Below are 72,089 nucleotides of genomic sequence, written 5' to 3'. Positions count from 1 at the left end.
CCACAGTGCAGGTATTATTTAGGTGTTGGATCATTCTCAGCACTGCAGTGACACTGACATGGTGGTGGTGTGTTAGTGTGTGTTGTGCTGGTATGAGTGGATCAGACACAGCAGCGCTGCTGGAGTTTTTAAATACAGTGTCCACTCACTGTCCACTCTATTAGACACGCCTACCTAGTCGGTTCACCTTGTAGATGTAAAGTCAAAGACGTTCGCTCATCTATTGCTGCTGTTTGAGTCGGTCATCTTCTAGACCTTCATTAGTGGTCACAGGACGCTGCCCAGGGGGCGCTGTCGGCTGGATATTTTTGGTTGGTGGACAATTCTCAGTCCAGCAGGGTCAATGAGGTGTTTAAAAACTCCAGCAGCGCTGCTGTGTCTGATCCACTCATACCAGCACAACACACACTAACACACCAGCACCATGTCAGTGTCACTGCAGTGCTGAGAATCATCCACCACCTAAATAATACCTGCTCTGTGGGGGTCCTGACCATTGAAGAACAGCATGAAAGGGGGTAACAAAGCATGCAGAGAAACAGATGGACTACAGTCAGTAATTGTAGAACTACAAAGTGCTTCTATATGGTAAGTGGAGCTGATAAAATGGACAGTGAGTGTAGAAACCAGGAGGTGGTTTTAATGTTATGGCTGATCAGTGTATGTCAGAAACTGCTTAGATACTGGGAGTTTAGATAATATGGTGGCATCCAGTGAGCACCAGTTCTACCAGCTGAAGTGCCATGTTTATGCTACAGGTCAGAGCAGAATGAGCAAACAGGTAGGTAATGGCGACTCTTCTAACCACTCTTCACAAAGGTGTGGTAAAGCATGTTAGCCAGCGCAACACGCTGATGGTTTGGGAACCATCTGCTCCTTCATGGTGAGAATCATTTCCATGTGGCAGGGGAAGTTCATGTAGGGGTAGGTAGGTACGCCTGCACATCTTGGGGTACTTGTTCACCTGAGAGTCCACGTTCAGAGTTGCTCTCTGCGTTCTTGAGCATGTAGAGGAGGAACTCTGCACTCTACCTGGACCAGCGTCCCCGAGTCCAGCAGTGCTGCTTAGCCTTAAAACCCACAACCACATCAGGTTCATTTCCCGTCATCCAGGAACTGAAATCAGAGGCGGCAGATCTAGTGGGGGTCCAGTGTCATCAAAAATGATCATCTGAAGACTAGATGGGCGCCGTCTATGAATATGGTCATCATCTGATTCTGACAGCTTGGTGACGCCCCTGCTGTGTGTGTGTATGTGTGTGTGTGTGTGCGTGTGTGTTGGGGGGTGGTGCTGTTTGCTCGCTCGGGCTCTGTCTGCACTTTGACCACATTAACGTCTTTATTATTACGGCTTTTTTATGATGCCACCCTTATCAGCGCCCATCAAACAATCAAAATAAAAACACCAAATCAAAGAGAGACTCTCGGAACCCTGGTTCTTTACACTGAGGTCGGAGAATAATAATAGAAAAGAAAAGAAGAAGCGAGATATGTGGGGGAAGTCAAAAGTTTACACCAGAGACGGGGACTCGAGTCCGAGTCGCATGTAAGTCGCACACACAGCGACTTCAGACTCGACTCGGACTCGTTTCAAATGACTAGGACTCGACTCGTGACTCATAAACAACAAGAGTCGCTAGTGCCAGCATGTGTTAACATTAGTTACGTGTGACAGTTATATATATATTATAATTATTATTATTATAAATATTCTGCTTTCTAATAATAATAACGCTCCAGTCGTCTTAACCTGCAACACACGCAATGTGTAAATGTTCCAGCCAGCTTCCGGTGTAGTGATGAAGCGTCGCTCCCTACTCCCTACACAGTCTGAAGTTCACTTCATTTGAACATTCTCGTTACCTTTGGATTGGAATCTCACTTAAAATGGTGGAATACCCTATGTAGTGCACTTCACAGGAACGACCGGGGTGAATGGAACGCTCCTACAGAATCGGTGCTAATGGTTGAAAGACGCTTTCTGAACCAATCAGAGCTTCTGATTGTAATTGTTAGTAAGAAATGCTGTTATTTGCATTTATTCAGTTTGCGTCACACAGATGACGTGGTGATGAAACGCTCGATCGGCTTTCTAACGACTTCCTGTTTTACTTCACCACCGGGAAAAGTTTGGAGGTTTTTAATTATAAGCACATTTACAAAATAACGGATTCTGTTCCTAATGGGACGCACGCTTATAAATGTAATAGCATCTGGAAGAACAGAAGCTAAGGTAAGCAGCGGTTATGATTGTTTTTGCCGTGTTTGGGATTTTGGCCGCTGTGCCGTGATTTATCGAGCGCTTTTGTTCTGTAATGAAAACAAAACGTATCAGTTGAAGCTTTTAACTGGAACCTTCTTGTTACAGAAATTACATTCATTTACACAATGAGGAGGAAAGTAAAGGCACGAAGTAAAACGGCTAAATACACTCGCTAATCTGTTGTTGTTTTTATCTGAACTTACAGATTATTTCTTTATTTCTACGCTACATTTATAATATATGTTTTGTGTAGATTTTATTGACTCGGACTCGTATTTTGTGACTTGTGAACATCTCTGCGCTGACCTCTCCTGATTCTTCACATTTCTTTATAAGAGCTTGAATAGAACATCTTGAGTACCCAGTTTGGTTGAGAGAGCCCTTCTGATGCCAAATGGTGATTTAATGTCTGTCAGCGTTTGCGATTTTTGGCATTTTGAATGAAACGATGCAGGTAAAAGTTGGTCTTGTACATATTAGCGAGCTTCCAATGAATTAAACTCATAAATAAACTCTTTATTTATTAAACTCTTGCGTAAACCTGGTGTACCAGACTTCTCTCAACATGTAGGACAAATACAGGATTCAACAATCACATTAATTAGGTTTTTTATTCCATTTAGGGTGAAGAGAAGCAGGTTCCTGCTATTGCTCAAGTGTACAGGGAGGTCAGACTAAATACTCACCACATTAGCCTAGCCAAGAGTGCTATGAGCTACAGTGCAGGTCGTTTACGAGCGTAAACAAACAGTGGACTTCACCTGCAGACAGGATCGGAAAGAAATGCGCGGTCGGCGTTCTCAGTGCTGGACAAACACGACTACTTTTACGAGCGCGCCTTGAAATGACTTGTTACCTTGACTGTCGAGGCTTTAACGGCGCCCCGGCCTTGGAGGGTTTCCTGGATACACCTGTACACACCCGGGGCAGAAGATAACGGACTTACCCTAATGGAGTCCGGCTGCTCTGATCCGTCTGTGTTTGTGTGTCCGGCGCCCTCGTTTTGTCCTGATTTCAACTCTTGGCATCTGCAAACACACACCCTGCTGCTCCTTACCTTATTGCCGGGTCATTTACATCATGATTTCCCAGAATGCATCGCGATATCGAGCAGGTGTCCGTAAAATAAATGATAAGTGGAAAAATATTGGATGTTTGACCGCGTGTGCATTTCCGAGACCTCACGCTGAACCCTGACCTTAAAGTGGACGTGTGGACGAGGGCTCGTGTTTGCATTGCAAGTATTTAACGCCGTTTAGCCACACACACACACACACACACACACGAAAACACACACCGTCTCATTAATGTGTTCCCTGCCAGGCCCATTTGACCTCCACCTTCTCCCTGACCTCCACGTCAGTCTCCGGAGAGATGGACGCTACCCCCCTGTGTGTGTGTTTGTAAATGTCTGACTCGGAGTAAACACACCTGATGGTCAAACACACATCTCAGACACCTTTCTTCTCTCGTCTGTCTCACCTGGCCGCTCCGTCTGCCCTCGTTAATCAATGCAGCAGCTCCTAAGGATGGCGTAATGACCGCTATAGAGGAAGCTTGATGGACATAAAACTTGTCTGCTTGGTACGCTCACAATACAGCAGTACCTTGTAACTCGACGTCCCCTAAACTCTGAAATATCTGAACAATGAACAGCTCGACTGCTGCTTTGTAAAACCTGATCAGTGTGTGAATCTGATCTGAATCTGCATTAGTGTGGAATAAGCGTCAGATCCAGGGTTCCAGCTCCACATGTATCTGTGTTTATCTGGATTCTCCTCCCTGTTTCACTTTTAAACTTGTGTTACAGCTCCAGTTTCTGAGAAATGGTGAGAATCAGAATCAGCTTCTCCCAGAGTCTAAAACGCTTCTGGTTGAAAATAAAGCTTAACGTGGTTTAATGTAGTAAAAGAAGGAGACAGGAGCACTAAACTTCTCTTCATTATTACTGCTCATAAGTTCCTCCACTAATCACATTCCTCACTCGCTGTTTTACTACAGTAAGTCATGCTAAGTTTTGTGCACCGTCGTCACACTTCATAGGAAATAACGGCACAGCGGCGCAGAACGGAACATCGAGCATCTCCACCATTAAGAAGCGTCAGGAAACAATAAAGAAGTAAAACTAAAGTGCAGCTTTTATTGTATTTTTATTGATGTTTAACTGTTTGTAATTGTATTTCAGTGTGTTTATATTATATTTGTGTTATTTTCAGTGTTTAAGTGTCAAAAACAACCTCATTATTTTACATGAGACTAAAATATCTGCAGCTCCACGGCACCATGGACGCATTAACAGGTTTCACAAACGTCCTTATGGGAAAGAATACCTTAAAACTCGACGCCTTCAAGGTACCGCTGTATTGACTTTAATCATGGTGGTGTAAAGCACAACATTCTCATGAACGAGGTGGCAGTAGGCTGAAAGTTGAGATCAAGTGCATTATTATTCAACCCCCAGCATCAGTACTTGGTGGAACATTCGCTGGCCTTGATCGGACGCTCCCTCATCATTCAGTCAGATCATCACTCAGAATTAAGGCGCCTCAGTAGGAGCATTTTAAGGGAGCTAAGAATTTAGACACGCACTCTTCTCGGGAGTGTAGGATGAGAGAGAGAGATAGGTTTTCAGACAGACCCTACAGCGGAACAGGTGATGTGTATTTTACGAGCTGATTGGTCGTTTATGAGCGTGGATGGGTCAAGGTTCGAGACAGACCTGCCATCAGAGTCTGTGGGTGTCGCTGATGAATGAATGAATGAATGTGGGATAACATGCCCCCCAGATCAGGGTCCAGAAAATGAACACATGAATAAATACGTATAGAACAGGGCGGCGTCTCCATGCCAGTGTGATTAAAACCAGCCCGACCGCCATCCGGCTGTGCTGGGCGGCTGCATAAACAACGTTTGCTGGCTTACGACCTCTGCTGGCTGGTCAATGGTGCTGCACAGAGTCGAGGAATGATGCTGATCAGGGTGCGGCTCTCCGTACACGAGGCTGATCCGCATATGAACTGGCCTCATGCGGGTGAAAAGATGCAGCATGTGTCTGAGGGGGCGTGTGTCAGTTCGCTCTCCTCAATCGAGGCGGGGGTCAGCACCAGTAGACAGGAAGCATAACGCAATCGAAAGGAAAGGAAGTGCGTCAGCCTGGCGCTCGGTACCCGATTCGCTGCCTCTCGCATCCGGCGGCTCATTATTCAGCACAAACAAAACAAAACGTTTGTGCTAATCTGTAAACCCTTTTAGCCCCATAGCGTCTCCGGGTCAAACGATGTCCGCGGCGGCTTTGTTGTGCTGAATAGAATAAAACGCAAGTTTATTAAAGGCAGGATTCATCCCGCCGCAGGATCTGGGGAGTAAAGTCACGTTTGTTATTTCCTGCGGTCGTATCTGTGCTCGCTCTCTACAGCAGCTTTCATCTGCCCGTAATTATCATACATCATTAGAACCCGATTTATCACCGACCATCATCAAAGCCCGGCCACGCCACCGCGCCCTCTCTCTCGCCCGCCGGAGCGCGCCGTGTTTTTTTTTTACTCCCGTCTGGCTTATTTTGGAGGCATAAATTTGCCGCGTCCGTTTTTAAGTGCGCTCTCTCTAAAGGGGGCGCGCGGCGGGCGCTGTGAAGTGCCCCCTCGTCAGGACGGGATAAAGTGATGAAACGTCGGGGGGGTTGGGGCATCTGTACAGCACGTCGTCCTCACCTCGTACCCCCATACACACTCGTTCTGTTTACACACACACACACACACACACACACACGCACAGATCCTGCACAGCAACAAGCTGCACAGACCTGGGTTTGAATCTTGACCTCTGCTGGTGAGAAAAAAGGGCCACTACTTATCCAAAACAACTTACAGCATTAAGCCTTGCTCAGGGGTCCAATGGTGGCAACTTGCTCTGGAGACTTCTGCTCATGACTGCATATAGTTTAAGCAATAGAGGGTTAAGGGCCTTGCTCAGGGGCCCAATGGTGGCAACTTGGAAGGGGTTAAGGAACTTGCTCAGGGGCCCAGTTTGAGCAATGAATGGTTAAGGGCCTTGGTCGGGGGCCCAGTTTGAACAATGGGGGGGTTAAGGGCCTTGCTCAGGGGCCCAGTTTGAACAATGGGGGGGTTAAGGGCCTTGGTCAGGGGCCCAGTAGACTTGCTCAGGGGGACTTCTGCTCATGACTGTACACAGTTTGTGCAATAGAAGGTTAAGGGCCTTGCTCAGGGGCCCAATTTGTGCAAAGGAGGGTTAAGGGACTTGCTCAGGGGCCCAATGAAAGACTTCTGCTCATGGCTGCATACAGTTTGAACAATAGAGAATTAAGGGCCTTGCTCAGGGGCCCAGTTTGAGCAATGACTGGTTAAGGGTCTTGCTCAAACTGGGCCCTTAAATGGTGGCAGCTTGGCAGGGGACCTCTGCTCATGACTGCATACAGTCTGAGCAATGGAGGGTTAAGGGCCTTGATCAGGGGCCAGATTGGTGGCAACTTGGCAGGGGTTAAGGGCCTTGCTCAGAGGCCCAATGGGGACTTGCTCAGGGAACATCTACTCATGGCATATAGTTCAAGCAATGGATAATTAGGGGCCTTGCTCAAGGGCCCAGGGGACTTCTGATCATGACTGCATTCAGTCTGAGCAATGGAGGGTTAAGGGCCTTGCTCAGGGGTCCACTGGCCTCTTGGTGGTGGTGGTGGGGCTTGAACCAGCAACCTTCTGATTACTAGTCCAGTATCTTAACTGTTATTTCTATGAAAGAAGTAAAGAAGTGAAGGAAGAACTTTCTAATCAGTATCTGCCCCTCGAGGGGGGTAAATGATTTAAACTCCCTGTGTCGGAGGCTCAGGGGGTCTTTGAAGTGGTTTTAGTTGTGTTGTGGAGTCCCAGCGCTGCGCCCGCTAACGATACGGCTATCTGAGTCCGTCCGCCAAAGTGCTGCACTAAACGGCTAAATTGCTCCTACACAATCGCTCCTGCGAGACGAGCCGCTGTGTTCAAACGCCCGTCCGGCTCATCCGGGTGAGGCGTTAAGCCTTAACCTTGGAGTCCACCCCCCTTCCCCCTCCAAAACACACACAGGTACCAGAGTAGCGGGTTTTGGGAGGGGGGGTGGGACGGGGTGCCACATTATATGCTTTAACATGGCCGGCAAATCCAGCCCGGTTAAACAAACTTAACCTTCATTTGAGGAGCGGCGCGACTCTGAGGCCGCCGGACGACCCGCGCGTGTAATTACCGCCCGGGTAAAGCGGCGGGGCGACGAGGAGGCGCGCGGGGTGGGGGGAGGTTGGGATTGAACACGCTGGTTTAAGGGGACGGGGCATTAGTAATGAGTTTGCTCAGAAATTGATTTTCCTCTGTAATCTTTTATTTATATGCCGCGTGAGCTCCATCCTGCCCGCGCCGCAGAGGTCACGGCGGCACGGTCCCTCACGCGCCACCCCGAGGCCCGGGGAAAACGCTATTTTAGCCAAGGCAAACATTGTCCTGTCTCGACTTAACGCTCCGGATAGCTGTTTGCGTTGAAAGTCGCTCCTCTGTGCTCCAAATGATCTGCCGTTCCCATGGAAACCGACTCCAGCATCCGTCGTGCTGGGATGCAGTGGGTCCAGAGCCCGCCGTTTAGACCCATGGATCAAATGCAGGGTGGCAGCTCACCAGTGGAAATTCACAGCGCTAATCATCTGTATGAACTTTTCTGGGTATTTTTTTTTTTTACCACTGCTTCATCCTGATCAGGGTCACGGCGGGTCCAGATTCTTTGGAATCACTGGGCGAAATGCAAGGACAGACCCTAGACAGGATGCCAGTCCATCGTATGGCCGCCATCCCAACACCTCAGGCATATTCAATCAAGTCTGGGGATGCCTGACTGGCCGATAACACCGATGGGAATTAAAAACTGGATCCCAGAGGTAGAGAAGAAGTGCAGTTTACTGCTGTGTGACCCAAGCGCCTATCATATTATTAATATTACTATTATTTTTTAAATGATTACTATTGTATTTATTACTATTTTTATTATTTTTTTATTGTTGTTATTGTCATTACTATTATTATTATTACTATTATTATTACTATTATTATTACTACTATTATTATTACAATTTTTTATTATTATTATTATTATTTAAATTATTACTATTGTTTTTATTATTTTTTTATGGTTATTATTATTATTATTATGACTATTATTAATATTATTATTATTATTATTACTATTAATATTATTATTATTATTACTGTTATTATTATTATTATTATTACTTTTATTATTATTATTATTATAACTATTTTTTTTTATTATTATTATTACTATTATTATTATTTTCATTATTATTATTATTTAAATTATTACTATTGTTTTTATTATTTTTTTATGGTTATTATTATTATTATTATGACTATTATTAATATTATTATTATTATTATTACTATTAATATTATTATTATTATTACTGTTATTATTATTATTATTATTACTTTTATTATTATTATTATTATAACAATTTTTTTTTATTATTATTATTACTATTATTATTATTTTCATTATTATTATTATTTAAATTATTACTATTGTTTTTATTACTATTTTTATTATTCTTATTTTTATGGTTATTATTATTATTATTATTATTATTATTATTATTAATTATTATTATGCCTGGTATTCGCAGTTGCCCTCTGCTGGCAAACCGTAGCCTAGTGGTTAAGATACTGGACTAGTAATCAAAAGGTTGCTGGTTCAAGCCTCACCTCTGCCAGGTTGCTGCTGTTGGGCCCTTGAGCAAGGGCCCAACAATTGCTCCTCAACTCCAGCTCCAGCAACCCTCAATTGCTCCTCAAGTCGCTTTGGATAAAGGCGTCTGCTAAATGCTGAAAATGTAAATGTAAATGCTGGCTGATCGATGCCGCTGCACAGAGACGGGGATAACAAAAATCGATGTGTGACTCTCCGTGCACGAGACGGATCTCCATATGAACCCGCCTGGTGCAGGTGAAAAGAAGCGGTGTGTACTGCACACATGTAGTATCTCCAATTAACCTGACTGCAGGTCTTTGGACTGTGGGAGGTAGCTCAGCAGTTAAGATACAGGACTAGTAATCAAAAGGTCACTGGTTCAAGCCCCACATCTGCCAGGTTGCCACTATTGGGCTCTTGATCAAAGGCCCTTAACTCTCCATTGCTTGAAAGGTACAGTCACAATTGTAAGTCACTTTGGATAAAAGCGTCTGCTAAATGCTGAAAATGTAAATGTATTTAAACCAGTGTGACCCTAATTAAGGTGAATGATTATTGAGAATTATTTGGGCCACCCGGGGTTCACAGTATCACAGTTCCACGTACCATGACTGCCACCTGGTGGTGAGACTGAGAACGCTCAGTTCTCACATGGTGTGAACTTCGGGAATAATCCAATCCACCTACCTCTCCCTCACTCACAATTTAAATGTACTGTAGCTTTATTGGCATAACAAATATGGACATTCGTATTGCCTGTTTTACCACCACTATATCCTGGTCAGGATCGCGGTGGGGCTGATTCATTGGGCGAAAGGTAGGAAACACCCTGAACAGGTTGCCGTTCTATTACTGGACAAACACACACACACACACACACACACACACACACACACTACTGGCTGGATGTTTTTGCCACATTTTGCTGTTATATGAATATTTTTTTATTTATTGAACTGCAAGCTTCACATCTAGAGGACTTACTGTTATATAGTTGTGCTCGTCCTGATAAACATAAAGATGATCAAAATACATTCTCTTTTTACGCTTGTTTGCTTCTTTACAGGAGCAAAAAGTGCCAATAATTTTGTCAAAATCTTTTTTTTTCACCAGCAGTGGTCAGAACAGGAGAACTGGACTGTACAGGCCAGCACCAGGGTAAAACACAGTAAGCTGAATTCTCTGCTCTGTTACACCTACATTTTGTACCTGAGTTAAGTCAGGTGTGTTTGGCTAAAATATGCTGGCTCCGGCCCCCCAGACTCCCCCAGGTGCACCCCTGATTGATCCAGAATTAGTAATATCACAGTATACACACACACACACACACACACACACACACACATACACACACACACACACACACACACACACCTAGGAGCAATTTCAGTATCTCCAATTAACCTGATTGCACACCTTTGGACTTGTGGGAGGAAATCCACACAGACACAGGGAGAACATGCAAACTCCACAAAGAAAGAACCTGGACCGCCCCACCTGGGATACAAACCCAGGACCTTCTTTACAAACAGCTTTAGTATTAGAACAACAGTTCTTTGTGTGATAGAAATGGCAGCTCTGGTGGAACAGTGGAGCCCGTAATGTGAAGACTGGACCAAGGTGTAAAAGATGAAGGTAAAGAAGACGTGAGCAACTCAATGCTCCTTTTGTGCCTCTGTGTGATCGCATCACTTGTTTTACTGATTTACATTGTTGTATGTACATCTGAAAATATAGATGGATTTGTAGAGTATACAAATACTGAATGTAACCCATCTGCTCCTGTATATACTTAATCATAAGGGACCCACACAGGAAATACGCTGAACATTTTATTTGGTTGGTGGACCATTCTCAGCACTGCACTGACACTAATTTGGTAATAGTGGTGTGTGTTGCATCAGTGTAGCAGGTGCAGCAGTGTTGTTGTTTTTTTTAACATGTGCACAGTAGAAACAGCAGTTACACAGCACAATCAAATTCATACTTCGATATAAAACAGGATTAAACTAACAGAATAAGTTCATATAAAACTTTTATAATAAAAAATAGAAACCAAGACACACTAGAACTAACTAACCAAGTGCAGTTATAGCCTAGTGGTGAAGGTACTGCACTAGTGATCGAAGGTAATGAAGGTTTTGAGGACTATAAGCTGCTCGGCCACACAAAATATGATGGAATTAGTACATGCTGCAATAAATCCAATTTTTATTGTTTATTTCATATTTAAGTATTATATAATCACCCTCAGCTCTCTCTTCAATGACTAAAACGATGTGCAAACTCCACTGTTGTAGAAAAGTGGACGACTTTTAATCTCTCCAGTGGACGACTTTTAATCTCTCTGATTCCAGGTCACTTATAACGTTGGTTTAGTGACTGACCTGAAGTATTTTCACCCTGTAACACAGACCTGGAATCCAGAGTTGTAATTATGGCTCTGAAAGTTTCTCTCTCGACCGTCAATAGAGGAATCGTGTCCTTGTGTATGTGGATCGTGACTGCGTTCGTAATGTTGTTGTTTGTAACAGTCGTGGCTCGACAGACCTGCAGTATAACGTGTTTTATTCTGTTCTAAACTGCCCACACGCCTCATTTCTTTGGCAGGTTCTTCCTGTGCATATGTGGTCTTCCTCTCTTCATCCTCCATCTGTTTTTGTTAACTAGTTTGATTAACTCGTGAGCTGTATCTAATATGCATGGCGGTCCATTGCACTTTTAGCGGTGAACAGTATTACATGATTTGCTGCCTACTGAAGCCTACAGCTGTTGTCTTAACTGTGTTACAGTATGGCGGTATTTGCAAAATACATACAGTTTGAGGAACCAAAGCCGGTCATACCGAATGTACCGTCATACCGCCCAGCCCTAGATTCAAAACATATTTAGACCCCTTGACGTTCTGCACCTGCTATAGTGTTGTGGATCTGATTGCAATATTTAGCCACCATAAGATCCATAAGATCTAACATACTGTACATTATAATACATTCAAACACAGATGGCATTAAATAATATATTAGTGACCTCTCTAGTTGCTGGTGGTTAGTAAGCGGTGCAATCATGATAAAGTTTACTAAAGAGCACTTAAATTGAAGAAGACAATTTAATAAACAACCTAAACATTCATGTTGATAAGACTAGTTTTGAGCAGAAAGTGAGAAGTTCAGGAACCACAAATGGTTCCTGGTCTGCAAACACTGGAACTTTTCAACAACTTGACGTCACACTCTCGCCCAACATAGCGATTAGCAACGCTAGCTAAAAGCTAACTAGCAACATAACATTATTAACTTATTCATAATGTTAGAATCTGTCTAATTACATTTAATCAGTAACATTAAGCAGCATGTTTTGGACCCATGAGCATATAAAATCACCTTAAATTATATTATTAATAAATTAAACTAAACAACAACACGATTCCAGATGAAACAGATTAGCTAATAAGCTATACCCATCACATCAATCGAACACAAAATAAAACGTATCGCTACTTACAGCTTTGATGTAAAGTTAATAAATCTTCCTGCACAATTACTGCCCAACAAGAACAAAATAAAGACTTAATTAGTTCGTTTACTTTGAATAAGCAGCATCGTTTATGGTGAAGCTGTGCATTATGGAAAGCCAAATGGGTGACATATATAATAACAAACATGCTTGTTTTGAGGGAAATAAAAATAAAAAAACAAACATAAAACTCTGTAAACAAGTCAAATCTGTACAGTAAATGTTTTACATTTAGATTCATCATTTTATTTAGTTAGAGTGACCATATTTAGATGTAACTGGTGGCACCATGGCAATGTGTATAAATTAGGGGTAAATGCATCAATAACTGTCCAACTATGTTACTGAACTTTAATAAATAAACATCTAGCTTTTAACAAGACGACTAACAAATGCATTAATGGTCAGATAATCTTCTTACTTCAATTCAGCGTTCAGCCCTAAACAATAACAACAATAACTAAAATGATAAATAGATAGATAGATAGATAGATAGATAGATAGATAGATGGATGGATGGATGGATGGATGGATGGATGGATGGATGGATGGATGGATGGATGGATGGATGGATGGATGGATGGATGGATGGATGGATAGATAGATAGATAGATAGATAGATAGATAGATAGATAGATAGATAGACACGGATGGACAGAGATGGATGGATGGACGGATGGATAGATAGATATCCAGCTAACAGGGAACGTTCCCACAACTTTCACTAACGTTATGTAAAGCGTTCTCACAATAACGTTAATAGAACGTTCTATAAACGTTACATGACCTTGATAAATATTCTGTTCAATGTGTATGTTATATGAACGTTCTTTTAACGTTTTTTGTTCAAACAAAAATTTAAAGGAGTATGTGTGTGATATTCTTTATACGCATGTTAGGAAAAATTATATATATATATATGTATATATATATAGTCAACTGATTTACATTGATTTGAAGAGGTGATAAGATGCACCACTGTAAGACTGTATTCATTGCTTCCTACTGAACAGTTTGCTTTATATAATATTTGATTTAATAATATATTTAAGATAAACCATTATTTTTCCAAAATGTCCTCATTGGACTTTATAAAAACTGCATTAAAAACTGCAGTTATCAGAACCCATTCATACAGGACAAATATTACATTACATATCATTCAGTTAAATGACTTTATAGCGCTTTATTATGTCTATTCTGTATGGCATATGCACAAAGCTCTCTTCTTTACACAGCAGGTCAGTCTCCATCTACGGACGGTCGGACACCTCGTTCTGCACATGCGCACATCCGCACTGGACTTGAGACCGTTATTTTAACCCACCGTCTCTGCCTCCACACAGAACTTACAGCGAAATATAAATGTCGTGTTTTCAGTTATTTTACTCTGAAACATGAATCTGCCAAACTATGTGCTTGTGTACTTCTGTAAAGATGAAATTCCTGCCACGTGTTATTGAGTCAGTACTTATTGAAGGTCAAAAGAATCTGACAAGATCTCACAGACGGCTAAACTGTTGTCGTCAACTTACAGTGAGAAATGAAAACAAGCGGCGCCCTGCTAAACTTAAACAGTTTATAATAATAATAAACATGAAAAACTATATTATCTCTGAAATCTTATTAAAAATAAGTGCTCATTGTAGAAAGTCGAAAACAACCCAGGTATCAGCATGAAATGTTTTCAAATGAGTAACTTGGGACGTTAGCTAAACGTTAACATTAGCCTTCTCACTGTGCATTTTAAAATAAGGATGGGTCGCACATATTCAAGTTTATCACAGTGGCAACAAGTTTGACATTTAGTACACTGCTCCTCAACCAGATTCACAGAACGTCAATTTTTTTGTAGCCCATATCCTAAATCAATTGAAGTAAGTGCTAGTTGACTTTTTATTAAAATATATTGTGTTGAAAATATACTTGTGTAAAAATATATTGTGGAACAACTCGCTTTTTTCAGTTCTGGTGCTGACAATATCTATTTATTCATCCACCTTTGTGCCCACTCGCCCACCTCTGAATGCTTAAAGCCCTGACTGTTTTTGTTGGGTGTGTTCACCTGAGCTACTTTGCAAAATAGATGTACTGCAGCATAAAATAAAGAAGTTAAAGAGAGAGAACATCTGTCTGAGGCGGTGCATTAGTGCAGGTGAAGGTAAGTCATGTTTTTCAGCAATAAATATTTTGTGCACCATAAAAATTAATGCTGAGATCACAAAAGTTTATATATCTCTTGAAAAAAAACACCCAAACAACAGATTATCTTTAAAAATAATGATACTCTGTCCCTTTAACTCCTGCTTAGGCTCAATCAATGTTGTGACCATAAAAGTATTTCTTTTCTTTTTAAAGATCTTTTTTCAGTTGCTGTTACTATTAAAATAAAAATTCATAGAGTTTAATACCATATTGCAGCCAAGAGAGTAGTACCAAGAGACTGTAAGAAAAGAAAAGTGCTCTTCCCAAGTGAAAGATTTAATCTGACCAGTCAAACCAGCTGCTGACTCGCAATCAGAGCCATAACAGGTACGTTTATAGAGCCTCACATTAGAATGTTTAAGCAATATGGCACAAGTGAGAGTGGTGATACATTCTTAATAATATGGGTGACATCTGGTTATATGGACTGTACTCTGCTAGATGTGAACATTTAAATGGAACAGTGCTCGGGCTGCGAATGATGATGTTTCTTAAGTCCATAAGAATGCAAGTACAGAGAAGAGCACAGATTGAGAAAGCAACCAATAACTGATCTGTTGCTGCACAATTTGTGTTCGTCATCCTCTAGTCCTTCATCAGTGCATGTTGTGTTTTATCAAGTGTAACCCACATTACATACTACAACTCTTATACTGACACTTTTACCCTTTATGACATAATAAAAACAAATTTTTAATCATAACTTCAATAGTATTTAAAGTAGTCAGCATATTAATAATTTCAATAGCTTTTAAAATATGCATCAAATTGCTCCAAAACAAGTTGTATTTTATCAAGTGTAACCAACATTACATACTACAACTCTTATACTGACACTTTTACCCTTTATTACACAATAAAAAACAGATTTTTATTCATAACTTCAATAGCATTTAAAGTATTCAGCATATTAATAACTTCAATAGCTTTTAAAATATTCATCAAATTGCTCCAAAACAAGTTGTATTTTATCAAGTGTAACCCACATCACATAGTACAACTCTTATACTGACACCTTTACCCTTTATTACATAATTAAAAACAGATTTTCATTCAAAACTTCAATAGCATTTAAAGTATTCAGCATATTGATAACTTCAATATAAAATATTCATCAAATTGCTCCAAAACAAGTTGTATTTTATCAAGTGTAGTTCACATTATATACTACAACTCTCATACTGACACTTTTACCCGTTGGAAAAATAAGATTTTTTTCTCTAAATTAGTCTTTTTGTCCCTGTAGCTTTTTAATGTGACATACGTATATCCTACATTTGTCTGAACAGTTTATAATCCTAAACTAACGTGTATGCACAAAACTAAAATGCTTCACTTCACATGTAGGGTTGCAACTAACGATTATTTTCCTAATCAATCTGGTGATTATGTTTTTGATTAATTGCTTAGTTAGATTATTTAAAATACCAAAACAGAAACAATATTTACAAAAAAAACAATATTTAAATTAATATTAAAATATCCACAACACTAGTATGGTTTCCCTTTTTTATTTTGTTTAATCAAGCTGGCTGTTTAATTATTTTATGGCATTTTATTATTATTTTACCGCCATGTACCTCTATAATAATAATAATGCTATTTCCTGATTTTCACTGTTAAATCACACATACGAGTAATTCAACCATTAAAAAAAGAGCCACAGAAACCTCTTGCAAATTGAAGACTTAAATTAAATTAAAGACTGCAACATAACTTCAAGGAAGCTTTGTTTTTTAGCTGCCCAGAATGACTTGGTTACAGTGTTAAATGTTTTACATGTACTGATAAATGTGCAGAAATACTTAAAAAACCTCTTTGTTTACTTTGCAGGTGGAGAATGCAGAGACGCCCTGAATTACTACCTAACTTTATTGTTTTTTTCCCCATTTTCTATTTATTCATTTACATTAGAATTTATATACAGTATATATTTTCCATTTTCAATTTAAATTAATTGCTTGATGATAATAATAATAATAACATATAATAAATACAATATATTCTAACTGATTTTACCTCAGTTTATAATGGATAGAAAAATTGAGGGATTGTTCTTTTTAAATTTTTCGTTCATTCAATTGAATTTGATTGATGATGATAAAACATTTTTTTTAAATAAATATGTTTGCATTGATTTTGCCTCCATTTATGTCAGTATTATCACATGAATTGTTTGAATTAGACCATCATAGCAAATGTTATCAGAGTGATTCAGATATTATTTTTAATTAATGGTAATGTCTGAGGGGGTTGGGGGGGGGGGGGGGGGTTCAGGACTGTAGTATATTAGAATTGTATTTGGTGATATATAACTGTAAGTTAGTTAACGGTTAGAAGATGACAGTAAATACTTAATGACTATATAAGATAATGAGGGTAGAATTACTAAGTGAATGCACATGTAACGGGTTGGAAGCATGAATGTGTGTGTGTGTGTGTGTGTGTGTGTGTGTGTGTGTGTGTGTATGTTGTGAATAAATGTACTTAAACTGAGCTAATGTGAGTTAAACAGATTCTCTCTCTGCCTGCAATCTCCTTCATCCAATATATCACAGAGACAGAGGGATTAACATTGTCCTGGATTAACATTATCTGTAGTTATGTGTTTGGGTTTGTTCTTTAACTTGTATTAAACGTCTTGAGAATATTTAAAAAACGTTCTGAGAACATCAAGAAAACTGGACAAAATAACGTTTAGGGAATGTTCTAATAAAACATTCATACAACCAAAATGGAACATTTAGGGAACATTCTCAGAACATAATTTTGAGTAATTTCATGTAACTGGTGGCACCATGGCACTGTGTATAAAATAGGGGTTTAAATATTTGTTAAATGCATCAACAATCCAACTAAAATAACAAATAGAAACCAAGACAAACTAGAACTAACTAACCAAGCGCAGTTATAGCCTAGTGGTTAAGGTACTGCACTAGTGATCGAAGGTAATTAAGGTTTGAGGATTATAAGATGCTCGACTCCCGATTACAAGAGATCCAGTCGTGTAGTGTGAACTGCACAGAGATCTGACCACTTGGGAAGTCGTGTAGTGTGAACTGCACAGAGATCTGACCACTTGGGAAGTCGTGTAGTGTGAACTGTACAGAGATCTGACCACTTGGGAAGTCGTGTAGTGTGAACTGTACAGAGATCTGACCACTTGGGAAGTCGTGTAGTGTGAACTGTACAGAGATCTGACCACTTGGGAAGTCGTGTAGTGTGAACTGTACAGAGATCTGACCACTTGGGAAGTCGTGTAGTGTGAACTGTACAGAGATCTGACCACTTGGGAAGTCGTGTAGTGTGAACTGTACAGAGATCTGACCACTTGGGAAGTCGTGTAGTGTGAACTGTACAGAGATCTGACCACTTGGGAAGTCGTGTAGTGTGAACTGTACAGAGATCTGACCACTTGGGAAGTCGTGTAGTGTGAACTGTACAGAGATCTGACCACTTGGGAAGTCGTGTAGTGTGAACTGTACAGAGATCTGACCACTTGGGAAGTCGTGTAGTGTGAACTGTACAGAGATCTGACCACTTGGGAAGTCGTGTAGTGTGAACTGTACAGAGATCTGACCACTTGGGAAGTCGTGTAGTGTGAACTGTACAGAGATCTGACCACTTGGGAAGTCGTGTAGTGTGAACTGTACAGAGATCTAACCACTTGGGAAGTCGTGTAGTGTGAACTGTACAGAGATCTGACCACTTGGGAAGTCGTGTAGTGTGAACTGTACAGAGATCTGACCACTTGGGAAGTCGTGTAGTGTGAACTGTACAGAGATCTGACCACTTGGGAAGTCGTGTAGTGTGAACTTGGCTTTAGCTGCAGTTTTGTTTTTTGCTGAACTGGTACCTTTATATAACACTTCACAGGTCGTATATTCTGATTCGTCTGTTACAGAAATTTTTTATTTGTGTTTGGACATTGTTAAGAGAAGTGTGAGACAACCAGACCTAAACAGAAATGTGAAATTGGTGTGAAAATACATAAAGAATAGCGCGCACAAGGTCCAAAAGAGAGGACACGTCCAGGAAAAAGAGGACTTATGGTCACCCTAATTTAGTTCTTTTGGACTCATAGCATTTAGCGCCAATGCACCATTACTGTATTTATTTTCACCACCTGTACAAGACATTGCAGCCTGGTCTTTATATTTCCAAAAAGTTATCTGGTAGTTTTGACTCATGCCTACATTGTTTAGAACTGATCTTCAGTGTAACTAAACCATATACATAAAATAAAAATTAAAAAAAGTCGATGTTTGTACATTTCATGTTTATTTTATTTTCAATATCTGACAAATGCATGAAAATATAATCTCCAGGAAATAATAAATATACAACATTTATGAACAAAATAAACAATTTACAAAAAATTAAGTTTGTGAACTCTGTCCGTAACATTATTATTATTATTATTATTGTTTGACTTTATTAGCTGTGGTATCTATTGCATAAAGTTCTGTTTATATTAGCTGGTGCAGCAGTTATTCTGATTTACTAACAGTCCTTTCTGAGGTTCTTACACACGGTCCTACGACCTTCCGTCCACAGAAGACATCGTAGTTTGACAGTTAGGTAAAAGGCACTGAGGTACAGAACTACCGGAGCCTCGGTTGATGCTGGATTAGTTTTAGCAGTAGAGGTAGAAAAACTACAGACTCACATCAGCCATTAGTAACAGTTTCATCATTTTAATAAACTATAAATCTGTCTTCATCTGTCTGCAGATTTTAGTGTGAATATCAAATTCAGCAGGAAACTTAAATTAGAGTTAAATTTGTTATTTAATCAACATTCACTGCTTAAATTCAAATGCTAATAAAATAGAGCGACCTATGTGTAATCTGTTCAGCTGCTCTGCTGGGAAGGCTTGTCTGTGTATGGGAATTTGTGCCCATTGAGTTAAAAGTTGACAGCATTTGTATTTGTACGGCCGGGGGCTGCTTGATCAGTTGAGGTTCTGGGTCTGTGCAGGACACTGGAGTTTCTTTAAGCCATTTTGGAATGGGACAGGACCTTCCCTAAACTGTTACCGCAAAGTCAGAAGCATATTTATTACACCTGTTAGCGACTGTTGTGGCTGAAACACATGAAATCAGTCATTAGAAGAGGCTCCCAATACTTTTGTCAATTTAGTGTGTTTGTAAAATCGTAGGTTTGTGTGTTTTGCATGTACAGTGTCCTCTTAAGGTCAGGAGGTGAACTGCAGCAGAAAAACCAGCGATGAGAAGCAGCTGAGCACGACGGCCACGGCGGAGCCTGAAACGTGTACAGTAACGTCCGTGATGCTGGGAGGGACCGACTCCTCCTGCTGCCGCGTCCTCTGGGTTCCTGTCATCACCTCGCTGCCGGGTGTCCACGTTTCTGAAGGTGTGGGCGTGCTAAAATCCGGGCAGAGACAGAAAATCGTTTTATTATTGTTATTAAATAGTAAATCATAACAAATGAGGTCAGATAAAAATGTTAGATCATTAAAAACGCTTGTTAGGAACGTCCTGGTTAATGCTGAGAGCTGCTTCTGTAATCTGGACATGTCTAGTAACAACAACACACCAACAGGATCAGACTTATAATGACTAAAGTGTCATTCTAAACACTGACTGCACTGCCTGCATGTTTTTGTACTGTGAGAGGAAACCCACACAGACACGGGGAGAACATGCAAAATACACACAGGCCGCTCCACCTGGGAATCGAACCCAGGACCTTCCTGAATCCCACTGCACCCCAATGACACCCAGTGAGTGACTATCAAGAACCTAACAAAGATACTCAATGAGTAGAAATATTGTAGTGATATAAAGCTAAACTCATCTGTCATTGTTGTTCCCCCCACAAACGATGTAAACAATAAAGCTGCTCACTAATGTGCTACAGGATTAAACGCAATGTTTCAGTAGATAGATAGACAGAAAGACAGACAGACAGATAGATAAACAGATTAATAGATTGATTATAGACAGACAGACAGACAGACAGACAGACAGACAGACAGCCAGATAGATAGATAGATAAACAGACAGATAGATGGACAGACAAACGGGTGGACAGACGGACAGACAGACGGAAGGATAGATAGGCAGACAGACAGACAGATAGATAAATAAGTAGTCAGATAGACAAATAGATGAATAGACAGATAAATTAACAGAGCGACAGATGGATAGATTTATAGATCGATTATAGACAGACAGATAGACAGAGAGATGGATAGACATAAATTGACAGATAGATAAATTAATAGATCGATTATAGACAGACAGACAGATAGACAGACAGACGACAGAAAGAAAGATAGATAGATAGACAGATAGATAAATAGACGAACGGACAGACAGACAGATATATAGATAGACAGACAGACAGACAGATATAAAGATTGTTACAGGCAGTATATACTAATATATAGTATAAATACAAAATATTATATATTTATACAACAGGTAGTTCCGACCTTACAATCTGATTGGTTGAGAAGTGTTCTAAACGTGCTGATATTCGTGATAACAGCACGGCCTTTTCACACCACAACTGTATTACTCCGCTGACACGTTGCCAGTAACAACGAGCTTCATGCGCACAAACGCGCACGCAGGCAACACAGACTTTTTTTCCCGGTCACGTTTTAAATCCGTTATCTGATATACAATCTAGCGCACTGTGTAGGGAACATAACCAATTGTCTAATTCACTATCTAGTGCACTATGTAGGGAACATATATCCATGATCTGATACACAATCTAGTGCACTATGTAGGGAACATTAATGTGTTTGTAACGCGAACAGTTAGTTAAGCCCAGTTAGCAGCTCCTAGTAGTTGTTTTCATCCATAGCCTTTGGTGTGTGCGAGAGGTTTTTTTATTTCTTTTTTTCCCTTCGGAGGTTCTTGCTTTCTTCTTCTTCTTGTTGTTACCTCCCTGAAATGAGTTTTTGCAACTTGGGATGTCTGCTTTGTAGTGTTAAACTTTATATTCATTGTGGAACTACTTTTTGGCGGAAGGTATTGTCAGTATTAAAGCATATTTATTATGAAATTCAGGGCTTCTTCGATTTATTTTATTTATTTTGTAAAAACTGTTGTATAAAAGCAATAGAACACTTGAGGTCGTGTGTTCTAATACACTCCCTCTCGTGTTCTATTGCTTAAATATACTTTTGTCGTATGGATTTTTTCGACGTTGTTGAGCACGTTTGTTACCTGAGTCCCAGCCGCACCCACAGGTCGCTGAAGAGCCGCTGCTGCTTGCCATGATGCCGGTGGGTCTTTCGGGGGCGCTGGTGTCTCCCGAACTCCTCCAGCTGGCTCAGGCTGTCCGGCTCCAGCAGGTGGGGCAGATCCTCCTCCGGAGATTCAGATGTCCACTCTTGTGTAGGTGTAGGACTCCGGTCAGTCAGGGTCAGAGTCATGGTTTCCACCTCAGGACGGGTCCTGGACCACGACAGAGGGGGGTTAGAACTCCAGGACATACCGACAGCAGCATAGTACCACTACTGCTGAGATCTGGGGGTGCTATCGACCGGTTGGGCGTCCGCACAGACGCGCTTGGCTAAAGTTCGCGGAGGATTATGGCTGAAACCGCCTAGCCAGTGGGGGGCGCACTTGTCAAAAAATAAATATATACAGTAAATCCTTTAGATTAGGGTTTTTCAAACCCTGGGTCATAATTATTAAATAAAGGAATTTTAACAGGCACATAAACACGAAATGAATTTGTACACAGTCGCCCCCTTGTGAAGGCTTTACATTACATACTGTAAACCACAGTGGGACCAGATTGCTTGTCCTGTTGTTACTATTTACACAATAAAAAACATCAAAATTAATCATGAAATGTAAAAATCTTACGGTGTGAGAGGCTCATGGGCCGCCGTGTGTTCCACCACGTAGCCCTCCTGTCTCAGGATGTCCAGCACACTGTGGTTACCCAGAAAGTGACCTGAAACAACACCAAGATGCAAAATCAGTCACATCCTACACTCCCGAGAAGAGGGCGTGTCTAAATTCTTACATCCCTTAAAATGCTCCTACTGAGGCACCTTAATTCTGAGTGATCTTACCTATACAAGATGTATCATAAAGCCTCCACAAGGGGGCGTTCACATATAAGTTTATTTCATTATTATTATTATTATTCTCTGCGACCCTTTTTTTTCATCTCGCCACCCACCTAAGGGTCGCAACCCAGGGTTTGAAAACCCCTGCTTTATAACATGGTACTAACATTTTCAGCTACTCGGAGCGCGTCCGTCTCTGATGAATCGTCACGTTATTGCTGCCGTAAGTCGCCCACAATTCCTCCACTCCTGAGACCTCAGATCTGAGCGACGCACCTCAGCGCCAAGCGTGATGAAAGCCGCTTTATTTCCCCCGTCACTCAACCCAGAGATAAGAGCTAATACTGAACATGCCAGCATGCTACACTTCTTATTACTGGAACGCTAAAAATCGTCAGGGCTGAATCTCTCTTTTCATGCCTCATCGTGAGGAGACCAGAGCTGGACGAGTGTGAAGGGTCACAAACATCTCACATCTCATTTTATTTCTGCCTAGACGTTTAACTTAGCGTTTATCGCCTGGATAATCAAACCCAGTTTGATGTAACTGTGGCGTGTTGGATTAGCAGGAAACGTCCCAGAGTCTGAAAAAGCTAAACGAGCTCTTGTAGGTTTCGGGGCCCCTCAAGACAGAGGAACATCTGAAGTGTTCCATCGTGTACTTTAAATATTTACTCTGTTCCTGCGGTTCCTCAGAGACCGATAAGAGAAACCGGCGCGGCGTCCGTGAGAAGAGGGGCGCGGTAACGGTGAGAAAGCAAACGAGTTGAAATTAAAAAATATATAAAAGTGATGGTGAGAAAGTGGGAGCAGAAAATAAATACAATAAAATAAAATAAAAATAATAATAAATAAAATATAAAAGTGAAGGTGAGAAAGTGGGAGCAGAAAATAAATAAAATATAATAAAATAAATAAAATAAAAATTATAATAATTAAAATATCAAAGTGATGGTGACAAAGTGGGAGCAGAAAAGAAATTTAAGAAATCAAATTAAATATAAAAGTGAAGGTGAGAAAGTGGGAGCAGAAAAGAAATCAAATATAATAAAAAAATAATAAAAAAATAAAAATAAATAAAATATAAAAGTGATGGTGAGAAAGTGGGAGCAGAAAAGAAATAAAATAAAATAAAATAAAATAAAAATAATAATAAATAAAATATAAAAGTGATGGTGAGAAAGTGGGAGCAGAAAATAAATAAAAAATAAAATAAAATAAAAATAATAATAAATAAAATATATAAAAGTGAAGGTGAGAAAGTGAGAGCAGAAATCCATTTTGGGGTGTGTTGCTGCAATCCGCCCACTGATTCGGGGGAACTTGACCCACCGTGACCAAGACCAGTAAAACACATAAGAGAAGTGGAATGAAAATTGGAACGAGTTCACATTGATTTTCTTATAGCTGCTGCAATTACGCCCTCTGCTGGCTGAACGATGACAGTGCACCGAGACAGTGCTGACCAGGATAAAACGTTATAAAAAACATGAAAATAAACAGGCATGCGTTACTCATCAGTTCTTACACCACCCATCAAATCCTGACCAGGACAGCGGAGATTTGCAGCCCTTAGATACACAGAGAGAGAACTTTCTCTCTGCTACCGGTTGGCTGGGCGCCTATAGTGGGCATCAGCAACGCCGGCAGCAGACAAGATCAGCCTCTAGTCTGCTGTGTGGAAAAAGACAGGACTAAAAAGTGGGCGGAGTCTTCTACCCTGTGTAAGGACCCTGGTTAGTAGTAATATTCCCTCCTCGTACACCATCAGGGTCTCCAGCAGAGGAAGAGGAACTGGCCAATCCACCTTGCGCATGTTTTTGGAAGCTGAAAAAAAAACACCCGGTGGGTATCAGGACTGTGGTAAGGATCAAACCCAGATCCCCAGGTTGGCAAACACTCCACTATGTACATTAATGTGTATGCGCACACTTTAAAGGAGGTACAGCAGGCGGTGTGGGTGGTGCACATCACCGGGGTCCTAAGGACTTGCCTTTGAGCCTCGCCTACGGTCTATCTCTGTACCAAAGTTCTGTTGTTTATATTCAGTAATATTTAGTATTCATATGTGCAATATTCAGTATTCATTGTGCAATAATAATAACGTAAGCATTTTAATTATTTAATTGTGTGTATATAACTTTTTAACTTTAACTTAATTTTTTCTTCTTTTTTTCTTTGTTTTAAGCTAGTAGAGTGTTTATTCTTTTTACATAAATGGGTGCTGCTGTAAAAAACTGCAATTTCCCTCTGGGATCAATAAAGTATTCTGATTCTGATTCTGATTCTCCTGACTTCCAAAAATATGAGCCGACTCCAGGGTTTATTCCTGCCCTTGGACCAGTGTTTCCAAGTGGCTCAGGACCCACTGCAATCCTGACCAGGGCATGCAAATACTGAGGATAAATAAATAAATCCTGTAAAGGCCTTGTAAGGTCAAACTTTCAGTGAGTGCAAATAAAAGAGCTGAGGGAGCTCAGGTGGGCGCGGTTGCACGGCGTGACTGTTAAAGACGACAATAAACAGGAAAAATTAAGAACTGAGAAGGTGGGGGGGGACTGGGAATGTTGAAGAGGGGGAACTGGGAAGGTTGAAGAGAGGGAACTGGAAATGTTGAAGGGGGGTGGGTGGGTAAAATGGGATGAACACATTAAGGAATGTTACTGTATCACTGCACCACACGCTAGAGCACGAAAATCTACAACTGGAAAACACATGTGCACAGCCGAGCACAGCGAACGCGCACTCACGTGATGAGACTAGCCAAACATCGGCGTGTTTACGAGCTAAGTGAAGTTTTACGCCGTGAACCGAAAGCCGAATCGACCTCAGATGCCCTTTCCATTATTTTATTAGCCTGAGAAATAAAAATAAGCATCTTTTAAACGCTTTGAAGTCTGAGAGTTAAAAATAAGCATGTTTGAAGGCGTCCTGGTTTGTTGTGCTGATGTTTCAGTAGCTGTTCTGGTCGCCATCAAAGTAAACGTTAACCGAAGTATTCTTCATATTAAGGTACAAGAAGCAGCCATCAATTAACATACACGCTAGTTAGCACGTTTTCACTGCTAGCCAGGGTAGCATTTCTTCAGAAGATCGAGTCCTGAGCACTTACGTTCATGATCTGTCAGATGCTTTATCCAAAGCCGTGAATAAAAGGGACAGTGCACAAGGGCCCAACGGTGGCTGGACTTAAACCGTTTACCTTCCATTCTAAGTATCTTAGTTGCTAAGCACTACTGCTGTGTGCTAAGCAGTAAAGTGATAATAATCTAGTCATGTTACGTCGTCGTCTGATTCTCCTCATCATGATGCGCTAAACATTTTTAACAGGAGACAGATCTGGACTGCAGACAGACTGGTCAAGCACACGCACTCTGGCATCAAAACTATTATTATTATTATTATTGTTATTATTATTACTATTATTGTTATCATTATTATTATTATTATAGTATATTTATATTATAATGATTATTATTATTATTAATGTTATTATTATTATTATTATCATTATTATCATCATTATTTTTATTATTATTATCACTAATATTATTATTATCGTTATTATTATTATTATTATTACTATTATTATTATTATCATTATTATTATTATTATTACCATTATTATTATTATTATAAATAACTATTATTATTGTTATTATTACTATAATTATTATTATTATTATCACTATTATTATTATTATTATTATCACTATTATTATTTTTATTATTACTATTATTATTATCACTATTATTATTATTACTATTATTATTATTATTATTATTATTATTATTATTATAAATGTTATTATTTTTAATACTATTAATTATTTGTTATTGTTGTTATTATTATTATTAATATATAAGTTATTTATAAAGATCTGATATTGTCGCTCTGATCAACAGAGGAGATAAAAAAAATCTCCTCAGATTAATGATATGGATCTCTGATGGTTTGTGGGAAGCTCGAGATTTGATCCATAACCTCCTGATAACAGACTGAATGTTTAACTCTCTGTTTTTATTTCCCGTGTGTTTCGACTCTTTCCTTTAGTTAATACACAGAACCCGTGACTCTTAGGGCATTGTTAACTCCATTAGCGAGGACGCTAACTGAAACACGCATGTTTTATCTATACACATGGTGTGTATACGTGGTGTGTATACGTGGTGTGTATACGTGGTGTGTATACGCAGTATGTATACGTGTTTAAGTGCAGGAAATGTTTTAGTGTGTTTGTGTTTTACCACCAACACTGAACCTAAACTAAATAATCCGGGGTGGTCCTGCAGCCGCCGCGCCTCACGTACAGGATCACGTACCGGGACGTTTTACCAGGGGTCAAGACCTAACGAGCGTCTGAAAGCTCTAGATTTGATCCTTCACAGATAAACAAGTTTTTTATGGCTGATTTATTTACTTTACCACTAAATTAACACATTAAAGAACAAACGAGTGTTTTTAAATAATGTGATATAATAATGTTCCGGTTCAAACCCACTAATACCAGTCCACAGCCGCTGGCACCACCACTGCGCTGGCCGAGGAGTCCCAACACTTGCACCGTATCACCGTGACCTGTAAACTTGCCGCCCTCCTTTTTTCCAATAGGCCAGAAGGGGGCGCTCAGATTGAGAAGTGTCACCCTGCAATGAGAAAAACCCTACCCGACCTTCCCTCCCTCAGTAATGGCAAAATCGGCAGGTCTTGGGTTCGATTCCCAGGTGGAGCGGCCCAGGTCCTTTCTGTGTGGAGTTTGCATGTTCTCCCGTGTCTGTGTGGGTTTCCTCCCAAAGTACAAAGACTAAATAGAAGCTGTGTTTGTGACTAGTAATCAAAAGGTCACTGGTTCAAGCCCCTCCACTCACAGGCTGCCACTGTTGGGCCCTTGAGCAAGGCCCTTAACCCTCAATTGCTTTGACTGTATACTGTCATGTAAATGTAAATACTTAAAGGTGCGGCATGGTGGTGCAGTGGGTAGCACTGTCGCCTCACTGCGAGAAGGTCATGGGTTCGATTCCCAGGTGGAGCGGTCCGGGTTTTTTCTGTATGGAGTTTGCATGTTCTCCCTGTGTCTGTATGGATCTCCTCCCACAGAACAAAGACTAAATTGAAGCTGTGTTCGTGTGTGTGTGTGGTGAAGGTACTGGACTAGTAATCAAAAGGTCGCAAGTTCAAGCCCCTCCAATCACAGGTTGTCACTGTTGGGCCCTTGAGCAAGGCCCTTAACCCTCAATTGCTTAGACGTTACACTGTCACAGTACTGTAAGTCCCTTTGGATAAAAGCATCCGCTAAAAGCTGTTAATGTAAACACTTAAAGGGACGACATGGTGGTGCAGTGGGTAGGTCATGGGTTCGATTCCCAGGTGGAGCGGTCCGGGTCCTTTCTGTGTGGAGTTTGCATGTTCTCCCCGTGATGGGGTAATCACTCACCAGCGCCGAACGCGAAGAAGAAGCTCTGTGACGGACTCTTGCGCAGGAGGGCGGAGACCCGGTGCGCCATCCTCTCGTTGCGTTTGTAGATGAGCTCCTGGCGGAGGTAGTGGTCGATCTGCGCCGCCGTGGAACGCTCGTCATCCGGCAGAGAGCTGTTCAGGAAGTGAGGGAGCTGAAAGACAGGAAGTGACATCTTTTAAATATGAATATAAATTCGATCGCTGATCTCAGCGGTGGTGGGTTGGCATGATAAACCGTTGTACCACCCGTATCTTAGAGGTTCATTCCTGCCCTGTCCAGGGTTTTGCACACAGTATATCCCAATGGAACCAGACCTGCCGGGACCCTGACCAGGATAAAGTGGTAGATGAAAATGACCCTGTATTTGGGCGTCGCCACAGTGGATCTGGACCAGATGCCCTTCCTGACGTAACTCTCCTATTTGTATCCGGGCTTGTGACCTGCACTAAAAGCGCACTGATAAGTGCACCTCCCAATAACTAGGCTGTTTCAACATTAGCCAATGTGAACCCTGGATCCCCAGATTTTAGCAGTAGTGGGCTAGCGCAATTTACAGAGCGCCACCCAAACGCCACAAAATTGAATAGTCATGACGATTATGATATGCTTTCAACTTGGTGGCAGCAGTTTGGGGAAGGCCCGTCAGTTTCAGCATGCTGGTGCCCCTGTGAGGTCCATTAAGACATGAAGACATGCTTGGACAGGACACTCTCCTGCAGAGCTCTGACCTCAAAAGCTTTGGGATGAATTAGAATGTCTACTACTACTTAGACGGCAAATTCAGCGCTCGGCTTGATCTGTAAAACCTGATCAGCGTGTGAATCTGAGCTGTATCTGCAGTGTGGAATAAGTGTCAGATCCAGGGTTCCAGCTCCACATGTATCTGTGTTTTTCTGGATTCTCCTCCCTGTTTCACTTTTAAACTTGTGTTACAGCTCCAGCTTCTGAGAAACGGTGAGAATCGGAATCAGCTTCTCCCAGAGTCTAAAACGCTTCTGGTTGAAAATAAAGCTTAACGTGGTTTAATGTAGTAAAAGAAGGAGACAGGAGCACTAAACTTCTCTTCATTATTACTGCTCATAAGTTCCTCCACTAATCACATTCCTCACTCGCTGTTTTACTACAATAAGTCACGCTAAGTTTTGTGCACCGCCGTCATACTTCATAGGAAATAACGGCACAGCGGTGCAGAAGCGGTTTTGTCACTTCTCATGTGAATGCGCCGGTGCTGAATAGAATCAAATGTCCACCATTAAGAAGCGTCAGGAAACAATAAAGAAGTAAAACTAAAGTGCAGCTTTTATTGTATTTTTATTGATGTTTAACTGTTAGTAATTGTATTTCAGTGTGTTTATATTATATTTGTGTTATTTTCAGTGTTTAAGTGTCAAAAACAACCTCATTATTTTACATGAGACTAAAATAAGACGGGACCATGGACGCATTAACAGGTTTCCCAAACGTCCTTATGGGAAAAATACCTCGAAACTCAACGTCTTTAAAACTCAACACCACTCCCAGAACCGACTGATGTCGAGTTTTAAGGTACCGCTGTACCTGTGAGGTGTCGTGGCTGAAGATGATGGAGCTCAGATCCCCACAGTTATAGTGAGAGATGAGATCTTCGGTGGTGAAGGGGCCCCGGACGCCCCCCTCTCGAACCCCCTCGTGCTGCCGTAACGTCTGGTTCAGAGCAAACAGGACCTGCACACACACACACACACACACACACACAGAGAGACGAAGGAATCATGAGAGCGTCGTTTATTTCATATACAGAGAAATAATTTGTATTGTATAATTTAGTCATATCCAATTCCCTGATTGTATTTCTCTTACTCTACTGCTGCACACCTCCACTCCTACATCTACATCTGCTGCATTTAGCAGACGCTCTTATCCAAAGCGACTATCAATTGAGGAAGTTGTGAGTGACGCTTCATCACTACACAGGAAGTCGAGAGTAAAATGTACCCATCAGTACCAGCGTGTGACAGCTGGCACGTTACCTCTGTTATCTGACGAGCAGGATTCATACGGAGATCCGTATCGTGCACGGAGAGTCACGCGTGTATCTCTGTTATACCCCGTTTCTGTGCAACACCATCGATCAGCCAGCAGAGGGCGTAACTACAGCGGAAACTTTTAACTAATCATCAGAACGTCCTTTATTAAGTGAGGTATAAATAAACGAGGACACAGCAACAAAAAAATATGCGTTTTTTTTGTACAAATTAATGAAACGAGTCAGAAAAAGGGCTGCTGCAGAAATCCTTACCCTACAAGCGCCGTGACTCTCTCTCGAACCCCGTCCTAATATTTACGACCCTCATTAAAATAAAACCTAAACCCTCTTCAGAGTGAATTCATGGTGTTAGTATTGTAGCATAACTCACACCGTAGCCGCCGGTGACTTTCAGGGTTACCACCCTGCACCGTCCCGCCCACCGCACCACCACGCTGCACGTGATTGGCTGATCGGCCCGGCTGGAGCTGTCAAATCATTTTTAATGGTGTGGGTGTAAGTACGTGTCCAGGTGATTTGTGTTACTGGATTATGTGTGTGTTCCTGACCCGCCCTCACTTTACACACTGTGTGTGTGTGAGTGTGTGTGAGAGTGTGTGTGTGTGTGACACAACAGAGGGATCCATTACCAGGGTCTTAATTTTTTTGTATTTTAGCCCTCTGTACCCGTCCTGCCCAACCTCCTTGTTCTTCTCATCCTCCTTGTCCTGCCCATCCTTCTTTTCCTGCCCGTCCTCCTTGTCCTGTTCACCCTGCCCATCCTCCTTGTCCTGCCCGTTTTCTTTGTCCTGTTCATCCTGCCCATCCTGCCTACTCTCTTTGTCCTGCCCATCCTGCCCTTCCATCTTGTCCTACCCGTCCTGTGCATGCTTCTTGTCCTGCATATCCTCCTTGTCCTGCCTGTCCTCCTTGTTCTGTCCATCCTCCTTTTATTGCCTGTCTGCCTTGTCCTGCAAATCTTACTCGTCCTCCTTGTCCTGCCCAATCTGCCTGTCTCTCAAACTCAAACTCAAAAGAATCTTTATTGGCATGACAAATAAGGACATTTGTGTTGCCAAAGCAAGTTACAGAGAAATAATAAAAATAACAATAAGAAGGAACAAATATATACACAACAGTTACATGTGCAAAAAATATAAAATAGAATAAAATATTAATAAAAACAGTGCAAAATAATAACAATAAAAATTATAATATTTACAGTAACGAGATAGTAATAACGGTCACCCACTGTCCCTCACCTGGTGGCAGGTGTGTGTACAGAGTGCTGCTAGTGTGCAGCTCTCTCTGTGCTCCCACAGTAGGTGGGGCAGTTTGTCGGGGTCTTTTCCTGCCTGTGCTCCTTGTCCTGCCTGTCCTGCTGGTGCTCCTTGTCTTGCTCGCACTCATTGTCATGCCCATCTTGCCCGCCCTCCTTGTCCTGCCCATCCTGCCCGTTTTGCCCGCCCTCTTTGTCCTGCCCATCCTGCTGCCCATGCTCCTTGTCCTACTTGTCCTGCCTGTCATACTTGTTCTCCTTGTCCTCCTAGTCCTGCCCATCTTGCCCGTCCTCCTTGTCCTGCCTGTCCTGCAGCACTCCTTGCCCTGTCCGTCCTCTTTGTCCTGCCCATTTGCCCGCCCCGCCCATTTGGCTCCACCACTATTGCTCTCGCGTGCGCTGTTTTATCGTCTCTTTTCTTTCTCTGACTGTGTTGTTGGACTGCGTCAGTGCAGATGTGAAGCTTTTGACCCAGGTGGCATCCAGCCATCCCGTTAACTCCACATGCGCGTTCGTTAACCCTTTCATCTGCCGCACTACCGTTTACATTAGCGGATGTTATTCAAAACTAGAGCTGAGAACATGTGGCACGTGGGCTTCGTCCCAAATCGAGGAAAACATCACTGGGTGGTGTTCATAGTCTTTCATTTGTACAAAGAAGGGCATAAATATACAGAGATGCAGTTACAAAACCTCAAATCAAGTCTTAGAGCAATAAAAGAGTAAAATTCGGGAGGGTAAGAATGTGACCAGCGTACAGTACGAGGAAACGGGGGAACCATGGACGAAGGAGAAAGCAAACAGGAAACCAGAGCGGGGGTCAAATGAGACTTTTTATTCGCCTGTACTTCGATGGATTGGCGCGCGAGGCTCCATGTTCCTCTACTTCTGTGCAGGCACCTCGAGCTAACCAGGGTCCTTACACAGCGTCCAAGACCCCGCCCACTTTTTAGTCCCATCTTTTCCCACCCAGCAGACTAGTGGCCGATTTTGTCTGCTGCACTGTCTGCACTGCCGATCGTGCCTGCTAGGGGGCGTCCAGCCGAACTCAGAGAGGAATATCCAGCCGCACCACCTGGGCACCATCCTAAAATAATATAATTATATAAATAATATAATAAATATTAAAGTGTGATGTCTCATACAAGTACCATAGACAGGTCCTGGCAGAGACGTACGTACGTCCTTGCAGATCGTTCTCCTTTCTTTACAACAACACAGGGTCATCGCATTTAGGAGCTGATTGTTTTGTTTCGTGCCTAAACTGGAACTATAGGGGAGGCAAGGGTGGCTCGGTGGGTAGCACTGTCGCCTCACAGCAAGCGGCCCGGGTCCTTTCTGTGTGGAGTTCGCATGTTCTCTCCCACAATCCAAAGACAGGTTAATTGGAGATACTAGATTGTCCATGTGATGAATCTTGTGTAATCAGTAACTACCGTTCCTGTCATCAATGTAACTAAAGTGTAAAACATGACGTTAAATTCCTAATAAATAAATAAATAAATAAATAATTGGAACCGTAGCTCAGAAGGAGCTTAAATCTGCAGTCAGGGATTGTGAGTTCTGGACGGACGCTTCCACCGAGACCCTCGCCGTAAAAGCGTAAATAAAAGATGATAAAGTATCTAGTCTTTATTTTTCCCTGAGTACATGGACCCATGTGGAAATGATTGGCTGTTGTGTGTGATTGAGCCAGTATGTGATTGAAAAATGCTGGACGTACTGGTTTAAAACCAGTTCTCGCCACATTCGTCTCCGTCTACTCGTCTGCTCTGTCCGTCCTGCCGCTCGTCTGTACTACTGTCCGTCACTCACTTTATTTCCAGTCGTTACCCTGACACTCACTTTATCTTCCTCCTTGTTCACACTCATGTGTGTGTGTGTGTGTGTGTGTGTGTGACGCAGCAGTAGGATCAAACGTCCTGAAAATGGAGAGCATCTCCTCCTGTAGAATGTCTCCGTTCCTTCTTCTCAGCTGTCATCTGGTTCTGATTCGCGCTCTCGCGTTCGCCACGTACGGACCAGCGTCCCTTGGTGGGTGGGTGGCTGTGTGTGTGTGTGGGGGGAATATTTAAACCTCACCCGTCCAAATCATTGAATTCAGGTGTTCCAATCACTTCATGGCCACAGGTGTATAAAACCGAGCACCTCGGCATGCAGACCGCTTCTACACACATTAGTGAAAGAACGGGTCGCTCTCAGGAGCTCAGTGAATTCCAGCGTGGTACCGTGATGCCACCTGTGCAACAAGTCCAGTGGTGAAATTCCCTCACTACTAAATATTCCACAGTCGACTGTCAGTGCTGTTATAACAAAGTGGAAGCGATTGGGAACGACGGCGACTCAGCCACCAAGTGGTTCCACGTAAAATGACAGAGCGGGTCGGCGGATGCTGAGAAACATAGTGCACAGAGGTCACCAACTTTCTGCAGAGTCCATCACTACAGACCTCCAAACTTCATGTGGCCTTCAGATGAGCTCAGGAACAGTGTGTAGAGCTTCATGGAACGGGTTTCCATGGCCGAGCAGCTGCATCCAAGCCTTACATCACCAAGCGCAATGCAAAGCGTCGGATGCAGTGGTGTAAAGCACGCCGCCACTGGACTCTAGAGCAGCGGAGAGGTGTTCTCTGGAGTGACAAATTACGCTTCTCCATCTGGGTTTGGTGGTTGCCAGGAGAACGGTACCTGTCTGACTGTATTGTGCCGAGTGTAAAGTGTGGTGGAGGGGGGATTATGGTGTGGGGATGTTTTTCAGGAGTTGGGCTCGGCCCCTTAGTTCCAGTGAAAGGAACTCTTAATGCTTCAGCATACCAAGTGTGGGACTTTGTGGGAACAGTTTGGGGATGGCCCCTTGCTGTTCCAACATGACTGCGCACCAATGCACAAAGCACAAGGTCCATAAAGACGTGGATGAGCCAGTTTGACTGGCCTGACTTCAACCTGATAGAACACCTTTGGGATGAATTAGAGCGGAGACTGTGAGCCAGGCCTTCTCGTCCAACATCAGTGTCTGACCTCACAAATGCGCTTCTGGAAGAATGGTCAAGAGTTCCCATAAACACACTCCGAAACCTTGTGGAAAGCCTTCCCAAAAGAGTTGAAGCTGTTATAGCTGCAATGGGTGGCGACATCATATTAAACCCAGTGGATTAAGAATGGGAGTCACTCAAGTTCATATGTGTGTGAAGGCAGACGAGCGAATACTTTTGGTAATATAGTGTATCTCTGAACATCAGTTCTTTAAGCAGCGAGTCGGGTTCACGTCAGGTCATTCTGTTTCTTCGGCTCTGGTCGGGTTCCAGTAGCACCGGGGTTTGAAGCTGGATCAAGTCTCACGAGCTCTGCTATGTGGCTCAGAGCCATGAATGAAATCCGGCTAATACCTGCTTCCAAACGGGCGTTCAAAACTTTTATTTACACAGTCGGATAAAAACTGCGGTTGAAAAGAAGCGTCCATACTCAACGTACCCACCTCTGTTCTGACCGACCGGGTTCAGACTACGATGAGAAAACCACGTTTGTTCTAATCTGTGGACGGCGAGGTTCTCTTTGTGTCTAGTAGGAACGATTATCTAGAAACCAAAAACGGAGTGTAGTGCCTCATGGTGGCGGAGATAAAGCTCGTACCACTCCGCTTAATGCTCGATTCCTATTGGTTATCGCTACATCGCTTCAGTACTCATTTGCATAAAGTTTGACATTGCTCGACTTTTTTGTGGCGTAGACTCCACCCACTTCACGTTAGCCCCGCCTACTGTCACCAGAAATCGCCGCTCTGACTGTAAATAAACGACGGACAGTCGCTTTGTCGTGTCTTAATGTAGGGAAGGGCAGAAAAACGCCTTTCAAAGGAATGCCATCCGATTTGGTCCCCCACACCTCCTATTCCTACCCTCCTATTCCTACCCTCCTATTCCTACCCTTCTATTCCTACCCTTCTATTCCTACCCTCTCTTCCCACCCTCCAATTCCTACCCTCGTATTCCTACCCTTCTATTCCTACCCTCCTATTCCTACCCTTCTATTCCTACCCTCCTATTCCTACCCTTCTATTCCTACCCTCTCTTCCCACCCTCCAATTCCTACCCTTCTATTCCTACCCTCCTATTCCTACCCTTCTATTCCTACCCTCCTATTCTTACCCTTCTATTCCTACCCTTCTATTCCTACCCTTCTATTCCTATCCTCGTATTCCTACCCTCCTATTCCTACCCTTCTATTCCTACCCTCGTATTCCTACCCTTCTATTCCTACCCTCGTATTCCTACCCTCCTATTCCTACCCTTCTATTCCTACCCTCGTATTCCTACCCTTCTATTCCTACCCTCCTATTCCTACCCTTCTATTCTTACCCTCCTATTCTTACCCTCCTATTCCTACCCTTATATTCCTACCCTCCTATTCCTATCCTCCTATTCCTACCCTTCTATTACTATCCGGGTTTGGGACCTGCATTGAGAGCGCACTGACAAGTGCACCTCACAATAGCTAGGCTGTTCCAGTCATGACCATGGAGAAGCCTGACCATATCTAAGCAGAATCTTGGAATCATTCATTCATTGTTTGTTTTACCGCTGCTTTAACCTGGTCAGGGTCACAGTGGATGGGTACGATTCACCAGGCGAACGGTAGGAAACACCCCGGACAAGGCACACACACTTTAAGTATCTTTGGTCTTTGGACAGTGGGAGGAAACCGGCACTCCCGGAGGAAACCCAAACAGACAGAAAGGACCCAGACTGCATCATTTGGGAATCGAACTCAGCCCCTTCTTGCCGGGAGGAGACAGTGCTACCCACCGAGCCATCTTGTGGGAGAATCTGTGATATGAAGACATTCGTAAAGCTCTCTAATGTGTTTACCAGAGGGTGGATTGGTGCACCTTCCGCCCTGTGCCAGACCCACCGCAACCCTCACCAGGATGAAACTCCGATTGGCTGCAGCGTTTCAGACTCAGGGTTCATGAGGACTTCATGAGCTGTAAAATGTTGGCTGTACGTTATGGTTCAGCGGTTTGAGCTTGGCGGGTCGGTCTGGCTCTCACCTCCACCCTGATCGTGCAGAGATCCTTTATTTAATCGAGTTGGTTTTCGGCTCTTTTTCCTCCTCAGTAGCTCAGCTGACTCAGCCGGGAGAGAATTCACCGTCGTCTGTACTGATCTACTCCTTTTTGAAGTCGGTTGTTCTGAGTTTTTACGGTTTTGGCGAGAGACGGAGGCTGGAAAGCGGCGTGGCTAAACTGATGGTCGTAATAAGGGAAGATCTGAAAGCGCTTTATAAACGAGCATTTTACGTGTCTGTAAGAAACGTGACACATTTTCCTGGAGTTTGGAATTCCAAAACATCAAATAATGCACTAAAGCTGAACACTTCTCTGTGTCCATATAAACAGGGCTGTTTTGACCACACCTGTAATTATTCAACTGCGTTCACTAAGGATGTAACGATACACTCTACCCACGATGTGATGCGATTCTTGATACTGGGTTCACGATACAATTTTTTCCCGATTTTTTAAACTAAAAATTGAAGACAAATTATGAAAAAGTTTATTACTTCTCTTAAATAAAGAAAATAAAATACTGTATTTGTGATAATCTTTTATTTATCTAAATAATGAATGCCCTTTTATTTCTGCGGTAGGTACGAACTATGCAAAACAATTTTGAATAAAGCCCAATTTGGCTGAAAAACCCCGAATTTGGCAACCAGGCGTATAGCACCAGTGACGTCAACCAGGCAAGGTGTATGGTGCCAGCGCCCTCTGCTGTTTAAAGTGAATATTGATTCATTTTACATGTCAAATCAATTTGAATCGTGGAATTTTTGAATCGGTTATTAACTGTCTTGTGGTGAATCGTTACATCCCTAGTGTTCACATGCTGCAGCCTGACAAAACCGCTGTTGCACCGGCTGGTGGCGCTGTTTCCTGTGAGAAAAACAGAATGGCAAGTCTGAGAGGGGGAACCATGACATATTGAAGAACTTCCACCTGGAGCAAAGGCTCAGGAGCAGACACATCAATCATCTATGCCTCCCTTTGCAAGCCAAAACAGCAGCGCAGAAGGACACGATTCTTAACATGTCTCCAGCAGAGGCCACGTAACATATTTAATGCATGTATGTTTTGGAACTGAGGTCGAACGTTCCCTGTACTTCTGTGCATTAGGCGTGGACTTGGTTATTTTTGACGGACAGAGGGCAACTTGACTTGACTGAAAACCTAGTGATCTCTACACAGACGCATTTTCGTCATCCTACACTCCCGAGAAGAAGGCATGTCTAAATTCTTAGATACCTGATGCCCTCCTGATCAGCTGCCTCAGTAGAGAGGATTCTAATAAGACCTGAACTCATAAGGCAGATTATTCAGACGCTCTACTTAGACAGAGATACACCGATTACATCACAACAGTTTTAGCTTACTAAGCTAACACAGTTAGCCATTCAACCCGCTAGCACGCAAGCTAACGTCTCCCTCCGTGTACCGAAAACGCTTAAACTGTCCCTGATGCCCCAATTTACAAATAAACAACACTCGTATAATTACACCTTTATACAGATTAAACAACAATGAGAATTTATTTACATGTGAAAGAACTCTGTTGGTTGCTCCGCATTGATTCGTCCGCCATGTTTGTCATTGGTGAGAAAAGTCATGCCGCACTGAATGCTGGGATTGCCTTCAGCGCTGAGGAGGCGTCAGACGCTCCCTCGTTATTCAGTCAGATCATCACTCAGAATTAAGGCGCCTCAGAAGGAGCATTTTAAAGGAGCTAAGAATTTAGACACGCCCTCTTCTCGGGAGGGTAGGATGATGGGAAATGTGAGCCAAGTTTTCACACAGACCCCATAAACCTCGCTCTGCACCACGCAACCCACGAGCCTGATTAAACTTTGACCCTGTTTGCTGTTTGCTGACCTTTTCAAAGCTCCTCCAATAAACAAACTGTTTGATAAAAGGCGGTAAAAGCGACTCAAAACGTAGAAACAAAACTTAGCGTGACTTACTGTAGTAAAACAGCGAGTGAGGAATGTGATTAGTGGAGGAACTTATGAGCAGTAATAATGAAGAGAAGTTTAGTGCTCCTGTCTCCTTCTTTTACTACATTAAACCACGTTAAGCTTTATTCTGAACCAGAAGCGTTTTAGACTCTGGGAGAAGCTGATTCTGATTCTCACCATTTCTCAGAAGCTGGAGCTGTAACACAAGTTTAAAAGTGAAACAGGGAGGAAAATCCAGATAAACACAGATACATGTGGAGCTGGAACCCTGGATCTGACGCTTATTCCACACTGATGCAGATTCAGATCAGATTCACACGCTGATCAGGTTTTACAAAGCTGGAGTTTGTGCCGAGGCTCCAAGTTTTACTGGTTCTCATGTGAATGCGCCTTTGGTTCTAACAGGGTTTGAGCAGATTTGTATCCCTGGTCTGGTCTCTATTTGAACTGGAGTAATGAAATGTTTACTGTGGAAGCTCCTCTGTAAGTCGCTCTGGATAAGAGCTCCTCTAAATGCCGTAAACGTAAACGGATGTGCCTGAACAGCCCCCCGTACTGCTCGGGAACCCCGGACGCTTTTATTTATCTGCTCACATTTTGCACACACGTGTTGCTGAACGGTCCGTGAACTAAAATCCTTTATTAAATCGAACAGGAAATGTTTGTTTGAAAGCTTAAATTTGTTCTTTTGTTTTGGACTTGAATAAATGACGTCCGTCTTCGCTGCAGGATGTTTGATGGCGTGTCGGGTAACACGGAGCCGATCGTCAGATCAAAGCGTCCAGGCTGCAGCTTCGGATCGGTTCGCCTCCGTCGGTGCCAAAAATGTGTCGGCCGTGGGTTCGGTGCTCCGTCTGAGACGAGTGCTGGTGCATGTTTTTTGGGTTATGAAACGGCAGCCGGCGTGCACTTGTTTGGACGTCTGCTTGACATTTTGGTTACATCATTTTTATTATTTTGCGCTGGTTCTGGTTCCAAAATCTGGAACGGTTCTGCGCTTTTCCTCTGCAGAATCACAGGCCGGAAGAATCAGTGCACTTCAGGTTCCGTAATCTTACTGATCTGGAACCAACAAACCTGTGAAACAAGCGGCCAGAGAGCGAGGGGGTCCTAGCATCACCACTGTAACGTTGTTTACCTGTCTTCCCTCCATTACAACTAAAATCAAGAGAACAAACAGCAGCAGAAGCAGCAGTTACGAATCAGGTTAGAGTTAGATTAGGATTGGGGTAAGGGTTGGGGTTAGGGTTAAACTAGGGTTGGGGTTAGAGTAGGGTTGGGGTTAGGGTTCAAGTAGGGATAGGATTAAGGTTGGGGTTAGGACTTAGGGATAGGGTTGGGGCTTAGGGATTTGGTTAAGAATAGGAATAGGGATGGGATTAGGGATGGAGGTTAGAATTAGGGTTATGGTTAGAGTAGGGTTAGGGTAATAAATGGGGTAGGGTTAGGGATGGGGTTGGGTTAGTGGTTAGGGATGAGATTAGGGTTAGGGTGGGGTTAGGGTTAGAGTAGGGTTAGGGTTGGGTAAGAGTAGGGTTAGGGTTAGGGTTGGGGTTAGGGTTTCATGGTTAGGGGTTAGTATAGTGAGAGTCATTGAGTTATTGTTTTATATGTTAATAAACATCCATTCCTGCATTTACGGCCTGGAACGCGTTCCAGAATAAGTTGGGACGGTAAAGCATTTACCACATTGTAACGTCGCTGTTCCTCCCGACGCCACTTAAGAGACGTTTCGGGACATTTTAGGGATCGTCGGCTAAGAAGCTGAGACAGATCTTGTGGGTTGGCGCGGGCATTTAGGTTGGCAGCGGAGGTGTTGTGTAAATGTTCGACATGAAGGTAAATGTTACGGGTTTAGTCTTTCCTTTCCACGTTCCTTCCTCCGCTCGCTCTACAAGCCTCTCTGTGTGCCGTTCATTCTTCTCCGGTTGGCAGGTGGTCTGGCACCGAGCTGACGAGGGCATCAGAAACCAATTACACCATGTGCTTACACACGGCCTTCCAGCGCCAAGGTAAACAGAGCGGGCGGATCGTCCCTCGCTCTCTCGCTGTGGAGATGACTTTATTGGCGTTCCTCTTTTCTTCACCGTGTTTCCTCAGCAACCAGAAATAAACACACATCAAACATCCAGCGCGGTCTGGAATTTAGCACCAGCGCACCAACAAATTTATATTTATAATAAAAGCAGAACGTACACAACTGTACTGATACGTGCCCTCCAACATGCCAACGCTGCTGAGTGTATCGTACCAAACTCGTCTGGCTTTTGTACGTATACAAAAGTATACGTACTTATGGTCGGGTGTCCATATACTTTTGGCTACACACACACCAGCATTTATTGTTAACATATTAATCTACACAATCACACGTTCACCCTAGAGGGCGCTCGGGTGGCGCAGCCCACTACTGAAATACGGTAGCCACTACTACTGCAGGGATCTGTGATCCAGGGTTCGAATCTCAGCTGTGCCATCAGCCAATCAGGCTCCTGCATGGACATGATTATGGCCCGAAACACCCTAGCCAATGTGAGGTGTGCTTGTCAGTGCACTCTAGGTGCAGGTCCCAAGCCCGGATAGACTTAGGAGACGTTGCATAGGCTCTGTCCACTTTGGGAAGAGGGCGTGTCTAAATTCTTAGATCCCTTAAAATGCTCCTACTGAGGCGCCTTAATTCTGAGTGATGACCTGACCGAATAACGAGGGAGCGTCCGACGCCTCCTCAGCACTGATTTATTTTATTTATTTTTGTTTACTTGCAAATTGGGGCTTCAGGGAATGTTTAACCCCTCTGTGTTTTCGGGACACGGAGGGAGATGTTAGCTGGTGTGCTAGCAGGTTGAACGGCTAACTGTGTTAGTAAACATAGTAAACTAAAACCGCGGTGATGTAAAAGTGAAGCGTCTAAATAATCAGATTATGAGTCCATGTCTTACTCTACTGAATCATCTGATCAGCTAGGTAGTGGGGGAGCAGGGCGGGTCACCAGGTCTGTCTCTGTCTGTACAGTAATGTTTGCGCTCGGTGCTCTGCTACGGTAACGCGGCTCCTGCTGGACTGGAATCTCAGAGTAAATTTCATTTCTCGACTCGTTTGCTCTGTAAACGCCGCCGTGTGTTTGCTGTTACGTTTAAACCCTTTCAGTGTGGCTGTGCTAACAGAATTCATGTGTTTCAGCCACCACAGTCGCTAACGTGTAATAAATCACTGATATAAAGGAAATTACATGATTCTGACTTCACAGCAACAGTTTAGGGAAGGTCCTTCCCTGTTCCAGCATGATTGAGCTCTATAAAGACATGAAGAAAACCCCCAGCATCCGGCACAGAGCCCTGAGCTCAGCCCCACTTAGCAGCTCTGAGATGAATCGGAACATCGACTGATCGATCAGCGTCCTGCCAATCTAATGAAAATGCAGTCGTCTTTAAACTGAACAAGCAAAAATTCCGGTCCTAAAATCTGATTGGCTGAGCCGCGTTCGAAGCCGTTGTAAAATCCCCGATAAACGCACACCTAGGACCACCTCACATCATTCCATATTAATTCGCCACTGAATAGAGAAAATTAATGTTATTTTCGCCCTCATGTTGCCTAGCAACACTGTTAATCGAACTATTTTGCATCGCGGAAGAATGCTTTATTGTAAGTTTATACACAATAAATACATTTATGAATTAAACATTGTTGTATTTATTATATTTTATGTTGACCGCCGTTTTATAAAAGCAATAAGCCACTCGAGACCGTGCATTACTGTTATGATTTTAGCACGGGGAAAGAAGTTTTAGGCTCTCCGCTTCACGTCGTGCCAAAAACGACATCCCCGTGCTAAAATCACAGTAATGCAAGGCCTCTCGTGGCTTATTGCTTTAATACTCTAACTGCTTGTTTTTGGGATGGGGCCTCCGGCAAACTATTTAGTGTAGGTACAAGAGTGGATCTAACAAGTTTTAGGTCCTGTTTCAGTATTATGATCCAACCTTATTAAATATTCAACAGGGATGAAATCAAGTCTGGCTCAGTTACCCCAGGGGGCAATTACTTTTTTTTACAAATTAATTAATAAACTAATTCTAATATTAATTAACTATTATTTAATTAATGAATAAATAGTTAATAAATAAATAAATTATGAATTAATTAATTTACTAAAAAATAATAAAGAAAGAAATAATAAGATAATAAATAAATAAATAAATAAATAATAAATAAATAAAAACACCAGTTAAATCTTTTTAAATTAATTAATGAATAATAAATAAATAAGTAATACAAATAATTAATTAATTAATAACAAATTAGTAAATAAATAATACATTAATAAATAATAAATCAATTAGTAACAAATGAATAAATAAATAATAAATAATTCATTTAATTTATTAATTTAATTAATTAATTAATAATAAATAAATAAATAAATAAATAAGTAATGAAAAGATTTATCAATTACTAATAAATAAACAATAAATTAATAAATTAATAAGTAACAAATGAAAAAGTAAATAATAAATAAATAATAAATAATAAAGACACTAGTTAAGTCTTTTTTAATTAATTAATTAATAACAAATAAATAAGTAATAAAAAAATTAATTACTAATAAATAAGTAATAAATAAATAAATAAGTAATAAATAAATAAATAAATAATGAGACTCCGTACAGAGAGATATCAAAGACGCACCCTGTGTTTTACAGGGTGTGTCATTTGGGGTGACCAATATGCAAAAATTGTGCCAGGTGATAAGAATGCAGATGGAATATTCGGTGCCATTACCAGGTTACAGATGATTTATTTTAAATGGACACATCTTTATAGATGATATATAGACTTCAACAGAAATAATATACGACATTATGCTCGTATTTGTGGAGCGGTGAAGAGCAAATACGTTGGGCTGCTTTTGGGTGGGATTTATGAAAGGTATCTGGCAACCCTGACAGGACTATGTGTAAAACTGTATGTATGCTGTACCACCGTCTCTGTGATAAATTTGACCATTACTGGCTGTTAGAATTCTACAGACACCCGATACGGCGCTAAAATTCAGCTTAATCTGAAATGGAGCAAAATGAGACCCCGGTCACATCGGCTACGGGGCTCCCGGGACCCACCGCAACCCGTATAACCGTATAACCCAAATAACCTGTATAACCCGTATAACCCCGCCCCTAATACAGCTACGCCCCGGTATTACGATTTTATAGTTTTATTGATGAACGGTCTGGACTCCACTCAGGTTCAGAGGGAATGGAACGAGGGGGGGGGTACAAATTTATGCTCTCGTTTATTCCACATAATTTGGAGAGCTCATTAACTTCCTGCACGGTGGCTGTCAGAGGAAAGTGCCGGAGATTTAAGGAGGAGCGTTTTTTAGGTTTTTTAGGGAGTTCGGGGAGCCCCGTTCACCCCGTATGACAAGGTTTATAAACTTCACGAAGCTGTAAACGTTTTTCCAGCCTAGCGGCAGTAAATTACGCTCGCCCGCTGCCGCTGGGGTCCAGGGTTTGACCGGGGGCCGGCCGAGGCCCCGCAGTGAAATAAAATATGATCTACAGTAGGAGATGAAGCCGTCCTGTGTTCACGTGATCTCAGCTTTAAGGGAACGTCAGCGGGTCGAATCCCTTCATTCGGGATGTCCTGTGACATCATCATGTTACGTAAACATCAGGGCATCCATTCTTTACCCACCCAGCAGACTCGATGGCACTAGATGGCACTCAGCTGACCGGTAGCAGAGCTGAGATTCAAACCGGGGTGTTCAGAATCTTAGCTCTGGTGTGGTAGCGGAAAATCCCGAAGTGCCACCCGGGCGCCTTCTGATGGGTACGTTTAAAAAATCTCAGTTTTGCTACTGGTCGGCTCGGCGCCCCCTAGAGGGCATGATCGTCTTTGCCAGCAGCAGACAAAATCAGCCGCTAGTCTGCTGGGTGGGAAAAGAAGGGATTAAAAAGTGGGCGTTGTCACAATGCTGTGTAGGGACTCTGGTTAGTAGCCAGAGGCGCCTGTACAGAAGTGGAGGAACGTGGAGATCAGTGCGTGACTCTCCGTGAGCGAGACCGACCTCACCACCAAAGTCAGAGGGAGGGCGTGTCAGGCGAATAAACCCTCCTCGTACACCATCGGGGTCTCCAGCGGCAGGGGTAACTGGAACGCACCAGTTTCCTGATCAGGACTTTAGAACTATTATAACTTGGAATTAGGAATCACTGGAACTGACTGAGATGGTAATTTGGGACTGTTTTTTTAACCAAGACTAAAAGATTATTGGGTGGCACAGCACTGAAGTGTGCAGGGGTTCGAATCTCATTGTGCTGTTGGCCAGCTAGGCTTCTACATGGACATGATTGGCCTGGTGGGGGAATAAAACAGACCGGATTTGCTGTACACACTTTTATCACAGCGTACGTGGAACAGCGTCTACGATGGTGTGTATGGTGTGTACGGTGGTGTGTATAGTGTTCGGTGGTGTGTACGGTGGTGTGTACGGTGGTGTGTATGGTGGTGTGTACAGTGGTGTGTATAGTGTGTACGGTATTCTGTATGTGTATAGAGCACTCGACCGGAGGATTAAGATGATATTAAAACAGAGGTCAGTCAGAGGTCAGTGCTGAACCCTCCTATAAGAGCAGATAAGTCGCGCTGATGTAAAACAAAGCCCCCGAACCTTTTACTAACCCCAGACTAAACCTTTCAGCGTTTGATCAGGTACCCATAATGCACTGCTGCTGCTATCTGGTCATTCTCCGGTGAAGGTAGAGACGATACCATCAAAGGCTCGCGTACCGGCGGAGACGTGAGTGATGGATGTGGACGCGGACGGGGTTTTAGATTTCCATCAAACCTGATGAACTCCAGGAACGTTTGCTCGTACTGCTGTTTTATACATGAGAGAACATTCCAAAAGTATGTGGACACCAGTCCAAGAAGTGTGTTAATTTTCTTTTCCTCCCAGTTTAGTCGTAGCCGGTTCCCCTTCCTCTGCTGGAGACCCTGATGTGTTACACAGAACTCAAAAGAAGAGGAAGCACGTGTTAGCCCTTCATAATGAAGGCTTGTAGATGTCAAGTTAGAAGTAATTTTGGACTAGTGTGTGTTGATTGGCTCTCAGTTAGCATTCCAGTTCATCCCAAAGCTGTTTAATGGGGTTCGATGGCCTCCCTTTAGTTTTAGTTAGTTTTATATATTTTATACACCTGGTAGCAAGAGTGTGGACTGTGTCTGTAAGAATTTGTGCCCATTTAGTCCGAAGAGCATTTGTGTGGTCAGGCACTAATTTTGGACGAACCATGACAGTAGAAAAGTGCTCTTTGTGCTTTCTTTGCAGGCCAAAATAGGAGACTTAAAGCTGGTCTGTGTTGGGCCCCCAGAGCATAAGGGCCCCGGGACCCCCCATTAAACACTGCCAGTTATGCAATACTGGTACATACAGGTATCTATAACTCCTGCCATCCTACCACTGTGCCACATTGATCCAAAAGGAGACTGACCAGACCTGATTAATTAATTCGACTTTGTGTGGTCAAGCATTCAGGCCTGTACAGTTCTCTTGGTGTACTTTGTGTGTTTTTTTTGCACCACTAAGATCGTTTAGATCATTTTTATTTCAATTTTGATCCAAGATGAAAGAGAACTGGACTTGTTCTGTATTTTAATAAACACTATAAATAATTTTCTACGAACCTCTCAAGCGCTTAGATACTTTTTCAAAGCTGAATTGTATTTTCGGATTCTCCTCCGGGCCGGACGATCTTCCTCAGCTAGTAGCTGGATACCAGAAGCCGAGCGATTATTCAGACAGCAGTGAGGCGGCCGCCGTTCCCTCCATCTCCGTCTCCCCGTCCGTTGCGAGACGGCTCGGGAATGTAAATATTTACGGGCAGGAGAAGGTCGGGTCCTCTTTAATTTCGCCGGTTAAATGTGCACCGCTAGCTCACAGTTCATCCAAACAAACACAAAATGAAGTGGGGTGGAGCGCCGACGTGCTTATTAAGTCCTCCACAGCAGACATGACAAAGGTCCCTGGATTAGACAACTAGCTGAACGTTCCTGCTAATCCGGTCTGGGTGAAACTGTCCAAAATGTCGGGGGACGAAGACAGACATGTCAGGATGGAAACGTGGCAGTCGTGGATCTGTGTTTAAACTCAACCCGCTCATCTCCACTTCTTTAACCCCATCAACAGCCACATGTACTGACCAAGCACCGGACGGTCCAGCACTGCTCACGTCCCAACCAGTCAACAGGGGTCACTGCTGCAGCAATATTGAGGTGCCTGTACAGTGTCCATCGGGACCAGTGACTCGAAGACTACTATTATACACTAGTAATTGCATAGCATAGTTAATTTTTTTTATTTTTATAATTTCCTTATTTTTTATTTTATTCTGCTCTATTTTATTTACTGTATTTACTGTACTTACACTGTACTGGAGCTGCTGTAACACTTGAATTTCCCCCATGGGGATCAATAAAATAATCTTATCTTATGTTTGTTATTATTATTATTATTATTATTATTATTATTATTATTATTATTATTATTATGTTTGGAAATATTATTGTTGTTGTGTTTGTTACTGTTATTATTATTTGTATTATTATTATTATTTGTTATTATTTTGTTATTAGTGTTATTGTTTGTATTGTTATTATTATTATTATTATTATTTTTTTATTTTTTTTTATTATAATTTTATTATTATTATTAATGTATTTATTATTATTATTATTACTGTTATTATTATTATTTTTTTTATTATTATTATAATTATTTTTTCATTATTTTTACTATTTATTACTGTTATTATTATTATTATTCATTATTATTACTGTTATTATTATTATTATTTTTATAGTTATTAATTTTTATTCTGAACTTATTCTGAGAGTGATTGTGATAGGGCAGTGGTAGCTCAGCAGTTGAAGTACTGGCCTAGTAATCAGAATGTTGCCTGCTCAAGCCCCGTCACTACCAAGTTGCTACTGTTGGGCCCCCGAGCAAGGCCCTTAACCCACAATGGCTTGAACTGTATTCAGTCATAACTGTAAGCTGTTAACAGTCAGCTCTTTTAATGAGTATTACTTACAGGCATGTAGCTCTATCAGAGAATTCACTGCTCAAGCTCGGAGCTCCATTACAAATAAAGTGTTTTGGCAGCAATAAATGTGTAACTTAGTGGAATAAGCACATTACCGTATAACTGCGATCAATATAACACCAGGCAATACTTCAGAGTTTCACATCAGAGCCGTACTGTTCAGGAATATTAATTAACAATTAATATCTGACCAATCAGAATGCAGCATTTAAAAGTTAATGTAATGGATTGGCTCCCTCTCCAGGGTACTTGGGTCCTAGTACCAGCGTTTCTGTCATGATTGAAATGGTCCGGGAACAAGATTGACTGGCGTGCAATCAAAGCTGTCTCCCTGAGTCAGAACTACATTTCCCACAATCCCTCACACCACTTGTTTGACAGCATAGTTAGGAGTGTGTGTGAAAGCCGAGAGCCCTCGTGGCCCTTGCAGGGTCTCAAATTACGACCGGCGTCTCGCTGCTTGTCACCTACTGCATCCGACTCACAGATAGAGTTGCAGTGGCGGCGTGGCGGTGGGTATGTGGGTACGTTACCAAGCAAGAGGAGCACACAGGTAATAGAAGTTTACACAGACATGTAGGGGACGTTTACATGTGTTGTGTTTACCAAAAATCTGCTCGGTCCGAAATCTACACACGTCATTTTATTTTATAATTCTGTAACATAAGAAGTCACATGACCTCCTGATTTCTTATCATTGACTTCTCTGTGCCCGTATAAACAGAGATAGTTTGACTGCATTGATTACAACATACCTGAGACTGTGGTCTGCTGTTAACATTATAAACAGAAAGCCTTGTGTCATCTTGTACTGTGTTCGGAGAAAAGAAAGTGCAGCAGTGAAACCTAACAACAATGTACCTACTGCCATGCAGGGTGACATGGTGGAGGTAGTTTTATGATCTGGGGCTGTTTTGCTGCCAGTGGAACTGGAGCATTGCAGCAAAACGCAAGACCAGATAGAAACACAGGAAAGTGTAGATAAAAGAGACAGAACTGCATCACAACCAGTGCCAGCTACTCCATCCACCACAGAGTGACAACCCAAGCTCTCAAAAAAAGAACAAAGGCAGCGGCTATAAAGGGAACAGACAGACCAAAACACAAACCAAAACTACATTTAAGCTTTTGCAACAGCCTTCTCAAAGTCTTGAACTCGACCATATACAGTGTATCACAAAAGTGAGTACACCCCTCACATTTCTGCAAATATTGTATTATATCTTTTCATGGGACAACACTATAGAACTAAAACTTGGATATAACTTAGAGTAGTCAGTGTACAACTTGTATAGCAGTGTAGATTTACTGTCTTCTGAAAATAACTCAACACACAGCCATTCATGTCTAAATGGCTGGCAACATAAGTGAGTACACCCCACAGTGAACATGTCCAAATTGTGCCCAAAGTGTCAATATTTTGTGTGACCACCATTATTATCCAGCACTGCCTTAACCCTCCTGGGCATGGAATTCACCAGAGCTGCACAGGTTGCTACTGGAATCCTCTTCCACTCCTCCATGATGACATCACGGAGCTGGTGGATGTTAGACACCTTGAACTCCTCCACCTTCCACTTGAGGATGCGCCACAGGTGCTCAATTGGGTTTAGTCCATCACCTTTACCTTCAGCTTCCTCAGCAAGGCAGTTGTCATCTTGGAGGTTGTGTTTGGGGTCGTTATCCTGTTGGAAAACTGCCACGAGGCCCAGTTTTCGAAGGGAGGGGATCATGCTCTGTTTCAGAATGTCACTGTACATGTTGGAATTCATGTTTCCCTCAATGAACTGCAGCTCCCCAGTGCCAGCAACACTCATGCAGCCCAAGACCATGATGCTACCACCACCATGCTTGACTGTAGGCAAGATACAGTTGTCTTGGTACTTCTCACCAGGGCGCCGCCACACATGCTGGACACCATCTGAGCCAAACGAGTTTATCTTGGTCTCGTCAGACCACAGGGCATTCCAGTAATCCATGTTCTTGGACTGCTTGTCTTCAGCAAACTGTTTGCGGGCTTTCTTGTGCGTCAGCTTCCTTCTGGGATGACGACCATGCAGACCGAGTTGATGCAGTGTGCGGCGTATGGTCTGAGCACTGACAGGCTGACCTCCCACGTCTTCAACCTCTGCAGCAATGCTGGCAGCACTCATGTGTCTATTTTTTAAAGCCAACCTCTGGATATGACGCCGAACACGTGGACTCAACTTCTTTGGTCGACCCTGGCGAAGCCTGTTCCGAGTGGAACCTGTCCTGGAAAACCGCTGTATGACCTTGGCCACCATGCTGTAGCTCAGTTTCAGGGTGTTAGCAATCTTCTTATAGCCCAGGCCATCTTTGTGGAGAGCAACAATTCTATTTCTTACATCCTCAGAGAGTTCTTTGCCATGAGGTGCCATGTTGAATATCCAGTGGCCAGTATGAGAGAATTGTACCCAAAACACCAAATTTAACAGCCCTGCTCCCCATTTACACCTGGGACCTTGACACATGACACCAGGGAGGGACAACGACACATTTGGGCACAATTTGGACATGTTCACTGTGGGGTGTACTCACTTATGTTGCCAGCCATTTAGACATTAATGGCTGTGTGTTGAGTTATTTTCAGAAGACAGTAAATCTACACTGCTATACAAGCTGTACACTGACTACTCTAAGTTATATCCAAGTTTCATGTCTATAGTGTTGTCCCATGAAAAGATATAATGAAATATTTGCAGAAATGTGAGGGGTGTACTCACTTTTGTGATACACTGTAGGTACTATGTGGACCCCATAGTAAAAAAGGGGCAGGGGACCGCTCACAAGGAGGCGCCAGGTCAAGCCTGCCATCTACAAAATTATCAGAATAAACCCAATTCCAGGATACTTAAGAAGCCACGAAAAGAAAGAAAGAAATAATAAATAAAGTCGGCTGTGCGTTTGCCCCACAGGAACAGGAAAGTACAGATAACTGAGACAGAACCGCGACCAGTGCCAGCTACTCGATCCACCACTCGAATACCTACAGTGTCCACCTCCAAAATGGACCTCACGTGGCAGCTGCTTGACAGGAACGTCAGGAAACAGGAAACAAACATGCGTTTGTCCAACAGGAGATTCATCAATAAAGCTCTCAGCAAAACACAAGACCAGACAGAAAAACAATTACAGGAAAGTACAGATAACAGAGATGAAGCCGCATCGCAACCAGTGCCAGCTACTCAATCCACCACAGAGTGACAACCAGAGCTCTCCAAAAAATTAACAAAGGCAGGGAACTTAGTAAAACAGGCAGCACCTACAGCATCCACATCCAGGACGAGCCAACGGAGAGCTAACCAACAATACCGTGATTTAAAGGTCTGCTGCGGCTGCTACGAATTAGAGCTTAATGAGGCACAGAGACTGCACGTTAAAGGAACTGATGATGTGAGGTATCTGCACTTCTGTGTCATGGCATGGCAGGTGGGCATGATGCTATTGGGCCGCTCTATTAATCAAGCCCATGCCAGAAAACAACAAATTCATTGGAACTTAAACCAATTCAGTGTGTGACTTGACAGAAATGTGTGTATGGGTATAAATAGTGGGTGACCAAGGTAAAAAAGCAACAAATGCCCACATATTTTGGGTGTACTGGAAGGGGATTTTAGCCAAACAGAGATCTTGTCATATTTCTTTTTAAAAAATCCTACAATTAACATTAAAGAAAGAATAAAATGTTCCAATAATTCAGCCACATTTTTACCATCTGCTACGTGAATAAAATGCATTTATTTTGGGGCACAGCGGCCTTTAATCACAAGCTGGACGGATTTCTCGATCTGCAGAGCGACTCCCCGGACGAGGACCCCACCGAGATGTGAAACAGACCCCGGTGTATTTCATATCTTCAGCTGATCTGAGTTCAGTGCTTAATATAGGTCCTGCGTACTGAGAAATTAAAGCCAGATCCTCCTCATGCTAATGTCATCACGTAATTAGGTTATCGGGTCCGTCTTTCAGCCCATGGTTACAGTACACCGGCCGCGGCCCGCCGGGTCACACGATTCTTCCGCTCCGCTCATCGTTCATCTCAACCCAGATCTATCAATCCACTCAGCGGCGAACCGCGGCAAAACCCCGTCTGACGTCTACTATGGTCCTGTCCTCCGCTCGTGTGTCAGGAGATAATAAATCAGGGTTTCGGTTTTTATCAACAGTTCTCTCCACACACCGACACGGACGTGAAATCAAAACAATCACAACTGTCCAGCCCACGTTCATCAGCAGATGCTAATGTGATTAATATGAAGGTGGGGTAGGGCTGGATATGAATAAAAACTCATATATTCATGCATTTATCCTGACGGGTTTGGGCTCTTCAAACAGGACGATGCACCAAATTACGGTTAGACAAAAACTCAACAGTTCGTTTTATTGGAAGCGAACAAGAAACAGCAGCGACAGAAACGTCATGCAGACCAAACATCAAAACGCTACGTAAAACATAGGAAATGGTCTGGACGCAGTCAGGAATTCACAGAGTTGAGCCTGTCGTGGCTGCAAGTGTGGAGAACTGAGCTGGTCCACTGAAAACAATTTCAGGATTTTAACAGCACTTGTATGTAGACACCTGACCAAATCCAAATGCATTAATAAGGAGTTGCTGCTCTTTTTGCAGCTATAACTGCCTCCACTCTTCTATTTTAAAGTGAGTCTATGGGGACATGTGCATATTCAGTCACAAGTTTAGGCATTAATGTCAAAATCGACATTCCAGTTCATCCCAAGCCTGTTTAAAAGGGTCGAGGGCAGGGCACAACAAGTTGGAAGCACAGTCTATTACACTAGTCCACCATAGCTGGGATCCAGGTTCGAATATCAGTAGTAGACACGATTGGATATATCTAAGCGGAGAGAGGAAGTGAAACCTGAGGAGAGGTGTCCATATACCTAAGGCCACATCGTGTATAACACTTTAAAGTAAGAACAGGTAGTAGTGTTATGGTGTTGTGTATTATTTTTGGACCTTGACTATGTCACAGCACCAACACACACACAATCAGACGAGCTCTGACCTGAGAGAAGTTGAGTCCGTTCAGCGGGCGACACTGTTCCTCCACGTTCTCAACAGCCCCGGTCTTCTTACCCATGCGCTCGGCCTCACGGGCGAGGAACAGATCGAGCACGGGCGCTCCTCGGCCCCGAACGTCCCACTCGGTCAGCGAGTTCACCATCAGCATCACCCACACGGGCCGCTTCCTCTCCCAGTCACCCGCGATAGCCTTAAACAGGTAGTCGGCGTGGAACCTCTGCTCTGCCCTCACCCAGGCGGGCATCATGTGCCTGACGTACTCCAGGTGGCGCTTCAGGCGGAGGTAGAGCTCACGGGGCAGCAGGCTCCTCAGACTCTCGCCGTTTGGTAAAAGCTGGCAGCTGGCCAGTTTGGACATGGTCACGGGGTCGGTCAGGTCGAGCTCGAAGAAAACGCTGGTGCTGCTCTGAAACGCCCGCTTGGAGCGCTCTGGTACGAAGTCCCACACGCGGGTGTACGGCACGTGGATGGTACCGAACAGGTACGAGGGTGGGTGAGGGTGTAGCCGCTTCACCGTCCATAAGAAAGAGTTCAGCGCTCTCTAGAGGGAAGGAAAGAAACGTCATTGTTCAGTATCATCGTTTACATTGTGGACCATAGGAAGCAGCAGGTTGTGAGGTTAGATCCCATAATTACAAGAGCTCCACTGTCTTGGTTTTGAACAAGAACTTTAATACTTAACTGCTAAATTTTCAGCTAAATTGGAGTCTGCACTTTGTAATATAAAATGTAGGGATGAAAAACCTTAGTCCATTACTTGGACTCAAATATCACATGATTGATGCCTTATTTAAGTGTTTATATAAATATGTATTGACTCAAACTTAAATATAAATATAATATATTAAATTAATACAATTAAAAAGCTAAAACTGTACTAATGTTCTTAAATGCACTGTCTTTGCAAAAAACATTTAAAATGATTTTTTTAATTATTATTATTATTAGTGTTATTATTATTTATATTGTTGTTGTTGTTATATTATTCATATTCATACTATTATTACTACTGTTCTTTATAATTACTAAGTATCATTATTATTATTATTATTATTACACATTAATAATAAGAAGAGTAATAATAATAACAACAACAACAAAACAAAAATAATAAAAAATAATAATAATATTCCGCTCAGGAGGCGCAGCGGTAAAACACGCTAGCACACCAGAGCTGGGATTTTGAATACATCGCATCAAATCTCAGCTCTGCCATCTAGCTGGGCTGGGCAGGTATGTGAACAATGTTTGGCTGTTGTTCATACAGGGAGGGAGCCGGATAGGGAGCTCATAACTGATGCAATTACGCCCTGATTGATGGTGCTGCATCGTAGTCGAGAAATAATGCTGATCAGGGTGTTGATCAAATAATGCTGATCAAATAATGCTGATCAATCTCCATGCACAAGACTGATCGCATATGAACTCGCCTCATGCAGGTGAAAAGATGCAGTCTAGTACTGCACACGTGAAGGAGGGGGTGTGACAGCCACGCTCTCCTCAATTAGGGGCGGGGGTCAGCACCAGTAGAAAGAAAGCAATTTTTTTTCACAATTGGGTAAAAAAAACTGGACGCACTAAAAATCGGGAAGAAAAAAAGAGAAAATGCATTTTAAAAAAAAAATAATAATAATGGTAGTAATAATAATACTTTTTTTTATGTTTTGGCATAAAGAGTGTATAAAAAAATTTCAACATTAGAACATTATTATAATTATTATTCCTATTATTATTGTTATGGTTATACATATTATTATTCTTGTTATTTTTACTGTTGTTATTATTATTATTTATTATTATTATTATAACATTAGAATTATTTAGTCAGTTGTTGGTCTTTTATACAAGCCCACCACAGGTTTGAATCTACGTACCAGTGTTAGCAGCCAGCCCGTATTATTGCCTGTGTCTGAGGGGGGGGGGGGGGGGGGACTGAAGCCCTGTGATGGATTGGCACCTATAGAGGGCGTATTCCTGCTTTGCACCCAGTGTTTCCAGGTAAAATCAAACCCACCGCAACGCTGACCAGGATAAAGCAATTGAAAAACAGTTCCAACAACTGAGTGTTAACGGTAGTGGAGATAGAACTGGCAACCTTCTGATTAATAATAATAATAAAGTACCTTAACCACTGAGCTGTTACTGCCCTTAACTGGTTACGAGTAGATAGGGTGTAAAAGGAAAAATGTAATAAAATAGAAAATAAAAATGGGTGTTTAGCAGTGGGATTGATGTCTTTTCTTTCAAACTGAAGCTTGTAAAATACTCACTTTGTAAAGATTATAATTATAATTAATATCGACACTAATTACAATCTGATTTTCCCTTTCTGTGCTTCATTTCCCAACACTGACAAACTCCGAGTCGGGGCTCCGACACTGAAACCACATGAATCTGCACACACGCCAGCTTATAAGTGATTTTTGCTAGCTGACCCGTATGTAGCTTCAGCTTCTCTGACACATCGTTTACTCATAAAGGAACCAGAGAGGCTTTTCTACTGGGAACTGTACTCACTCGCTCACTCACTTACTCACTCACGCTCACTTCATTAGTTTTTACTGTCACATGAGAGAGAGAATAAAAGGGAAATATTTCACTTGGCACGAGCGTCCGTTTGGCTGAGGATCTCTAATGGTTGTAATCGTTCGACTAAACATTTCCTTGTGTTAGGATAATTATTCATGAATTTGTTATTCAGAAGTAACCGGGTCGGGGTTACAGCAGGAAGGGCCTGGGTTTGATTCCCCACAGGGTCCTTTCTGTGGGGAGTTTGCATGTTCTCAAAGACAGGTTAGTCACATTTACATTATCGGCATTTATCAGACGCCTTTATCCAAAGTGACTTACAGTACAGTGACAGTATACTGTCTAAGCAATTGAGGGTTAAGGGCCTTGCTCAAGGGCCCAACAGCAGCAACCTGGCAGTAGTGGGGCTTAAACCAACGACCTTTTGATTACTAGTCCTGTACCTTAACTGCTAGGCTACAACTGCCTAAGTTAGATGAATTGGGGCGAATAAAATTGCCTAACTAAAATTAAAGCTTGTGTGAATGTGTGTGTGTGTGTGTGTGTGTGTATGTGTGTGTGTGTGTGTGTGTGTGTGTGTGTGTGTGTGTGTGTGTGTGTATGTGTGTATGTGTGTGATGGACTGGTGACCTGTCCTGGGTTCTTCCTACCTTTTGCCCAATTAATCGAACCCACTACAACTCCAATAATAGTGGTATAATAGTAACAGTGGTGGCAGCCTAGTGAGCCATGCAGCCACTGTTGGGCCCTTGAGCAAGGTCCTTAACCCTCTCTGCTGCCCCTGTGCCCTGACCTGATATGCAAAAAAAGAAGTCCACCGTACTTTACACGTGTATCTGTATATACACTGGTCAGCCATAACATTAAAACCACCTCCTAGTTTCTACACTTACTGTCCATTTTATCAGCTCCACTTACCATATAGAAGCACTTTGTAGTTCTACAATTACTGACTGTAGTCCATCTGTTTTTCTGCATACTTTGTTACCCCCTTTCATGCTGTTCTTCAATGGTCAGGACCCCCACAGAGCAGGTATTATTTAGGTGGTGGATGATTCTCAGCACTGCAGTGACACTGACATGATGGTGGTGTGTTAGTGTGTGTTGTGCTGGTATGAGCGGATCAGACACAGTAACGCTGCTGGAGTTTTTAAACACCTCACTGTCACTGCTGGACTGAGAATCGTCCACCAACCAAAAATATCCAGCTAACAGCGCCCTGTGGGCAGCGTCCTGTGACCACTGATGAAGGCTTTACATCTACAAGGTGGACCAACTAGGTAGGTAGTGAGTGGACACGGTATTTAAAAACTCCAGCAGCACTGCTGTATCTGTTCCACTCATACCAGAACAACACACACTAACACACCACCACCATGTCAGTGTCACTGCAGTGCTGAGAATCATCCACCACCTAAATAATACCTGCACTGTGGTGGTCCTGTGGGGGTCCTGACCATTGAAGAACAGCATGAAAGGGGGCTAACAAAGCATGCAGAGAAACAGATGGACTACAGTCAGTAATTGTAGAACTACAAAGTGCTTCTATATGGTAAGTGGAGCTGATAAAATGAACAGTGAGTGTAGAAACAAGGAGGTGGTTTTAATGTTATGGCTGATCGGTGTATAACAAATAAAGACGTTCCGTCTGCCCTGGATTGTTTTCCTTAATTCTCAAACTCTTTCATTTCTAAAAAATTCTTACAGAACATTAAAGTTAACGAGGAAAATAAAAAAAGGCATTTATAAAATTAATAAAACAGCACTGGCGTGACATTAAACAAGCTTATTCATCCTGTAAAATAAAGAGCCAAGACTGCTTCTTTAAGAAATGCCAGAAAACAATCATGTTTGCTTTCCAGATGAATCTTTCTCCTGCTCATGGTTGTTTTATTATTTTCCTTGTTGTTGGTGTTGCAATGAACCAATGAATTTACACTTAAACATTCAGTTTTTTTTAAAGGTATATATATTTTAAGGTATCGCTTAGTGCTGGGCGATATGACGGTACATTCTGTTTGCCGAGTTTGAATCCTCAAACTGTATGGATTTTTCATGTACCGCCATACCGTAACAGTAGGCAGCAAATCATATAATACTGTTCACTACTAAAAGTGCTATGGAGTGCCATGCAGATTAAGTAGTTAGCCAGTTCGTGTTAACAGATGAGAGACGTTTCCTCAATATGGTGAAAATAAATAAACAAAAACAGATGAAGGATGAAGAGAGGGAGACCACATATGCACCAGGAGAACCTGCCAAAGAAAGGAGGCGTGTGGGCAGTTTAGAACAGTCTAAAACACTTTATACTGCACGATCTATCAGGACAACTGTTACAAACAACGACATTATGAACGCAGTAACGATCCACATACGCAAGAACACGATTCCTCTATAGACAGTCGAGAGAGAAACTTTCAGAGCCATAATTACAACTCTGGATTCCAGGTCTGTGTTACAGGGTGAAAATACTTCAGGTCAGTCACTAAACCAACGTTATTAGTGACCTTTTTAAGCGTCCACTTTTTAAACGTGGTTTTATTTGTTAAAGTGAGAGCTGAGGGTGATTATATAATACTTAAATATTAAATAAACAATAAACTGCAGATATTGCAACTGATTCAATCGTCCTGATTCCATCATATATTGTGTCATTTTGTGGGGCGGAGCAAAACTTACTGTCCTCAAAACCTTCATTATATACATGCTGAAATTATAACTGTTTATATTCTATGTACTTATGACAGTAGAATCAGCCACAGATGTATAAAAACTCCCAGTCATACAAAATAAAACATACAGTGAAACCATCAGAATCCTAAAAAATACCCTGATCAAAATTTTTGGTCATACTGCCCAGACCTAGTATCACTGTTAAGAGAGTTTTTAGCAATTCAACAACAAAATCACCTGATTAGGTTTACTAAATCTGAGTAAAAACACATCATTCAAACTGTAGATATTATTTAAGAGCAAGAGATGAGCCAGAATACACAGAATCATAATCGCTGAAGGTTTTCAGCTTGCATTGATCAGTCGACCATGACAAATTTCCCAGAAGATAAACATTAAAAACAATTTACCACAATGAATACGTACAATTAGCCCAATTAATTATTACATTATTTAAAAGTAAATAATCATATGTAAATCATTTCATGTAAAGGCCGAGACCCCATGTTCTATGCTTTGACTGATTGATTTTATACAAAGAGCCGTAAAGATGCAGTATAGCCTAAATTAGTGCACAATTTAAATGTATTTGCCACTTTTAACACAAACAACATAAAATATTAAATATGTTGTAGTTTTAAATGTACAGAAATGTGTTCCCTGTTTAAAATGTCTTATTTTACTTGGAAAATAAACAAAAAAAGGAATTTGACCGGGTATGTCCAGGTACTTTCGGTAGGTGTAGGTGTTTTTTAAACATCAGGAATTGATTCACTAAATTACAGTGATTAAATGACCGATATGATCCAGAGTAAACGGGTTTGTGCTCACAGGAGACACTTGGAACGTGTGTTCTGGGGACATTGACTTTACCGTCATGTTCTTTGGGGTCCCAGAGACTTCAGTGTTGTGTCTACATTTATTGTGTGTGTACGTGTGTGTATAAGAGCTGGACCTTTAATACCAGACAGAAACTAAAACATATAAAAATCTCCTGGCTTTAATCAAGTATTCTATCTGAAATCACTGAGATCCCAAACAGAACTGTATACATTAGGGGGTGTTTGGAACACAATAGTAATATGAAATATTGTTTATTTACAGTAACTATAACATTTGGGAAAGTCATGAAGTATCTGAAGTGGACTGAAATGGGCTCAGAATGTTTTGTGAGTTAAAGAGGCTCTAGGGTCTCAAGGACCCCAAAAATAACATGAGGGTTAATGAGCTCAGCACCTCACTGTTATTTAGATTTACATTTTCAGCATTTACATTTAGCAGCCTTACAGTACTGTAAATGTATATTGTCTAAGCAATTGAGGGTTAAGTGCCTTGCTCAAGGGCCCAGCAGTGACAACCTGGCAGTGGTGGGACTTGAACCAGCACCCTTTCGATTACTAGTCCAGTACCTGAACCGCTAGGCTACAACTGCCCTTGGCTATACTTCATTTATATCATTTAGCTTCATCAAAACAGAGCTCGATTTAAAGACGTTCTTTTAAAAAGCAGTGCTCTGAAATTAAAGTTATTCAAATGAATATCTGATAAAGCTTTTGAAAGTGTATTTAGTTAAAATTAAATGGTACTACTTGAAAATGCGCTATAATGCTAAGCTAATTAAAGCTAAACTTAAGCTATTCGCACCTAAATGCTCGGGCTCAAATTTTAGGGGTATTACGGTAGCGCATTGCGACTATAACGCATATGTCTTTACGATTATATTTTTGCAACAAATAAAATAGCAATAAAATTAAGGTTCTAGTTCCCGTTTAAAAGTGTTCACACAGTCTTTTACACAGATTTTATGGTGCAGTTTTTGCATTTGGATTTTGCATTTGGATCTGAATTAGACGGACTGTTTGCACGTTGAAGGTGTTTACACAAACTTTAAACACACTGATGTGTAAGTACTGAGTTATATGTTTGTTAATGCTCATAACACATTAATCATTCCTACTTAATTCTGTACTACAGTATCTCATGACTGATCACACCAAGACTGAAACAGATCTGAGGGAAATACTGATTTTTGCAAAGGAAATCACCTTATAAGGTACAGATTGCTGACATTATTAATACATGAATATCTGATAACACGTTTGCAAGTACATTTAGTTGAAAATACATGGTACTACATTACTAAAATGTCAGCTTAAGTTAAACGTGCTGCATTTTTAACTAAATAAAACTGCACTCAAACTTAAAAGCTATTCGCGACTAAATTGCGTGTGCTCCAATTTCAGATATATTACGGTAGCGCATTAATCCCGTATAATACATCTTGCAACGAATAAAATGGCAATAAAATAAGTGTTTATTTCCGATGTGGAAATGTTTGACTAAGTTTAAACAGTGTTTACACAATCTTCTACAATGTTCTTGTGGTGCAGTTTGGATTTTGCGTTCAAATACGATCCAAAATCTTATTTTCAGACTTTGTCTGTTTGCACGTTGCAGGTGTTTACACAAACTTTAAACACACTTATGTGTAGGTACTGAGTTATAAGTTTGCTCATAAAACATGACTTAATTCTGTACTACAGTATTTCATGACTGACCACACCAAGACTGAAGCAGCTCTATAGAGAAAATCTTGATTTTTGCAAAGAAAACCACCTTAATGTACAGACTACTGTCATTATTCATGAATGAATATCTGATAACACATGTGCAAGTTAAATTAAGTTGAAATTACATGGTACTACATGAATGAAATTTCAGCTGAAGTTAAAACGTGCTGCATTTTTAACTAAATAAAACTGCACTCAAACTCAAAAGCTATTTGCGACTAAATTGCATGGGCTCAGGTTTTAGATATATTACGATAGCGCATTAAGCCTGTTTAATACATCTTGCAATGAATAAAATGTCAATAAAATAAGTGTTTATTTACCATGTGGAAATGTTTGACTTCTTCTAAACAGTGTTTACACAATCTTCTACAAAGTTATTATGGTGAAGTTTAGATTTTGCGTTTAAATACGATGCAAAATTTCATTTTCAAACTTAAACACACCTATGTGGAAGTATTAAGTTATATGTTTGTTAATGTTCATAACACATCACTTATTCCAACTTGATTCTGTACTACAGTATCTCATGACTGATCACACCAAGACTGAAGCAGATCTGTGATGGAAATTTTGATTTTTTGCAAAGGAAATCATTATTAATGCATGCAAACAGAACTAAAGCTCATAATACAGCGCATCACTCATTCCAGTCTGATTCTACACTGTTAAACATGCGCTATTTTATATATTATTATTAATATTTTATATTAGCTCTTTATTTAAAATCTGCGGTGTTTTAGGATGAACCCAATGCGCGTAATCTCGTTTTTCTCTGCACCTGGTGTACAGTGAAATTACAGTAAAGTTCATCTTGGATCTTAATTGCGCATATGAAATTGCGCTAAACACAACACAACAAAATCAACAAAAGTCTCCTCAAGTCAAAGTGCGTCAAAACAAAATCGTGCTGAATTAAAAGCGTGTTGATTAAAGAAATAAACTCGCTGCTCTTCACTTACCGGATCGGTTTTGTCGCAGCGCGTCGGTGTGCGCCGCGCAAATCCAGCCGCAAATAAAGTCCAGAACAGCATCCATAACAGCGCTGAAGTCCGCATCATATCGGGACCCAGCACTCACCCGCTCACTCTTTCACTCTTTCATACACCCGTGCACTCTTGTGCACACTCTCTCACACTGCGCCATGTTCGAGCCCCGACTTTCCGCGCAAGTGTGTGTGTGCGCGCACTTGCGTGTGTGTGCGTGTGTGTGTGTGTGTGTAGGTTGTGTTTGGAACACAGCGAGACCGAGTATGAGATGGTGGGAATGGAATATGTACACCAGTCTACGATCCATTAGTTCGCTCATTCTTACTATCCTGGTCAGGGTCGCGGGGGTCGGGTGCCACCCTTCGGAAACGTTGATCGCAAGCGTGGATGCACAGAGAAAACATACCAAACTCCACACTCTTTATCAAATGTTACTTCGTATAACAAACTTATCAGCTATGCTATTCATGCATTTTTACTGAGTGCTTTATTCTGATCAGGGTCGCGGACTCGCGGCAGTCTGTCACAGGGCAGCACACTTAGGGGCATGAGCAGCCACTTCACCTTCTGCACTTTTAAGGAAACTAGAGCACCTACTGTATAAATTCCGGACACAAATCACCCATGTGATATACACTAACTGAGGTATCCTGGTCAGGGTGGCGGATGGTCCGGTGCCACCAGGAAACATCAGCGCAAGGCAGGAAGACAACCTGGATAGGGTGGCAGCCCATGACAGGGCATCTCTCACTCAACCTTCGATAATCTTAGTCACACCTAGTGGCTGGATAGGGTGGCAGCCATTCCACCTTCTGCATTTTTGGGAGATGAGAAGAAATCAGAGTACAGGGACACCCACGTTACTGCGTGGCACCTCTTCCACCAGTGCCACTGTGCCACCTTCAGTCCAAAATATCCTCATCGTGTACCCACGATCAGAGGTGCCACCCAAGTGTACCTGGCACCAGAGATGAAGGGGCTGAGGGGTTACTGAGGTGGCTCTGAATTCCCCAGTCCATGTGGTGGCCACTCTAAGATTCATATAGGGTCCTAAAGAGCAGGTTTTTATCCACTCGTTTTTCTTTTCCACCAGTAAAGTGCCGGTCCTGAATCCGGTTCTTGCAAACTAGAGAACCTTTAAGAACGGACTCGCGTTTCCACTGGTTTGAGTGGTCAGGTCAAGTGACCTCAGCAATGCTTTGTGTGATTAGTCGTAAATGCCAAAAAAACAACGTCACTATGGTGACGCTAGGAACCTCTGGTCCATCAGTCGATTGCTTCACAGGTTCCTTAGTTCCAGACCACTAAGGTTATGGCATCTGAATGGGGCACCGATTCTTCCGGCTGAGAGTCTGTGATTTTGTGGTGGAAAAGCGCAGAACCGTTCCGGATTTTAGCACCAGAACCAGAACCATGACAGTGGAAAAGTGCAGAACCATTCCGGATTTTGGCACCAGAACCGGAACCATGACAGTGGAAAAGTGCAGAACCATTCCGGATTTTGGCACTAGAACCGGAACCATGACAGTGAAAAAGTGCAGAACCATTCCGGATTTTGGCACTAGAACCGGAACCATGACAGTGAAAAAGTGCAGAACCGTTCCGAATTTTGGCACCAGAACCGGAACCATGACAGTGCAAAAGTGCAGAAACGTTCCGAATTTTGGCACCAGAACCGGAACCATGACAGTGGAAAAGTGCAGAACCGTTCCGGATTTTAGCACCATAACCAGAACCATGACAGTGGAAAAGTGCAGAACCATTCCGGATTTTGGCACCAGAACCGGAACCATGACAGTGGAAAAGTGCAGAACCATTCTGGATTTTGGCACCAGAACCGGAACAATGCCAGTGGAAGCCAGCAAGTCTTTCTGAGACGGGCCCTAGACCTGTAAAGCGCCGACGGCCACAGTAGAAGAAGCGCCGCTGCCTACGACGTGTTTAAAATCATGGTGGAACGCAGGAAGTTCCTTCAGCATTGCGCTTATTTATTTTGAATCCAGTGCCAACACACGGTATGCCACGCTGACACCGAGCGCCCGGCCTCCGTCTGGCCTCCGCCCCTCAATTCATCACTGCCACCGTCCGCGTTACAGTCATGAATCAAACTCGAATCGTTTCCGCTTTAATAATCCGAGTATCCGATGACGGCGAATGTAAGTCCTGGTGTTTGGGCGGGTCTGGAGGCTGTTACTGCCCGGGTGGCAGCGCCCTGACAGAGTCGAGCAGCAGCCGATTAATCATCTCCAGCCGTCAAACAAAGTGCCACACGAGGCTGAGTGAGGCTCGGTGCCCCCGGTGACGGCATGCAGGTTCAGGATAAGAGGTCCTTTGTGTTTCTGTCACGTCCCATTCTGCAGATTCTCTACAGACCCCCTATAGGGTGTTCACTTCCTCACTCCTTCACCCTCACTCCCTCACTCCTTCACCCTCAATCCTTCACCCTCACTCCTTCATCATTATCCTCACTCCTTCACCCTCACTCCTTCACCCTCAATCCTTCACCCTCACTCCTTCACCCTCACTCCTTCACCCTCACCCTCACTTCCTCAGCCTCTCACTCCTTCATCCTCACTCCTTCATCCTTACTCCCTCACCCTCACTCCTTCATCGTAACTTCATCGTTACTCCCTCACCCTCACTTCTTCATCGTTACTCCTTCATCCTCACTCACTCACCCTCACTCCTTCATCCTTACTCCCTCACCCTCACTCCTTCATCCTTACTCCCTCACCCTCACTCCTTCATCGTAACTTCTTCATCGTTACTCCCTCACCCTCACTCCTTCATCCTTACTCGCTCACCCTCACTCCTTCATCGTTACTCCCTCACCCTCACTCCTTCATCGTAACTTCATCGTTACTCCCTCACCCTCACTCCTTCATCGTTACTCCTTCATCCTCACTCCCTCACCCTCACTCCTTCATCGTAACTTCTTCATCGTTACTCCCTCACCCTCACTCCTTCATCGTTACTCCTTCATCCTCACTCCTTCATCCTTACTCCCTCACCCTCACTCCTTCATCATTACTCCCTCACCCTCACTCCTTCATCGTTACTCCTTCATCCTTACTCCCTCACTCCTTCATCCTTACTCGCTCACCCTCACTCCTTCATCCTTACTCCCTCACCCTCACTCCTTCATCCTCACTCACTCACCCTCACTCCTTCATCCTTACTCCCTCACCCTCACTCCTTCATCGTAACTTCTTCATCGTTACTCCCTCACCCTCACTCCTTCATCGTTACTTCTTCATCCTCACTCCTTCATCCTTACTCCCTCACCCTCACTCCTTCATCGTTACTCCTTCGTCGTTACTCCTTCATCCTTACTCCATCCTTACCCCTCACCCCTTCATCGTTACTTCTTCATCCTCACTTCTTCAACTTCCAGCCGGCTGACTGCATGTCTGAGATTTGAGCCTAGATGTCGATCGGATGTGTGTGTGTGTGTGTGTGTGTGTGTGTGTGTTTTAGATGTGAAGATGTCCAGATCAGATGTTTTCCTCGGAGCACCTGCAGACATGATTCACTGCTCAAACCACTCCTAGTCATTTACACAGTTTTGGCCCAAAGTGACCTCTGTGTGACCTTTTTAGCTAGGACAACACAGGACTTTGGAGTGTGGGAATTTGTGCCCATTCAGTCAAAAGATGACTGCATTTGTATTTGTATGGCTGGGCACTGGTTGATCAGTCGATGTTCCAGTTCATCCCAGAGCTGTTGAGTGGGGCTGAGGTCAGGGCTCTGTGCAGGACACTGAAGCTTTTCCTGATGTCTTTTTAGCACTTGCTAATGCTAAAATAGGACAGGGACCTTCCCTAAACTGTTGCTGCAAAGCTTAAAAGAATATAATTTACCGGGTGATGCCGCCCCGGCAGCCTGTGGCACCGACACACCGGTTCATTCTTCGGGCCGGTTGAGGTTATTTCTAGAGAAAACAGGCTCAGTGCTGAACTTGTCATCGTTCATGTTTACGTTCATTTTCATGCCATGTGAACTGATGTCCATCAGATTCTCCATAAACAAACGATGGTTCAGGCCGGACGGGGAACGTCTTTCACCTCGCCGTCCTTCTCATCCTGTTTTCTTTTTGTTTTTTTGTTCCTGAGGACTAACACACGGACCTAATGATGTTATCCAGCGCGTTCACGTGTCAGCCGTTCATTTCTAGATTCTGTACAAGTCGAGGTCAGGAACAGCGGGTCAGTACGGCTGTGTGCTCGGACATTTGGTCTTTTTGTTCATTTTTATGAAGTGCTTTATTTTGGTCTGGGTTGCAGAGGGGACTGGTCTTTGTGAGCTTTCTCCGTGTACATTAAGAAGGTGGACTGGCGCAAAGCTGTAATCACAATATATACAGTGTATCACAAAAGTGAGTACACCCCTCACATTTCTGCAAATATTTCATTATATCTTTTCATGGGACAACACTATAGACATGAAACTTGGATATAACTTAGAGTAGTCAGTGTACAACTTGTGTAGCAGTGTAGATTTACTGTCTTCTGAAAATAACTCAACACACAGCCATTCATGTCTAAATAGCTGGCAACATAAGTGAGTACACCCCACAGTGAACATGTCCAAATTGTGCCCAAATGTGTCGTTGTCCCTCTCTGGTGTCATGTGTCAAGGTCCCAGGTGTAAATGGGGAGCAGGGCTGTTAAATTTGGTGTTTTGGGTACAATTATCTCATACTGGCCACTGGATATTCAACATGGCACCTCATGGCAAAGAACTCTCTGAGGATGTGAGAAATAGAATTGTTGCTCTCCACAAAGATGGCCTGGGCTATAAGAAGATTGCTAACACCCTGAAACTGAGCTACAGCATGGTGGCCAAGGTCATACAGCGGTTTTCCAGGACAGGTTCCACTTGGAACAGGCTTCGCTAGGGTCGACCAAAGAAGTCGAGTCCACGTGTTCGGCGTCATGTCCAGAGGTTGGCTTTAAAAAATAGACACATGAGTGCTGCCAGCATTGCTGCAGAGGTTGAAGACGTGGGAGGTCAGCCTGTCAGTGCTCAGACCATACACCGCACACTGCATCAACTCAGTCTGCATGGTCGTCATCCCAGAAGGAAGCTGACGCACAAGAAAGCCCGCAAACAGTTTGCTGAAGACAAGCAGTCCAAGAACATGGATTACTGGAATGCCCTGTGGTCTGACGAGACCAAGATAAACTTGTTTGGCTCAGATGGTGTCCAGCATGTGTGGCGGCGCCCTGGTGAGAAGTACCAAGACAACTGTATCTTGCCTACAGTCAAGCATGGTGGTGGTAGCATCATGGTCTTGGGCTGCATGAGTGTTGCTGGCATTGGGGAGCTGCAGTTCATTGAGGGAAACATGAATTCCAACATGTACTGTGACATTCTGAAACAGAGCATGATCCCCTCCCTTCGAAAACTTTTCCAACAGGATAACGACCCCAAACACAACCTCCAAGATGACAACTGCCTTGCTGAGGAAGCTGAAGGTAAAGGTGATGGACTAAACCCAATTGAGCACCTGTGGCGCATCCTCAAGTGGAAGGTGGAGGAGTTCAAGGTGTCTAACATCCACCAGCTCCGTGATGTCATCATGGAGGAGTGGAAGAGGATTCCAGTAGCAACCTGTGCAGCTCTGGTGAATTCCATGCCCAGGAGGGTTAAGGCAGTGCTGGATAATAATGGTGGTCACACAAAATATTGACACTTTGGGCACAATTTGGACATGTTCACTGTGGGGTGTACTCACTTATGTTGCCAGCCATTTAGACATTAATGGCTGTGTGTTGAGTTATTTTCAGAAGACAGTAAATCTACACTGCTATACAAGTTGTACACTGACTACTCTAACTTATATCCAAGTTTCATGTCTATAGTGTTGTCCCATGAAAAGATATAATGAAATATTTGCAGAAATGTGAGGGGTGTACTCACTTTTGTGATACACTGTATATATATATTGGCGAGGACCTGTCCCCATAATATTTAGATATGCTCCAAATGCCTCCCCTTCCAAAAATAAAGCTAAAAAATGATAAATAAACATATTCCAGTCACCAGCTTTGCATGATGTTCTGATCTGTCAGTGTTCCCATCAGTTATTGATGGTGGGGATGTTTTACAATGCCAGGAAACCCTGATCCCTCCACACACAGGTAGATTTGATCCCCCAGACACCCCCAAGGTTCGGTTCATGGATACAACTTTGATCTGGGGTGTGGAGGTTTGCATCAGGAAGGCGATCCGGAGTAAACACTGTGCCAATTTAGGTATGTGCACCAGAATGATCTGCTATAGTGACCCCTAAACAAAAAAACTGAAAAATGTTATAAAATAATCTGTGTAAAATGCTTTTTATTTATAATTAAAGTGTACCATATAAGACAAAATTAAACAAATAAACGAGTTGACGTTCTCAGGTTTCATGCCGTTTATGTTTATGCGCCCCCTGCTGGTCACTCACAGTATCACCAAGCACAGAAACCAACCGAATCGAACAGACATTTCAAATTATTACCAAAAACGAGACAAAAACAAACAAAAAAGTGAAATAAGCGATACGTGTGGATGAAAGATGAATTGAGAACATAAATAAAACTCAAAACGGATCCCAGAAGGCAGATGTGGACTCGTGTTCATTTAAAACGTCGTGTTCATTTGAATGTAGCTTAGCTAAGCTTGCTAGCTTTTACAGACGACATTCCCGATCATTTTCGTTCCTTTATATCATTAATCTCTGTTGTTTGATAACAATACATTTTATTGTTATTTTAGTGAGGAATGTGATTAGTGTTGGAACTTATGAGCAGTAATAATGAAGAGAAGTTTAGTGCTCCTGTCTCCTTTTAGTTACGACGGCGTATTAGGGCCACTTTAAAGAAAAATATCTTTTTAAGTTTCGATTTTGAGAATAAAGTCGAAATGATTTTGAGATTAAAGTGGAAATATTATGGCTATATAACCTCCTCGTGTTAAAATGAGGGACGTTCATGATTTGGTAAAGTTATACTTTAATATCGGTTTCATAAATAAAGAAACCCTCAATCTCCTGCACATCAGCACCAGCGTGTTATTAGTGTAAGGTTGCTGAAACGGGTTTGCAATAAACTGTGTTTATTTTAAAGAACGTGCGTCACCGGTGCGCTCAGCGTCTGCGTCGTCGCCAGTACTTCAACCGAGACTCATGGACTCGTACGATAAACTAAAGCCGTATAAATGATTGCATTGACGGGTTTTGTCGTCATGTCGTGAATAGAAGCGTACAATACAAACAACGACCCAAAAGTAAAGATAACCACAGTAACCCGCAGCGCTTGCGTGCCGATCCAGGTACTGAGACCCGTGCTTCTCTGACTGACAAGCCCACGACGGCTGCACACTCATTTGCCATTATATTTCGACTTTAATCTCGAAATTGAAACTTAAAAATATTTGTTTACAGTGGCTTTAATACGCCGTCATATTTATACATTAAACCACGTTAAGCTTTATTTTTTACGTTAAGCGTTTTCGACTCTCCCGGAGAAGCTGATTCTTAACGTTTCTCAGAAGCTGGAGCTGTAACACAAGTTTAAAAGTGAAACAGGGAGGAAAATCCAGATAAACACAGATACATGTGGAGCTGTAACCCTGGATCTGACGCTTATTCCACACTGATGCAGATTCAGCTCAGATTAACACTTCAATAACGTTTAACCGCTCAAGCCGAGTGCTGAACAAAGCGACAAAGTGCAAAACTCATCTCATGTGAATGTGAACATGTCCTTAGACTTAAACCATACAGATTCCTCCTCTGTGTATTTATTTATTTTCTTTAAACCGGACTCAGCGGGCATTACAAACATCTCCTCTAACGCCCAGCGTGGCATGTTGACGTACTGCGCCCCGCTTTTGCCCTTTAATTTATCACTGTCAGGATCTGCTTCACAGTCCTGGACCTTAAGCTTAGCGAATTATAATTTCTACGTTGACATAAAACAAAAGCACGTTAACCAAATATGACAGAGTCTAATGATGAAAGTGATTTGTAATTTTTCACTAAACACAGTCAGGTCAAGTTGTCAGCTAATTTATCAAATTCTTCACAGTTTGGATGGAGCCTGTTAGCGCAGGAATGTGTGTTGTCTGCTCTCCAGATTGGGAATCACGGCCCCGGCAAAACGGTTTAGTGAAAGTCGTTCTGTGCAGGTCGGTACAGTGAGCGTGAAGCTTCCTTTCCAACTCTGGTGCACTGATAGACCGACGTTATTGACGTTCTCAATGACATCACAAATGCTCACGTTAACGTAAAGCAGGAGTGGCCGAAGTGGAGAGTGACTTCACCAATAATGGCTAGCTTATCACCTTTTTATAGTACGTGGCTTGAGATCTACTATTTCAGTCGACAGGTCATCGTGATCTACTTTACACTGAACAAGTGTCGGTCAGGTTTATGTATCTGGACAGGAGCTGCTGATGCTGACTCTCAATCAAGCTTCCAAGTGTTCATCAGTAATGATGGACTCATATTTACACTTCATTATTGTCATATGGAGAAGGCTGATTCACACAAGCAAGTTGATCCAAAAATACTGTTAAATATGCGGCACATTTTCTTATGTTTGGATATTTTTCCTCAGCCAGCAAGTTCCAAAATCGTCCAGCAGAGGCGCTTGACTTCATATGAATGTCAGATTGTTAAAGGGTTAAAATTTCTCCCTCAGCTTCTTCCACATATGAATGAAACAGCATCTCTGCAGCGTTTCTGCCCGAATCGAAGCATTTTTGGTTTCTTTGTGCTCGGTTGTTTCTCATCTTCACAATCAGTGTAGGGTACAGAGGGAAAAATGTAAAAGTGGTGCAAACTGGCTACTGATGAATGAAAACTTGCTAGATTAGCGGTGCTTTAGGTGGGCTGAGGTGTAGCTATGATAACAAACCGTATATTAAAGAAACAGTGGCCACAATTCATGTCAATCACATTGACCTGTTCGATGTATTGGGCACCCTGCTCTAAAGCAACACATTACAAACCCAAAGTTATAAAGCAGTAACAATCATTATGGCCTGAGACTGCAATAACACGTCCAAATCAATATTTTAGAGCAGGAAACCTGAAGCTTTTTGTACGCCTGTAATAATGTAAACCTCACCAGTGACGATCAGTCCAAGTCCAACAATTAGATCAAATCGTCGACTTGATTAATTATATTATGACTATACACTGAAACTCCAACAGCACTGCTGTGTCTGATCCACTCATACCAGCACAACACACACTAACACACCACCACCATGTCAGTGTCACTGCAGTTCTGAGAATGATCCACCACCTAAATAATACCTGCTCTGTGGTGGTCCTGTGGGGGTCCTGACCATTGAAGAACAGGGTGAAAGGGGGTAACAAAGCATGTAGAGAAACAGATGGACTACAGTCAAATCTCAAGCATCCAATATAAATTAAGCAAACCAGGACTAAAATATAAGAATGGATCATATTGTAGGTTGGTCCAGACCAAGGGAACCAAACCGCAAGTATAAATACAACCTAAGGGTCATACAGAGTAAATTCAATCAATAAATAACGTCTTTAAACTGCTGTTTGCTGCTTATTCTGAGCATTTTTTCATCCAGAATACGTTGACATTTTGAAACAGTTGTTATCCTGGCACTGACAGCTACACTTTCTGACCCTTGTCTGGGATTAACCATCAACTTAAACAGCTTCTTTTCCCAGTCCGGACCATAAAATCCCAATTTTTCGCCCGCATTCCCGCCCTGGCCGCTCACACGGTGGCGTTTAACCGTAAACACAGCTGCTTTTTAGCGCCGCTCAGGGGAATGTTCAACCTCCTGCGCGTTCTCCTACGCCAGCCAGCGTTTTAATATAAATGTACATATTTCCAAGTGAAGTGAATCTAATTACGGCGTTCGCATCAGATTCATTTCCTTCTCTTAAGTCCTCCTCTCCGCCGCCAATCAGATTCTCCCCGCCGCATTCCACTGCGCGATGGAAGCGGATCCAGGCGTCTTCGCTGAGCCCCGGATTAAGCGCGGCTAGGAGCCGGTAGCTGAGGAACCGCCTGAAACCGCCTGGATTCATGGCTGAAGATCCGTCTCCCCTCCCACACCCCCGCCTGCAGAATCAGTGTGTAGCTATGTGTGTGTGTGTGTGTGTGTGTGTGAAGGAGGAGGGGGGGGGGGGGGGGGGGGGTATTGATGTGGTTTTGGTCTCTCCGGATGTTCTGTACTAGTGGTGGTGGATGTCATTTTGGGGTCACTGTTTTGCCTTGAGTGTGAGAACCTCAAGAGGTGTTAAATTCGAGCTGGGTCAAGACACAGGAACATACGCATGAGTGCCAAAAGTATATGGACACCCTGATTGTTAGTTAGTCCAGATGTTTTAGCCGTACGGCTCTCTATGAGAACCCACGGGTAACTTCACACATAGGGAATTAAAATGACCAAATTATGTAGGAGGTTCTTTAATTATTTAATCAGAATTCATTATCTGATGTAACAGGAAAGGATGCACCTTAGTAGAGAGAGAGCGAGGCAAATCCCCACACACCTGGTAGATGGAAAATAGAATCCATATGCAGATATTCAATCAATCTGTGTAATACGTAAAACATTCGCAACCCACTACTATGGGGACA

At 42.4% G+C, this 72,089-nt stretch overlaps 1 protein-coding gene across 1 annotated transcript; it reads right to left on the bottom strand.

Moving 5' to 3' along the window:
- Positions 1–19,917: 19,917 nt before the first annotated feature.
- On the bottom strand, positions 19,918–61,536 carry trabd2b (TraB domain containing 2B). Its single transcript, XM_062998815.1, has 7 exons — positions 61,438–61,536; positions 52,687–53,244; positions 29,801–29,947; positions 28,220–28,394; positions 22,576–22,666; positions 21,928–22,158; positions 19,918–20,109 (listed from the first exon to the last, which is right to left on the bottom strand). The coding sequence occupies exons 1-7, from the start codon at positions 61,534–61,536 to the stop codon at positions 19,920–19,922; spliced, it is 1,491 nt and encodes a 496-aa protein (XP_062854885.1). The 3' UTR covers positions 19,918–19,919.
- Between the last annotated feature and the right edge of the window lie 10,553 nt (positions 61,537–72,089).

This window comes from Trichomycterus rosablanca, chromosome 7, assembly GCF_030014385.1.
Source record: "Trichomycterus rosablanca isolate fTriRos1 chromosome 7, fTriRos1.hap1, whole genome shotgun sequence".
Lineage (NCBI taxonomy): Eukaryota > Metazoa > Chordata > Actinopteri > Siluriformes > Trichomycteridae > Trichomycterus > Trichomycterus rosablanca.
This window is presented reverse-complemented; position numbering and strand designations above follow the sequence as displayed.

What these genes read in the sequence shown, in the direction of transcription:
- trabd2b (XM_062998815.1), bottom strand. Translation starts at nt 61,536, where the DNA reads ATGATGCGGACTTCAGCGCTGTTATGGATGCTGTTCTGGACTTTATTT. An exon ending in CTTCTTCGCGTTCGGCGCTG is followed by an intron (nt 22,667 to 28,219) that starts GTGAGTGATTAC and finishes GTGTTGTTTCAG; the next exon opens with GTCACTTTCTGGGTAACCAC. An exon ending in GCCCATGAGCCTCTCACACC is followed by an intron (nt 22,159 to 22,575) that starts GTAAGATTTTTA and finishes GTCGTGGTCCAG; the next exon opens with GACCCGTCCTGAGGTGGAAA.